The sequence below is a fragment of the Acomys minous genome (genome assembly GCF_964271855.1).
Source record: "Acomys minous genome assembly, chromosome: 12".
NCBI classification, from domain to species: domain Eukaryota; kingdom Metazoa; phylum Chordata; class Mammalia; order Rodentia; family Muridae; genus Acomys; species Acomys minous.
Genome location: NC_140493.1, coordinates 64,947,233 through 65,019,321, shown reverse-complemented (window position 1 = coordinate 65,019,321; position 72,089 = coordinate 64,947,233). Strand labels below are relative to the sequence as shown.

General features: G+C 39.8%; 1 pseudogene across 1 annotated transcript; it reads right to left on the bottom strand.

Moving 5' to 3' along the window:
* Positions 1-34,188: 34,188 nt before the first annotated feature.
* On the bottom strand, positions 34,189-65,602 carry LOC311579599 (vomeronasal type-2 receptor 116-like; annotated as a pseudogene). The gene is made up of 5 exons: positions 65,477-65,602; positions 64,305-65,113; positions 58,671-58,880; positions 51,322-51,445; positions 34,189-35,196 (listed from the first exon to the last, which is right to left on the bottom strand). The product of its transcript is annotated as a vomeronasal type-2 receptor 116-like (transcript).
* Positions 65,603-72,089: the final 6,487 nt, after the last annotated feature.

The following is a 72,089-nucleotide window of genomic DNA, read 5'->3' as shown; positions in this document are numbered from 1 at the left end:
ACTCAAGCTCCAAGAAATCCAACACCTTCCTCTGGCTTTCATGGGAACCTGCATTCAAATGCACATATCCACACATAAACACAGGCACACAGACACATAGACATATACACACAGAGACAGAGAGAGACAGAGACAGAGAGAGAGCAACAGAGACACAGAGACAAAGAAAGATTTTTAAAATAAGTCTTTAAAAGGTTATTAACACACACAGACAGACACAGATAGACAGACAGACAGACAGACAGACAGAGACAGAAAGAGACAGAGACACAGAGAGATAGCAACAGAGACAGAGAGACTCTGACAAGAGAGATTGTTTAAAATAAATCTTTAAAGGGTTATTAAGAATGAGAAGACAATAAACCTACTGAGATATTTGTAATCAGAAATGTTCTTTGAAATTTGAAGTGTTTTTGAAGCACTAAATACCAGTGGTTTTCTGGGTTGACTGTAGAACTTACAATCATCTAGGTACAATTGGGACTGTATAAAATAGACAATGGTGTGCTTTTATGAAAACCAGGCAAAGGAAAAATGACACAGAGTTTACATCTGTGCTGTGTGCTCTAACCTTTCATGTTGTTCAAGCCATTTGAAATTAGGGGGAAATTTAATCAATATGCTATGACTCATTTCCACATAAATCATGGAAAAACACAGCACTGAGTGTTTGATGTGTTTGGGGGAGGCTTCTTAATAAGCTTTTTATACTTCTCCCTTCAGCCACAGGAGATGGCACTTTGCCAAGAGGAAGGGAACTTCCATAGAGTGCCTGTAACTAGGACTCACCTACTGAGGGGGGTGGGGAGCTTGTGGGCTACTGGAGAAGGGAGGAGGGCAGCAGTAATAATGTAGCCATGGGCATACTTTGAAGTTTGCAGCATTTTGAGCTCATGGGACAAATGGTGTTGAAAATCTAAGAGCATAAATAAAACTATTCTGGCTGGTTCCTGTATACTAATACACCCAGGTGACCTGAGTATATGAAAGGAAATGGCTTACCCATGAGAAAAGACTGACCTCAGCTTTGTGAATTATTTCTTCCACTTCAAATTAATGATGCCTTTGTTCTTGATCAGTTTTCACTTCAGTCTATGTTAGACTTTTATTCCTGTAAAAAATATGTTCACGCACCTTCAGGAAAGGCCTGTCCAGTTTAATTTATCACAACACCTTTAGAGTGAAAGGGCTCTATTCACAATGCAAAGAGCTTAATGAGAAAAATGATGGCCTAGGACCCTTGAAGGAGCCTCACTGACCCACACTAGTCTCATAGTCAGAGCTAAACTAACCAGTTACACTCTTCCCCTGCCCGTAGATTGCTGGTTGCTGTATCAGGTTAGGAAATGAGCTGTGCTTTCAACGGAAGGAAAAGTGAGGAGTAGTCGCCCCAAACACTGCTTCTCACTTAGGCTGGCCTGACTTCCTGGCAAGAGCACTCAGCCTCGGGTCTTAGATTATAGTATCCCAGAACACCTGGTCGCAGCACCACTGATAGCATGGGAAGCAGAAGAGAGAATCGGGCTCTGGGACAAAGGACACAGACTAAGATTGGCTTGACACAGAGGCACCAAAATAAGCTCAAACTCATTGTAACCATTAAAATCTGGTGTTGAAATTTAAATTCAAAATTGAAGCCATATATTCGGAAAATATCCAAATATGTGCATAAAGACTATTCTGGTTGCTTCTTAATATTAACATGTATAAAATGACTGCTAGCAAGCAAGCAAACAATGCCTGTCACTGCAGTTTTTTGAGTCAGCCCAAATGCCTCTTTAAATGCTTTACTTTCATTGGAAATTTAAGTGAGGATCTCCTTGAATTGGTTAGAAAGAAGGCAAGGAGGAGAGAACACAGCAGGGTGGGCAGAGTGATGCACAGGAGAAGCACAGGTCACTGTGTGTGTGTGTGTGTGTGTGTGTGTGTGTGTGTGTGTGTGTCAAATTGCAGCTCTTATCAGTCAGTAACATGCCTGCTTCATAAAGGTAAGGATTTACATGAGGCAGAACCAGGAGGGCCAGTCAGGAGTGAAAGAGGGATGTTGAGAGCTTAGATGCGGTAATTAGGTTCAAACTCCATGGATGAAGAAGTGCATCATGCTTTAAAAACTTTTAAGGACTGGGGACATGGCTCAGAGGGTAAGAATGCTGATGGACAAGCATGAGAAAGGGAGTTCAGATCCCAGCGCCCATACGAGAAGGCAGATAGGGTCTCTCACAAGCCTGCAGCCACAGCACTGAGAGAGGAAGAAGAGCAGGAGATGGGTCAAGGAGAGAAACAGACAGCAGAGACAAGAGGACTCCAGGCTAGAGGAAAAATAAACACAAAAACACGAGACCCTGCCTCAAAGGAACAAGCCAGGACAAGTAGAAGAGAACACCCAACGAGTTGTTTTGGTCCCTGTGCCTGTTCACAGGAGTGCATTCCAGAACACACATGCACATACATACATGTACATATCCCCCAACATGTTATTACAGCTCTTTGGTAAGCATTTTTATGTGAATTATCTCTTAATATTTACTGCACTTGAAATTAAATCTAACATTCAGATTTTTAAATTCATATGCATTAATAATAAGTCTAATACATGTTATCACAAGTAGGATACGGTCTATAATAACTGGATTTTCAATTGAAAACAATAATTTATTTGGAAGTGTGTCATTTCTTTATTTGCCTTACTTTTTTAAAATAGTTTTTAAAATGTTTGTCTTCCTAAAAGAGAGCTGAATTACTGATTTTGTAACTTGGAACAGTTGTGGATTCCAGGGAAAGTAAAAAGGGGCCATAGTAGAGTAAAAAGAGCTCTGTGCTGGCGTCTGCTGTCAGAATATGGCAATATTTGTTTGAGCTGAAGGTTGTCAAGGAAATAGTTACGTCCAAAAATACAGTTGGAAAGGGATGGAAAGGTGGTTGAGGAGTTCAAAGCATTTACAGAGGAACTAGATTACGTTCCCAGTACCCACTGGGTGGCTCATGACTGTCTATAACTCCAGTTCAAGTGGATCCATTGTCCTCTTCTGGCTTCTGCAGCTACAAGGCATACATATCATGCACATGCATGCTTATATACATTAAAAATAAATCATTAAATATATAGTTATATATAATGTATATGTTTTATACAGATATATATATACCACATAAATGCATATTATGTATGTACTATATATACTATATGTATATGTGTATATAATGTGTGTATGTGTGTGTGTGTAGGTAGGTAGTTAGAAAGAAGAAAGATATGTTAACAGTCTTTCCAAATAATTTTTCATAGTATTTTGCATAGTTCACTAAATGTGGCAAGTGATAATTTCTTAAAGATAAATCATAATTTAGAAATGTAAAAGCATAGAAATGAATTTTATGTGTTCTATTGTACCCATTGGTCTTTTGGTCTTTCTTGTACCTGAACCGACATTTTACCCATGCTTGACACATTCTGGAAGCCATGCATTGCTAACTGCAAAAAGATCTGCAAGACTGCATATTGCAAATATCTGTACTGCATATGCAAATATTTGCATAGTGTACATTGCCAATAAGCCCCAATTTGTTACTATCAGCCTGGTTCTACTATCACAGTATTAGAATAAATACCTGAAACAATCAACTTGTAAAGACATTTTTAAAATTTTGAGGTTCATGGTTTTTAGAAGTTTCAGTCTATGACCTGCTGTCTCCATGGCACTTGGGGCCTATAGAAGGGCAATGCATCCTGGTGGGAAAGGTACAGAGAGCGAACAATTGATCTCATGGAACTGGAGTAGAAGCAGCAGAACCAAGAAGCTGCAGAAAGAAAGCAAATAGTGCCCTAGCAGGCATATAAGACAGGACTGAGAACACGAACAACACAAAAGCAACAGAGTCACACATGCACATATGCACACATGGGCACATGCACACACGCACATGCGCATACACACACACACAGTCTTTGAACCTTTAGATTTTGTAACTTGGAACAGTTGTGGATTCCAGGGAAAGTAAAAAGGGGCCATAGTAGAGTAAAAAGAGCTTAAAACAGAAGGGGATAGTAAAAAAGTTAGCATGGGTGCTGGAGAGATGGCTCAGTGGTTAAGAGCACTGACTACTCCTCCAGAGGTCCTGAGTTCAAGTCCCAGCAACCACATGATGGCTCACATCCATTTATAATGAGATCTCGTGCTCTCTTCTGACCTGCAGGTGTACACACAGAAAGAGCACTGTATACAAATAATAAATAAATCTTTTTTGAAAGTTAGTATGAAGAAGAGAGGGAAATAATGAGGGGAGAGGAACAATTAAAAGGGAAGGAGGATAAAAGAATGGTAAAATAGAAAGATGCATAGGGAGAGATTAAGTAAAATGAAAACTTAATGTTTTATATGCTTCCATATATATGTATATAGATAATATATAAAATATATATAGAGAACATAGCTATATGGAAGCATGCACATGTGCATACACACACACAAACACACATACATACATATGTGTGTATACACACACACACACACACACACACACACACACACACACACATATATTGTGTTTAACCCACAATGGGGATAATGCTCCTCCCAGAAGCCATGGGTTGTCAAACAAAAAGCCTAGGTATGAGATACCTCCCACTGAATTGTTGGCTGGATGATCCCAGAGACACCCTGTGATGGTTTGAATGAGAATAGCTCCCAGAGGCTCATATATTTAAATGCTTCGTGCCTGGTTGGTAGAAGAATTAAATTTGGAAGGATTAAAGGCATGGTCTTATTGTAGGAAGCATGTCACTGGGGGTGGGCTTTGCGGTTTCAAAGGCTCACTCCGGGTCCATTATTTTTTTTGTCTCTGCCTACTGCTCCAATACCATGTCTGCCATGCTCTCTGACATGATGGCCAGTCAGCCTCTGAAGCTGTAGGGAAGGCCCCAGTTCAACACTTTCTTTCAATAGTTGCCTAAGTCATGGCATATCTTCTCAGCAATCGAAAAGTAACTAGGACACATCCAAAACACTACAGGTTTTGGACATTACACTTGATTGGTCACCATCACCTGAGAGCAATACCCTTTAACTGAGGATCACCTCCACTTTGATCACAGGACAGGTGTTGGGAAACCCTGTGCTAAGGTTGCAGTCCACCATGACCAGAAAGCCCTGAGCTTGGGGCTGAATGGAGGACTCCCTTTTTTTCAGTGGTGCTTCCTACTCTACCTGACTTCATCTGGAGAGCGTCTCTAGGCACAGATGCCTGTAGCCACATCTGGAATATAAACTTTGATACAGTTCTCTACAAAGGTCTCCCCTGCTGTGGAGAGGATAAGTAGGTATTGTGTTCCCTTTCATATGACAGGAATGTGCTGCCAAATGCAAATAATGCATACTTGGTGCTCCTAGCACACCTACCCTGAGAACCCCTAACACACTCCCCAAAAACTATATATATAGCCTATGTTCTCCTGGAATAAAGTTGACCAGTCTCCCAGAAGGTGATCCTGGAGGTCATTTCCATCGTATTCACAGGCTTTCCAAGCCCCGTTCATCTCTTCTGCTCCCTTGTGTTCATGGGGACCATGGGGACCAGTGGCCCAGGATGCCCCTCTAGGGTTAGGGGAGCACTCAGCATATAGGGAGAAACAAAACTGGTACTAAATTGAAGGACACCTTGTTGACTGCCTGTACAAGACCCACACAAGATCAGTCTGCCCCATAATCCAGCACAGACGGAGGGATGGGGCTCACAAGACTCTACTCCTAGCTGAAAAGCAGCAGGCAGTGGAAAGGTGCTAGGGAAAGTCAGCTTTTTTTGAGGTGGGGGTCTCTTGTAGGTTGCCCATGTAATAGTGTACAGAAAAAGACAGAATAAGCCAGATGGTGGTGGCGCATGCCTTTAATTCCCTCACTCAGGGAGGCAGAGGCAGGTAAATCTCTGAGTTTGAAGCTAATTTGGCCTACAGAGTGAGTTGCAGGACAGCAGAGACTATACAGAGAAACCCTGTCTTGAAAACAAACAAACAAAAAGGCAGAGTGATGAATGAAGGGACCAGTACAGCCCACACCAATAGATACATTGATCTAGATACATCACCCAGGCCCTCTTATCTCCATAAGCCAGCATGGGCCCATAAAAGGACATAGCTGGGCTTTTCAATGGCAACCACAAGGTAAGAAAACACAGTAAGAACAGATGAAAACAAAACCAGGTCAGGAAATATAGTGTAGATATTATCAGCTACTTGAAGACTTTTAAAAGATCTTATATAAAAGTATAGACTCAGATTCACATAGGATGATAGAAATAGTCTCTTGTTTTTCCTGACAATTGGTGCACTTTTTAAACGTTTTTATTAAGTTCTTTTTTATAATTCTCATTTTCCTAAAATATGATTTAGCAAGGTCTGCATTTAGTCTACACTAGTCTGTTGAATGGTTTGGGGTTTTTTCCTTCCAATTCATTAATTCTTGCATTCAACTGTTAAGTCCTTCCTCTTGTTTTGCTAGGTTTAATTTGTTGCTTTTGTTCAGTTTCTTTGAGCTGCATGTTTGTTCCTGTCACCTGCATTTAAATCCTTCCCCTGAGACTCATCTGCCCCCAACTATTTAGCAGCCCCATGACTTAGTCCCACCAATATCCTGTTAATTATTTTCTAATTTTTTATTTTAATACAGAAATTAAGCATTTTTAGATGGAATAGGGAGTGCTTTCAGCACTATTCTTTCCTGTGGTCCAGCAGGGAGAAAAACTGCTTAATTCTTTTCAAAAAGATGCTGAAGCTAACCCAAACCTCAACAGAAAAACAAAGACAGATGCAATAGGCCACCTTGGATACAAACACGACATAGTTCACAAAACAAGTCTCAGACATGCAAACAGCTCCATCGAAACTGAAGCCAACCTGGGTCTCAGAGAGAAGTAAACACTAAGGCCCCTGCTAAAAGAGCCCTCACTTTGGGCTCTGGATTTATTCCTATGCCATTTATTAAATTAAACTTCCATTAATCTCCATTTGGTACTGAAATTGCCAAAATGCCTGAACCTATTAGTGGAAAAAAATTTACAAAGAAAAAACAACACAAAGAACACCAAGACCTGTTCAAGGACAAATTGTAAATTTGAATTTAATGTAAAGTAGTTTTGACTATTTCTGGAGCCTAAAAAACACAGTTTACACTTCAGCCACTTAAAGAGAATATGTGTAATAGCTGACTTTTTTCTAATAAAAGTCTTGTCAGTGATAGGGCTCTAATGTAAAATTACGTTTCTTTGAAAGTTATGGAAAAAAGTGTTTTGAGGTGTTACATTCTTGTCTATACCATAGTTGGTTTTTTGTTTGTTTGTTTTGTTTTGTTTTGTTCAGGTTTTTTTTTTCTTCAACATAGGAAAGACTTTTGTCAGTTGAGTTCAGACGGCTGCTACCATGATGCGAGGAGGTACAGTCAGAAGTGCTCAAGAATCTATTTCCAGTCTATCATATTATTAATACAGGAATTCAAATGTCCCCAAAAGGCCTTTGTAAGGAAGCACCATAAGTGCTCCCAAACGTTTATTATATTCAGCAGCCAATGACTGGGAAATGTTTGTGAGCCTGGCCTCCAAAGAGGAGCCCAGTAGATGGACTGTGCCTAAACTGAGTTTATTTTGTCATTGCATCAGTTAGAAATCATTAATCTGTTTCCACTTTGAATATGAGAGCCAAAATTATTCTCTTCTGGAAATTTTCCTACCCACTCCTTCTACTCCCCTGTGATTATAGCTGAACAACAACATCAAAAAAATGTGCTCTTCCTTTGACAAACCAACACGGCTGTCTTCTGTTGTGGTGCACTGAACAGCTGCTATGTGCCATGCCAGGGGAGAGGGCTGCACTTGGGGGATTAATTGAAATATTTTCCCCAGGAATACAGAGTAGAACTCATGTGAGTAACTCACTCTGTGAAGGACAGATGAACTTTATAGAAACAAACTCACTCAGTAACCCTGAAATCTTAGAAGGCTTCTGGCCAAAGGCGTTGGCATATCATGGTGCTTCGCCCCAAGACCTGACTTGATTCTCACTAACTATTCCATCCCAGAGCTCGTGAGACAGGAGGGTTACCTCCTCCTGGAGGCCAGCTAGAACTACATAGAAATCCCCAGGCCAATCAGAGGCTGCAGCATGAAATCCTGTGTATAAACAGATAACTAAAAATCAATCAAGACTCTCAACATTAAATGAATTGCTCCAAGTCTCTCTGTGCTTCGTAAGCAGTGAGGTCAGTGCTAGAGGTACTGACATCAAGCAAGTCCTTTTTTCCCCCCAATCTAAATGGCACAGCTACACAGTTTGAGGAAAGATGAAAAAGCTACCCCAACTCACTCCATTTGGTTTTGCGTTCTCTCTCTCTCTCTCTCTCTCTCTCTCTCTCTCTCTCTCTCTCTCTCTCTCATTCACTTAAAAGAAAAGACTTCACTCTGAGTTCCCCTTTTATGCATCCTTCATGTTCATTTTCTTTTTCTCTTAGTCCCAGCTTTTTCTTTAGGAGTTCACCACTGCAAAAGCATCGCTTTTCCCTGACTCGTTTTTTATTTAAATTTGACTCTATTTGAAGAATGTCTGCAGCTAAGGTTTACCAAGTGCTTGTTCCAAGAGGCATTGTTCTAAGCAGCTGTGTATAGGACATATTTTAATCTCCCCGCAATAGCCCTATAAATAAGGTCCCATCATTATCTACCTTTTAAAGGTTAGGAAACCAAAAGAAGGTTAAAGAATGGATGAAGGGCACAAGACTGGAAAGAGCCAAAGCTGAGCTGTCAAAACTTTGATCAGATCTGGACTCAACTTGCTTTCTTTGGTGGCTGAGAATATCTAATTCCTTCAGCTTTGGAGGTTATGAAATAGAGAGGAATAAAAGAAGGAAAGGAGAAGGGAGGGGCGATAAGATATAGTTGGTGAGCAGTGGGCAAGAACAGGTGGAGACCTCAGGATTAGCCTTGTTAAACCCAGCTACTTAGGAAGAACTGTTAAGAGGTCAAGGGTAACTAGGAAGTCCCACTTTGCACATCACTTGAGCACATCACTTGAGCACAGTCTTATTGCTACAATCTGTCTAGTCTGCAGATATTGAAACAGATTCAGGGTCTATCAAAAATATAGTCAATGGCCATCCTCTGCAAGACAGCTTGAATCTCAGGAGACTAGACTTTGTTCTAAGGGAAACAAATATGTTTCCCTTTGTGATTTGTACAAGCAAAGGCATAAAAAATTAATTATTGGCATCTACAAAAACAAAGCAAACCTAGTAGGTGGGGAAAATCCAGGGAGTGTTTCAAAAGCTTAGCAGCTAAAAATATATGAAGATGCAGTCTTCCTTCTGGGGCACATATTTTTTTTCACTTAATCATTTGTGGTTAGTTAGAGGTAGGAAATTAGCAGCAATCCCACTCGCCCTGTTTCAGAAGGTAAATCCCTACCAGAGCCAGGGGTAGCACAATGGTGCTAACAAACAAGGTAAGGAGAGGGGAGACAGTCTGTGCGGGACAACCAATAACCTTGATGCTTAGACTTATATACAGAGAGGACCTGACCCTAATGGGTTAAGCTGATCGCATGCAGGTATAACCTAGATGCCAGTCCAGCCCATAGACCTCAAGAAATGTATCCCCAAACATGCTTCCTTCCATGCCCTCTGGCTTTGTTTTGGTTGTTGTGTGAATTGCATCTCACTCCTCTCCAAATTTGGTCAGTACCTAGTTATGAACTCAATTGTCCTAATTCTCACACATGAGCGCTCTCTCTCTCTCTCTCTCTCTCTCTCTCTCTCTCTCTCTCTCTGTGCTTCTCTCTCCCTCTGCCTTCTTTCTCCTTACTCCCCACATCTCTTTCTCTTCCCACTCTTTATTCACCTCCACCATACACACACACACACACACACACACACACACACACACACACACACACCAAACAATGACAGTACTTTTGCATGGCCCATGTTGCTGTTAGCTTGGAGAAATTGGTGGATTTGCATTCTAACAATTCAAATAACTTGAAAAACTCTTCCGCCATCCTACTGTGTTGCTTGACTGGCCATGTTCCTCTTGCTCCCAGACCCTAATATAATTATCTCTGTCCTCCAAGTTCCTACTTTAAATTTGTGAATAGTACATGAGTTGTGCTGCTTCCTTGTTTCATTTAAATTTATACTGAATCACAAATTCCCAAATACTTATGAGGACATTTTCTGAATGAAAAAAAAAAAACCCTGCCCTGTGATGCAGCCTTCTGACGATTATTGCCACTACTGTCTTTACCTGGCCAACTCTAAAGTCAAGTTGTCTCTGTCTGTCTGTCTCTGTCTCTCTCTGTCTCTCTCTCTCCCTCCCCCTCTCTCTCGTCTCTCATATCGTATATTTTTCTAACCCCAATTTTCAAAGGGACACCACAGCACCATGAGTAAGGATTCTGATTTCACAATTAATTTTTTACTTTTTATTTTTTAGACAGGGTTTCACTATGTAGCTCTGACTGTCCTAGAATGTAGACCAGGCTGGTCTCAAACTCACAGAGATCCCCCTGCCTCTGTCTCCTGAGTGCTGGGATTAAACAAATCTTTTATTGTACTATCTCCATGTATTTTTTTTATCACATCTTGGAACCTTGAACAACAAATATGTTATTAAGTTTCTATCTCCATATTTTATCTCTCTCTAAACCACAGATTCTTATGCTCACTGTGCCTCAATTTCTATGTTGGACATGAAACCTCTGCCCTGTAAGCACAGCTGCATTTACCCAGTTGTCCATGTTAAAGTATACAAGACTCCATTAACATCTTTGTCTCCCTAACCCATCCCATCAGTGTGTCGAGATAATTCTACTACCCACATAGATGTCAAGTCTGACCACTTATTCCTGCCTCCACCGCCAAATGAAAATGAACCATTTTCTTCTCAGACAATGTAACCTACTCCCAACTCACCATAGTTTCTTTCCTCTACAGTCTCTACACAGTAATCATAGTGATCCTTTCCAATAATGTGTGCCTTTTCTCCTCACAATGCCTCATGACGTCCTTCTATAAAAAGTAATGTTGAGTGCTAGTGAGGTGAATCAACAGGTAAAGGCACCTGGAGAAAAACATGGTGGCCTCAGTTTGATCCTTGCAGAATTCACATGATAGCAGAAGACTCTCTCCCAAAAGCTGTCCTCTGAGACATACACACACACACACACTCACACACACACACACACACACACAAACACACACACACACACACACACACGCCTCATGTATTCTCCCCTCAAAAGGAATGAATAAATGTAAAATTAAAAAAAATTTAGTACCCTTGGCACCTCTCTAAGGCATGTGTCCTTCTGATTTGGTGACAAGGCCGTGTTTATGGGTTTCTCATATTTTTGAAAGCTGTGCACATGAAAAACAACTACATTTTGTTTCTGACTATCTTTTTTTTTTTTTTTTTTTTTTCGATACAATCAGTTTTCTTTTAACTAGGTTTCTTTTTTCTTTTTTTTTTTTTTTTTTTTTTTTTTAATACATTTTTATTAATTTATACATATTACATCTCAGTTGTTAGCCCATCCCATGTATCCTCCCATTCCTCCCTTCCTCCCACTTCCCCCCTACTACTCCCCTCCCCTCCCCTAAGTCTGTGTCTGAGGGGGACCTCCTCCCCCTGAATATGCTCATATGGTATCAAGTCTCTCCTTGGTGACCTATTATCTTTCCTCTGAGTGCCACCAGGCATCTCCGTCCAAGGGACATGTTCAAATATGGGGCACCAGAGTTTGTGTGAAAGTTAGATCTCCTTCTCCACTCAACAGTGGAGAATGTCCATCGGCTAGTCCGGGTAGGGGTTCAAGGTTTTTACTGCCTATTTTTTCCTTGGGTGTCGCCACAGTTTGCAGAGGACCCCAGGGCCCAGACTCGCCTATAGTTTTCCAGGACCCACTGGATCCTTCCATTTCCTCTTTCTCCCAGGCTTCTCCCACCTAAAGTTTCAATAGGATGTCCTCCCCTCTTACCCACTATTCTGGTAGGTACAGTTTTTCATGGGGACGTACACCTTGGACTAGTGTCTCGATATAAGTGAGTATATACCATTTAGCTCTTTTTGCTTCTGTGTGAACTCACTCATTATGACAATTTCTAGTTCAATCCATTTGTCCACAAATTTTGGAAATTCCTTGTTTTTAATAGCTGAGTAGTATTCCATAGTGTAAATGTACCACAGTTTCTTTATCCATTCTTCTATTGAGGGACACGTAGGTTGTTTCCAAGTTCTGGCTATTATGAATAAGGCAGCTATGAACATGGTTGAGCATATGTCCCTGTTGTGTGGTAGTACATCCTCTGGGTATATTCCAAGGAGTGGAATAGCTGGGTCTTGAGGAAGCCCTATTCCCATTTTTCTGAGAAAGCACCAGATAGCTTTCCAAAGTGGTTGTACTAGTTTGCATTCCCACCAGCAATGCAGGAGTGTTCCTCTTTCTCCACACCCTCGCCAGCATGAGGCGTCAGTTGAGTTATTGATCTTAGCCATTCTGATGGGTGTAAGATGGAATCTCAGTGTCGTTTTGATTTGCATTTCTCTGATGACTAAGGAGGTCGAGCATTTCTTTAAGTGTTTCTCAGCCATTTGATATTCCTCTGTTGAGAATTCTCTGTTTAGCTCTGCGCCCCATTTCTCTATTGGGTTATTTGGTTTGGTGGTGTTTAATTTCTTAAGTTCTTTATATATTTTGGATATTAGACCTTTGTCAGATGAAGAGTCGGTGAAGATCTTTTCCCAGTCTGTAGGCTGTCGCTTTGTTCTCTTGACAGTGTCACCTGCCTTACAGAAGCTTCTCAGCCTCATGAGGTCCCATTTATTAATTGTTGATGTTAAGGCCTGGGCTGTTGGTGTTCTGTTCAGGAAGTTGTCTCCTGTGCCTATGAGTTCCAGACTCTTCCCCACTTTTTCCTCTAACTGGGTTAATGTCTGTGGTTTTAGGTTGAGGTCTTTAATCCACTTGGACTTGAGTTTTGTGCATGGTGACAAATAGGGGTCTAATTTCAATTTTCTACATGTAGACATCCAGTTAGACCAGCACCATTTGTTGAAGATGCTGTCGTTTTTCCATTGAATGGATTTGGCTTCTTTGTCGAAAATCAGGTGAGCAAATGTGTGTGGATTCATCTCTGGGTCTTCAGTTCGATTCCATTGATCCACTAGCCTATTGCTGTGCCAGTACCATGCTGTTTTAATTACTGTTGCTCTATAGTACAACTTGAGATCAGGTATGGAGATTCCTCCAGCGGATCTTTTATTGTATAGGATTGTTTTTGCTATTCTGGGCTTTTTGTTTCTCCATATGAAGTTGAGAATTGTTCTTTCAATATCTTCAAAATATTTAGTAGGTATTCTGATAGGGATTGCATTGAATCTGTAAATTGCTTTTGGTAAGATGGCCATTTTTACTATGTTGATTCTTCCAATCCACGAACAAGGTAGATCCCGCCATCTTCTGATGTCATTTTCAATCTCTTTCTTCAGAGGTTTAAAGTTTTTTTCAAATAAATCCTTCACTTGCTTGGTTAGGGTTATTCCTAGATATTTTATATTGCTTGTGGCTATCGTGAAGGGAGTAATTTTTCTAATTTCTTCCTCTGCCTGTTTGTCATTTGTATATAGGAAAGCTACTGACTTTTTTGAGTTTATTTTGTATCCTGCCAATTTGCTGAAGGTGTTTATCAGCTGTATGAGTTCTCTGGTGGAATTTTGGGGGTCACTTATATACACTATCATATCATCTGCAAATAGGGATAATTTTACTTCTTCCTTTCCCATTTGGATCCCCTTGATCTCCTTTTGATGTCTTATTGCTCTGGCTAGAACTTCAAGAACTATATTAAAGAGATATGGGGAAAGTGGGCAGCCTTGTCTGGTCCCTGATTTTAGAGGGATTTCCTTGAGTATCTCTCCATTTAATTTAATGTTGGCTATTGGTTTGCTGTATATAGCCTTTATTGTGTTTAGAAAAGTGCCTTGTATTCCCGATCTCTCCAGAACTTTAAACATAAATGGGTGTTGGATTTTGTCAAACGCTTTTTCTGCATCTAAAGAGATGATCATATGGTTTTTCTCTTTCAGTTTGTTTATATGGTGGATTACATTGATGGATTTCCGTATGTTAAACCATCCCTGCATTCCTGGAATGAAGCCTACCTGGTCATGGTGAATGATGTCTTTGATATGCTGTTGTATTCGCTTTGCGAGTATTTTGTTGAGTATTTTTGCATCAATGTTCATAAGAGAAATTGGTCTGAAATTCTCTTTTTTTGTTGGGTCTTTGTGGGGTTTAGGTATCAATGTGACTGTGGCCTCATAGAAGGAGTTTGGTAATATTCCGTCCATTTCTATCTTTCGGAATAGCTTGAATAGTATCGGTATTAGCTCCTCTTTGAAGGACTGGTAGAATTCTGCGCTGAAACCATCTGGCCCTGGGCTTTTTTTGGTTGGAAGACTATCAATGGTTGCTTCTATTTCTATAGGCGAAATAGGGCTATTTAATTTGTTTATCTGGTCTTGGTTCAATTTTGGTAAATGGAATCGGTCGAGAAATTTGTCCATTTCCCTTAAATTTTCAAATTTTGTGGCATAAATGTCTTTGAAGTAGGTCCTTACAATTCTTTGTATTTCTTCGGTGTCTGTTGTTATGTCTCCCTTTTCATTTCTGATTTTGTTAATTTGAATAGCTTTTCTTTGTCTTTTAGTTAGATTGGCTAACGGTTTGTCTATCTTGTTAATTTTCTCAAAGAACCAGCTCTTGGTTTTGTTGATTCTTTGGATTGTTCTCTTTGTTTCTAATTTATTAATTTCAGCCCTGAGTTTGATTATTTCCAGGCGTCTACTCCTCTTGGGTGTTTCTGCTTCTTTTTTTTCTAGGGCTTCCAGTTGTGTTGTTAGGTTGTTTATGTGGGATGACTCCATTTTCTTTTTAAAGGCACTTAGTGCTATGAATTTTCCTCTTAGCACTGCTTTCAATGTGTCCCACAAATTTGGGTATGTTGTTCCATCATTTTCATTGAATTTCAGGAAGTCTTTTATTTCTTCCCTTATTTCTTCCGTGACCCATGTGTCATTAAGTAGAAAGTTGTTTAGTTTCCACGTGTTGGTATGCTTTTTGTTATTTCTATTGTTGTTGAAGTCCAGCTTCAGACCATGGTGATCTGATAAGATACAAGGTATTATCTCAATCTTCTTGTATCTGTTGAGGTTTGCTTCGTGACCAACTATGTGATCAATTTTAGAGAACGTTCCATGGGGTGCTGAGAAAAAGGTATACTCCTTTGCGTTTGGGTGGAAAGTTCTGTAGATATCTGTTAGATCCATTTGATTCATGACATTGGTTAATGAGGTTATTTCCCTGCTTAGTTTTGAAATCAAAGTCCTATCCTTGAGTGAAAGTGGGGTGTTGAAGTCTCCCACTATTAATGTGTGGGTATCGATAAATGGGGCAAGCTTTGTTAATAACTCTTTTACAAATGTCGGCGCCCTTGTATTCGGAGCATAGATGTTCAAAATCGTGATGTTTTCCTGGTTGACTTTACCTTTGACCAGTATGAAGTGACCATCCTTGTCTCTTTTGACTAATTTTGGCTGAAAGTCTATTTTATTAGATATTAGAATAGCTACCCCAGCTTGTTTCTTGTGACCATTTGCTTGGAATATTTTTCCCCAACCTTTCACTCTGAGGCAATGTCTGTCCTTGTGGTTGAGATGTGTTTCTTGAATGCAGAAGAATGTTGGGTCGTGTTTATGCATCCATTCTGTTAGTCTGTGTCTTTTTATTGGAGAGTTGAGACCATTAATGTTGAGAGATATTAATGACCAGTGATTGGTAAGTCCCTTCATTTTTGGTATTTATAACAATCGAGTTTTTGTGAAGTTGTGATTTTGCAATGGTGTAGTTATTTATTTCTTATGTATTTTTGGTTGTAGTTTGACCAGTTGGGGTGGAGTTTTCCTTCTAGTAACTTCTGTAAAGCCGGATTTGTTGCTAGGTACTGTGTGAATTTGTTTTTGTCGTGGAATATCTTGTCTTCACCTCCAATGGTTATTGATAATTTTGCTGGATATAGTAGTCTTGCCTGGTATCTGTGTTCTCTTAGCGTTTGCAGAACCTCTGTCCAGGCCCTTCTGGCTTTCATGGTCTCTGCTGAGAAGTCAGGAGTGATTCTGATAGGTTTGCCTTCATATGTTACTCGTCCTTTTTCTCTTGCCGCTTTTAATATTTTTTCCTTGTTCTGTATATTTTGTGTTGTTATTATTATGTGGCGGGAAGATTTTCTTTTTGGGTCTATTCTATTTGGTGTTCTGTAGGCCTCTTGTATGTTCGTATGCATCTCCTTCTTCAAATTGGGGAAATTTTCTTCTATTATTCGGTTAAAGATATTTTCTGGGCTGTGGAGTCGGTTGCCTTCTCTTTCCTCTATCCCTATTATTCTCAAGTTTCGTCTTTTCATGTTGTCTTTTATTTCATGAACGCTTTGTGTCAGGAACTTTTCAGATTTAGCATTATCCTGGATGATTGTTTCCAATTGTGCGATTGTATCTTCAAGTCCTGATATTCGTTCTTCCATTTCTTGCAATCTGTTGGATAAGGCCACCTCTGAGATGTTTGCTTTCTTTTCTGATGCTTCTCGATCACGTTTTTCTTCCGTGCGTTCTTTTATGATTTCTTCCATTTTTATCTTCAGGTCTTGAACTGTTTTAATAATTTCCTTCATCTGGTTATTTGTGTTTTTCTGAAATTCTTCAAATGCCTCTTTATATGACACTTTTAAGTCATCAGCCCTCTTGTTTGCTTCCTCCTGCATTTGTTTACAAAATTTATTTGTTTCTTCCAATATCATCTTATTTAATAAGGATTTGAGGTGGTTTTCATGAATATCCATTGTTGTTGGGTTCTCCAGGTTGTTTTCATTAGGATTGCTGGGATCTGGAGATGCCGTCCTGTTTTGGTTTTTGTTAGCATTCTTTCGCTGTCCCCTTGTCATTTTGGTGACTCTAGTGTTGGGAGGTGGTTTGTAGTGACCTTCCCTGTTTGGGAGTGGATAGTTGATGTCTGCTTATAGGTAGGGTGCCCTTACCTGTGGGGAACAGGGAGTACTTCCCTGGACCAGGCTGGTGATTCAGATTCTACTCCTGTAGATTTTTCTCAACACCTTGGGCTCCAGGCTGAGTCCTGCGAAGTAGGTTTCTGTTTGGGCCTTTTCCCCTTACTGCTGTATCTCAAGTCAGCAGTATTGGGATCTATAGTAAGGTCAGCACACAAGCTCTCTGGTTGTGTAGGTTGGTCCCAGCTGTCTGTCTTTCCTGTTGCTTTGTAGCCAAGACCCCCGGTGGATCAGATCTTCTGGGTTGTAGCTGTCTTTTAGCTCTGCCTCTACACTGTGTAGGTGCGTCCAGCCTTTCCCATGAATTTGGGAGTTCTTGCTGGGTCTGCAGGAGCTGACACAGCTAGGATCCGCCTGTTGGAGATTACAGGATCTGTGCCTGTAACCATATGGCTTCAGGCCACTGGCAGTATCTGAGGAGGTAGCAGTTTCCACGCCCCTGTATGCCAGGCCACTCCCAGCTTGCTATAACTTAGCAGTTATACCCTGCCCGCATGAGCCACAGCTCCCTATATTGTGGGATACAGCTAGGGAGAGCCCAGTCAGAGCCAGCAGATCGTCCCGTGGCTGGGGCCAAAAGCCGCTTAGACCGCTCCCAGACGCTTTAAGGCAGCAGTTATTCCCTGCCAGCAAGGCCCACAGCTCCGGATAAAGTGGGCGGTCCTAGCGAGGGCGCGCAAGAATGACCCCTGCTAGGTCTATTTTTCAGGGAGAGCCCAGTCAGAGCCAGCAGCTTGTCCCGGTGGCTGGCGACACAAGCCGCTTAGACCGCTCCCAGATGCTTTAAGGCAGCAGTTATTCCCTGCCAGCAAGGCCCACAGCTCCGGATAAAGTGGGCGGTCCTAGCGAGGGCGCGCAAGAATGACCCCTGCTAGGTCTATTTTTCAGGGAGAGCCCAGTCAGAGCCAGCAGCTCGTCCCGTGGCTGGCGACATAAGCCGCTTAGACCTCTCCCAGACGCTTTAAGGCAGCAGTTATTCCCTGCCAGCAAGGTCCACAGCTCCGGATAAAGTGGGCGGTCCTAGCGAGGGTGCGCAAGAATGACCCCTGCTAGGTCTATTTTTCAGGGAGAGCCCAGTCAGAGCCAGCAGCTCGTCCCCTCGGCTGGCGAGAAATCTCCTGTATTTTCCCTTTCTGCTAGAGAAAGGCAGAGTGCGTCGCCTTAGGGCAGCAGTTATTCCCTTCCAGTAATACCCACAGCTCCCGATAACCTGGGTGGATCTGTCGCGGGCCCACAGAGATGGACCCAGTTAGTTCTGACTATCTTTTAACAGACACAAGAAAAGGCTTTAAAGGGTAAGGAAATGGCTGCAGAAATAGCTCATTAGTAAAAATGCTTGTCATACAAGCATAAGGACTTGAGTGGGATCCTAGCATCCACACAGAAATTCGTCATGGAAGTACATGCTTGGATTCCCAGCAATGAAGAGGTGGAGACAGGAAGATCCCTGGAGCTCATCAGCCAGCCAGCCCAGCCAAACTGGAAGGCCTAGGTCACTGAGGGAGACCTTTTCTCAAAAAGCAAGGTGAGCTAATGAGCTTCAAATGAAAAGGAAATAACAGCCAAGTTTATCCTCTGCCCTCTAGAAGCATAGGCACACACCTAGGTGTATATGTGTATACACACACACACACACACACACACACACACACACACACACACACATCTCTATCTGCAGCAGAGAGCAGCTGTACATACTTCCCGGCATAAACCATTCTGGTTCCAGCAGCCTAGGATGCTTCACCTACAGCATCACCCATTGTGTCAAATACACCACCTGACCTTCCCAGTGTGCTGTACAGGAACTGGAGTTTTGGAAAGCTGGCTCCAATTTAGCAAGATGTTCCATAACTACTATGAAAAATGATTGTCTCTTGTCTCTGGCCCAGGAGTGAAATATGCTTTATAGCTTAACATACATGGAAATGTCCATAAAGAACTATAGAAGTCTGTCCCTCCCCCAAAACCTCCAGCAACAGTGCCAGAATCTACCAGAACACATGTTCTCAGAGCCACAGCAGGTATCCAAGAGCTTGCAGCACCTACACAATGCTCCATTGCTGACTCAAGAAAAGCATCTGAGTCCCGGAAGGAGAGCAATTGTGTGGTGGTGTGACTCATGTTAGCCCTTTTCCCATCAGATCTGCCACCAGCCTCCTGCCTCAGCAACATCCTCAGAGGTGGTTAGGCATGGTCTCGGTGTTGAGGGGACAAAGGAATTCACTGATACAGATTAACCCTCAGTTGATCTTCTCCTTGGCTCCCTAGACAACCTGTTCCACACACTTGTCACTATCTCATCTAACTAGGAACTCATTTAGTGCTATATAGTTGCTCCAAGGGAAGCCGTTGAAACATCTCTAAACAGAAAGTTTGGTTTCTGCCATATCAGGCAATTCTTTAGGTAGAGCGAACAACACGCTACCTGAAAACTTTGGAATCAATGTCTTGGAAATGAGACAGCTTGGTTTGAAAACCCCCAAATAAGGGTTTTCAAAAAGTCTCTGACAGAAGTCCTAGAAATCAAGACAACCACATGCATGGCCACAACTGTGTACTTGTTCAGGAAAAGTCTAAACCAGTGTAGTGCTCTCCCCTCAGTTTCTACATGTTCTGTGCAAGCACGAAGGGAAGGGCTTATGAGAAAAATAATTGGGTGCAGCCAAAACAGTCCTCACAGGAAATTGTGTAATGCTTATGCCAAATAAGAAGAAAGATCTGAAATAAAAAAACTTCATCACGCACTTAAGCAAGAAAAACTAAGCAATTCAAGGAAACCATTAAAGATTGTAATGCAGATCATGAACTAGCGACTGGGAAGCAACAGGGGCCAAATGAATGAAATGCTAAATTGGTTGCAAGAAGATACCAACAAAATCAGCAATATTTTTAGTTTTCTAAAGCAGGGTCGAAAAAGACAAGCCAGTGAGATGGCTGACCAGGTAAGGACACTACTGCCAAGCCTGATGTAGTTCAAGCCTCTGGACTCACATGAAAGAAAAGAACTGACTCTCAAATATGCAACAAAGTGTGCCACACATGCACTTGCATGCAAACACACACACACACACACACACACACACACACACACACACACAAACACACACACACACTAAAAGCAGAAGTGAATAAATGAATATATGTAATATCCTTTGTTTTAGTTTTAGGTGCATTGGTATTTTTTCTGCACGTATGTCTGTGTGAGGGTGCCAGATCCCCTGGAACTGGAGTGAGAGAGGCAGTTGTGAGCAGCCATGTGGATGCTGGGAATTGAACCCAGGTCCTCTGGAAAAGCAGCCAGTTCTCTTAATCACTAAGCTATCTCTCCCACCTCATATATAATATTCCTTAGCACTCAAGGTACTAAAACAGAAACAAAGTGGGGATGTCACCATGGATCTTGCAGAAGCAAGGGGTAAGGATGTGTCTCAGCTGCTAGTATGCTCCTCTAGCAAGTACAAAGGCCAGATTCCAGCTCCTGGTAAAACAAGGCAAGGTGGTGTAAGCCTATAATCGAGAACTTGGGAGGTAGAGACAAGAGGGCTCAAGCTTCTAGAACCTCCTCAGCTACTTAACAAGTACAAGGCCAGCCTGGGCTATGTGAAACCCTGTCTCAAAACATCAAAAGGGGGGGGGGAATGTTTATGTGTTCTATTTAACATTGAACTAGAATTAGAGTACTCAGACAATAGGAAGAAATAAAAGGCACCCAGATTGGAAAGAAGTAAAACTGTCTCTATTTGAAAATATTAGAGTTGGGAAGCTTTACAGAATATATACAACACATTCCAAAAACACAAATGGGTAAAAGTTGTTGGAGCCAATACCAGGTTCCGCAACGTGTGCAAGTTCAACATACAGACATCAGCTATGTTTTATAAACAAGCGTTAAACAACTAAATTAAAAAGAAACTTATTCCATTTACACTAACAACTTTAAAAATCAAATATTTAAAAATGATTTTAGTCAAAAAGAGGGAGAGTGTAGGCTTAGATTTTTCACAACCTATTTTATTTAGGGTTCTTAAACATTTCTACCTCCCTTCTAACCCACCGACCAAAGGTTGCAAAGAAATTGATAAAATCATCTACAGAGAGAGAAAAAGATTAACAAATGATATATTTGATATCAAGAGTAGTAGCCTCAATAATCAAAGAACTCTCACAACTCAACAACAGAGAAAAGGGATCCAATTAACAGACAGGCAAAGGATTTAAATACGCAACAGCGATACATGAATGGCAAAGGTGCTCTGCCTGGCTAGAGGCCAAGGAGAAGAACATTAAAACCACAGTAACATACCACTTTGTAAACACCAAATTGCTGTAACTATTTTTTTAAATCAGAAAATATAAAGTATTGAGAAAGCAGAGGCAAGTATGCACAAGTAACAGTTTAGCAATCTAGGATTCCACTTGGGTCAAGCTGTGCACACACACCCCTCCTAATAACGCACTTGAGCCTTTCCTTCCAGGTCCTATGCATAACAACTAGTCTCCAAACAATGCATCCACCACTGTGATAGCAATCTACCACCCCGGCCTGCATGAGACCAGCTATACATACCACTTTCAGCAATAGAAGATGCTTCTCCGCTTAGTGCCCATCAAACATAGATTCTATGCTCTGGCATCTAGTTATCCCTGGTGGGAGAATAAGGAAGGTGATTTCCAAAGAGCTTATATACTCTAACCCAGGCAATCAAAAGAGAGACACCCCAGTCTATAATCCTAGTAACTAAACTCTCCCTTCCTCCAGATGCCATAACTTGGGACCGTTGAGTACCCACATTCATGTATCCCACTGTCTCTGTTGACAGTGTATTTTCCTGTTAATCTGTGGTATCACTTTGCTTTGAATAAAGTTACCTTACTACTTTTACAAATCTGTGTGAGCTATGAGTCTTCATTTCAATTTCTTGAGCAAAAAGCCCAGACCCTGGCCACAAGTAACAAAGTTATATGCAAATCGAGATCCAAACATATTGCTAAAAATAATTAAACTGGTACTGACATTGCAGAGAATAGCTTGACATTCTTTCTTTCTTTCTTTTTTTTTAAACTCACTTTGGAAGATAATAGATAGTTTGGCAATTTCTTACAAAATGAAACACATCCTTACTATGTAATAAAGTAATTGCACTCTTGGATACTTACCAGTAAGAATTGAAAAACTTAGATCCACAGGAATACCTACACATTAGAGGTTTATAGCAGCTTTATTTATATTTTCCAAAACATAGAAACAACCAACATGTACTCCAGTAAGTGAACAGGTAAGATGTGATATGGTCAGAAAGTGGGACCTTGTTCAGTGCTGAAAAGGCATACACCATCAAGCCATTAAAAGACACGGAAGAAGCTGACAGGCATATATAATAAGTGAGAAGTCAGTCTGACGAGTCTATAGAGTGTACTAACTTTACCTGTATGGTGTTCTGGAAAGACTAAAACTATGGAGACATTAAGATACGTGGTTGATGTCAGGAGTAAATTAGAAAGGAGAGACAGGTCGTGATGGGATTCAGGACACAATAGTCCCAACATAAATATCAGCACTTTGATAACTGAGAAATCAGAGGAAGTGGGAATATCAGATTTATCTCCCCTTGCTTCTCTATCTTGGAGCAAGTCATAATATGTTCATGGGGACAGGAAAAAAGGCACTTCTGTGTAGGAGGGGAGCACTCTTTTCTTCAGGTGGAAAGGCAGAGAGGCTCTGGACAAAAGTGCTTTCAAGTTTTCCCAGGTTAGGAACATTAGACCACAGCTTTGAGTCTGGTCTTATTTCTCTAAATCTACCTGGTTTCCCTCGCATCTGGCCTAGGAATGCCCTGGCCTGTTTCTTCTCCTTATCTACATAAAAAGCTTTACAGTGTTGTACAAAACCCGGCATGCCACAATCTCTTTTGTATCTTTACTACAGGACTTTATTTATGAATTTGGAGTGGGGGGGAATTTCAGGAGCATAGAATATGGTAACTGAGACACTCCACTCATTGTAGAGTAGGCAGATGAAACCCCGAAAAGCTGAAGTAAACACGTGCTTGCCGATAACCCAGAACCTTGGAGCTCTCAGAGGCAAGAGGTTCAGAAGCCCAAGTTCATCCTTAGCTAGATGGTGAGTTCAAGGCCAGCCTAAGCCACATAAGACCCTGGCTTAAAAATAAATGTGTGTATGTACATGTGTGTATATATTTTTTCTTTTTCTTTTTTAAGACAGAGAAAGGTAAGGTTCACTAAACTTAGATTTGTGCTGTGGATGGACAACAGAAGGCAAAACTTTCTTGCTGCTCTCTTTTCCAACTCAGATTAACAGAAAAAGAAAATATATGTGATGTAATTAAATTTGCATGCTTTCTTGTGGTTGATTTGCTTTCCATTAGAAGGGTCTCAGATATAAATCTAGGATGGGAGGGGGAAGCACAGAGGATTTTCAGAGCAGCATAATATCTACACAATACTGTAATGATGGCTACATGTCACTACATATTTGCCTAAACACATAAAAGGATACTCATAAGGTCATCTCTAAGGTAAGAGATGACCTTTGGGCAACTGTGATGTCATTGTAAGTTCATCAATTATAAGGAAAAAACACATATTTGTGGTTCAGGGCACTTTATTTATATAGCCTCCAAATTTGCTGTGAACTAAAAAATTGATATGAAAAATGGATTTAAAGTGAAATAAACTACTAATGTGTGTTTGAGTGTGGATGACTCTTGAAAATATTCTGCTCAATAGAAACAAAATGCAAACATCAACTGTGTGAATCCATCTATACAATGTTCCCAAGTGGGCAAATCTACAGAAATGAGGAATAGATGTGTGGTTGGTAAGACAGAGGGAAGAAGAGAGCTATGATGTGAGGCATTTCTTTTTGAGAACATGTTCTAGGCTTAAACTATGTAGCAGTTGTACCATATGGTACCTGTAGGAAAAACAAAATCATTGAACAGCATGCTTTAAATACTTAAACTTGCAAATTGTATGTAATTAAATTCTAAAGGGATATACACACACTATATGCATACATACATACATACATACATACATACACACACACACACACACACACACACACACCCCAACTTGCCTAGTTTCCAGGCACCTAATATCACTGAACATGGGCTAGGAAGAGCTGTGTACAGTATTCGATGGCCTAGGTGGCTGGCAAAAGCCAAGTCCAACACACTCCTGGAAGGAGGGGAGTTCCAAGGTCATTGAGTTGAAAGAGAAGCAATGGTAATCAGTGTTTGACAAGCCCATGTGCTAAGGGTTTGGTATCTGCACAGGTGTGGGCTATAATGAGAAAAACATCAGACTCCTACAGACACCTGCTATTCCTAATTAGTATGCCAGGACTCCCTTACAGAGATGGCATGGGAGATAAAGAGCAGCAACCGTCTTTGGTCACTGCTGTCCTGATCAAGGCAGGTACCCACTGTCTAACACCTATAGATACATGACAGAAAGTCGATACAAATTACTGTTCTGCTTTCCACTTGCAGAAACACTGTGGAAGGGGATCCCTGATCTCTGGTCACAGCCAAATTTCTCTGTTGTGGTCCTAATTTCCTACTACCTACTCTGAATCAGTGGATGTGTGCTGCCTGCCCATTACACACCTGCTTGTCTCTTTATTGCTCCAGGTGGCTGGGCTTCCAGGGTACCATCTGAACTAATCTAAAGAGCATAGCTTCAGTGCCCATGTGACACTTTGTGACTGTGCTGCCACAGAAAGTATTCATTTAAAAATCTCATAAGCATCTCCAGAACGTATCAGGACCTGAATGAGGTCCAATTGGCTCAAAACACAATCGTAACAAGCTCACCCCGCGTCCACCGATTGCGTCAGTGGTTTCGGTTGCATCCCTCTGGTACTGCGTTTGCAGGTGTGACTATAAGTGAGCATGGCTAGAGCTATCAATAATGAAAGTCCCTCGGTCATCAAACAACAGTCCCAGCAAAAGGAGGAAAAACTTAGCCCAGGCATATATGTACGGTGAGTTCAGCCTACTGTGAGTGCCAGATAGAAATGCAGCCAAGCACCACACAACTCAGGAAGGCAGAGGGGAAACTTCCTTCTGCCATATATATATATTTAAAACATACCAGGTGTTTTTTTTTACAAGAACATAAACAGTGTGTTGCTCTACATGCAACAAAACCCTTCCTTAGTTATTAATGAACTAAATAAACCTGACAGTGGGATAAAACACAAAGAAGAACAATGATAAGCCGGAGACATGTTAATTAATGGTATGCCTTCCTCAGGATGTATTGCTGTTTTGCATTCTCATCTCGAATAATTGAACAACCTCTTGAGGCAGTCTTCAGAGGCTGTTTTTTTTTTAACAGCAACTGTGTTTAAAATAATTACAGTGAGCAGCTCTACTCATTGGAATGGTGTGAATATAGACTTTGACATCACAAATTAATAGTGTTTTGACTAGGTGAGCAAAGCTGCAGCTACAAGAATAGAATTTCCAGCCTAATCAACTGAAAGGAATTAGATTTTGCAACTAGTAGCAGGAGGCCAGTATCTTATGATCACTGCCCGCCCCCTCCTCCCCCTCTCCACCACCCCCACTCTCCCCATTTCTAGTCTTCAGAAGGTATGAGAAGGTGTGTCGGCCCAGTTTGGAAATTACACCAAGTTTAAGTTTCTTTGTAGAGATGGGTCATGTTTAATAATTAAGATATTATAGGTTTTTTATTTTTTTTGCTGTTGGGATTACTCTTTTTTTTTCTTAAATCTCTTTACTTGTCAATCATTTAATTTACTTCTTTTAAAAGTACTCTAAAACTGTACCAGCAGACTAGGCAATCTCAAAGCACGGTGCAGAAAAGCCTGAGATGAGTGCTCTTTCAAAGTAGGAGTGATGATAAGTTTTTCTACCTAGAACACTAACTGGAAAATGTTTTATATAATTTCAGCAAAAAACAAAGGATGGGGAAACAAAGAAGAGCAGGGTTGTCCTCCAAATGCAGGTTTCTGAATACACAGCTAGTGTACAACCCCATTCCTCCAGGAAGAACAGAGGAAACACTCTGTCACATGGTGACCTGTCTCACACCTGCTCCTGTGTGTATAAGGCCAAGAGTGACAACAGGAAAGGCCCATGCTACAGCACAGGGCAAACTGGGCCAATTATTTCAGTAAAGGCCTGGAGAGCAAACTCTGTAAGCTTTGTGGGTCAAGGAACCTATTTTGCAGTTGCTGAGCTTTGCTTTCTTAGCATGGAAACAATACAGACAGTGAGTGCATAAACAAGCATACTTGGCTCTGTTTTGATTTTTAAAAAAAAAAACACTATTTATCAACAGAAATAGTGAGGAGTCAGACCTAGTGGCACAGACCTATAATCTCAACAACTGTGAGGCTAAGAAAAGAGGATAAAGAAATTTAAGCCAGCTTGGACTCTTAGTAAGACTCTATCTTAGAAGTGGGGGAAAGCATGAACTTGATTTGACATGTACTTGATAAGCCATAGTGTGATGGCATCGGATATAGGCTACAGCATTAGCAACTTTACGTCTGCTTACTACTGTGGGCAGAATCTTCTTGTTTACTACTTTTTAGCCATATAAAATGGCAGTGGACTGCTTGATAGATATAGTCTCTCAGAGTTAACAGGCTAGAAGATGATAACAAAGTACAGGCCTGGATTACAAGTGGTAATTAATTATAAATGGCAAACTTCAATAAAGAGGAACAAGAACAGAATAAATTAGATGCTAGGAATAGCAAAACTGAATTTCTTGAATGTAAGCGGCCATTTTATTTTCATGTATTTAGCCAGGAATTTCTCAGTATCAAGAAGCTGATGACTATGCAACACTGAATATAGGCATTTACATTATATACAGAATCTAAACTGCTAAGTGCATATAAACTATGCTTCCATTGTTATCCTACACAACACACCTACTTTTCAATTCTGAGTTTAAATATTCAGCGATTACCTAGCACAAGCTGGAGACATCTTCTTTCTGATTTATGGATAACTATTAAATTTCCTAAAATATGAGCATACCATTCTTAATGTTAAAACAATAAAAAAATCCAGTAATTACCACCCAAGGGGGCTCTTACTAGTGTTATAGATGACCATGGGCAATAAAGAGATTTCTTTTTAATTAGAACCTCTATCTGCAGGTTATACTTCCTGCTGGGTGCAGATTCCTGCCTTTCCTCCTCGACTACAGGGAAACACAGGAGTATAATCGAACACTAGGCCAGGCAGGGCAAGTAGCTATAAAGCAAGCTTCCAGAGAAGGTGAGCAACCAAGGCTGTTCCTGGGACTTATTTGATGGCTCCTGAAACCATCATTTCATAGAGTAGAGCTTTTAATGGAAAAATTAAAGCAGAGATTCTCATATTTTAATAAAACCTAGACAGGCCTATTAAAAACACAGCCACCTGGGACCATCCCAGATCTTCACCTTTTGAAACCTGGGAACAGGAAAAATATACCTGTGTGTGTGTGTGTGTGTGTGTGTGTGTGTGTGTGTGTGTACATATATATGCGTATATATGTGTATATATATATACATATATACGCATATATATGTGTGTATACATATACACATACATACACTTTTTTTTAGCCAAACCAAGATTTCTAGATAATTCTGATAAACACAGTCACATGAGAACATCAAACCAAGGAATAAAAATAAGTAAGTAATGAAGATAGAGCATCACCTTGTCAGATAAGAACAACCTATGCTCTTTGTCATTGAGTCCAGGAATTCCTCAAGATACATTATAAGTATTTGGAAGCTTATGAATATCCCACATGGAATATATAAATGTCTGCACATTTATTACAGCCATCTAAAATGTTAACTAAAGGTAAACTATGTTTATCTTGGTACCTGAGACAGTACACTCAGTTTTCAGTTCTGAGTTTCAATATTCAGTAATTTCTTTGCCATCTTTAAAACGGCTCAGCTAAAGCAAAGAAAATCATTCCCAGGACCGTTACGTACAAATGCTATCACAGAAGACCTGAGGCTTGAAAATCCAGACTAAGAAGCATAGGCCGTTCAGAGGGCTCGGGAATACCCTGTCACCAGGCCATATTTTGACCTAGAACTGGGGAAGCTGGAAGAGCAGGTGCCCAGGTCTCCCTGAAAGAAGAGAGTGAGAGGGGGTGGGGGGAGAGCTCATTAGCTTAAGCAGCTGTCTGTCTACTGAAAGGTGCTGGAGCTCCCTGCATGCTGCCACTGGGCCCTTCAGGGGCCAAGTGTCAGGGCTGGCTGACTTGCAGGCAGACCAGCAGCTTCTGAAAGATCTGAAGCCCCAGCTGTGAGCACTTGGCCTGGCGAACACCTGCTGTGAGGTGGGGGATCAGTCCCAGCTCCTCTACTGACCTTAGAAACTGCTCATCCCTTGGGAAGCTGTTTTGAGGTGGAAGCCCTTCTCCAACGCAGTGTGAACCCCTCTTCCCATTCCAAGTCTCTCTTGACCTGACACAAGGAAGGAAGCAACATAACCTCCTTCCCTGTGTCAGCCTTCCTTTAGCCATTCTCTCCACAGAACAAATTAACTTGGTTTTTCTTTGTTGTTGTGTTGTGTTTTGTTTTGTTTGAGACAGGGTCTCACTGACTTGCTCTGGCTGTAGACCAGGCTGTACTGAAATACAGAGAGAGATCCAAGTAACTCTGCCTCCCAAGTGCTGGAAGCAGAGGCTCACACCACCACACCCTAGGAGCAAATCAACTCTTAAAAATATTACCTAAGCAAGAGTTGTTCAAATTTGGAAGAGAAGGTAGGTACAGGAGGATATGAGTGAGGGAGTAACAATCAGGATGCAATATTAATAAATTATTTAAATATATAAATAAATTTGAAAAAAGGAATTGTTCAAATTCAGGAATGAGATGCATGCTCAGGAACATACATGTGTGTATGTGTGTGTGTGTGTGTGTGCGCGCGCACACACACACACACACGTGCGCAAAAGCATACAGAGTAGCACACACACACAATTTTTTCTGGGTTCATCTATATAAAGCTCAGCCATGCATTTTCCTATGCTTCTTCTTCTTGTCATCATTTTCACTAGAGGTTTACGAGAGGATTCAACTGGATGTGATGTCAGCTGCCACCCCAACAGGAAAGACTATGACCCCAAGGTCAAAGGGCAACATCCCATATTGTGCTTCCACAAACACTCTGTTTCCTCATCTGGAAATAGGGCATGATGGGACATGAGATAAGCATTAATTAATGTTTGCGAAGTATTTTTGAGATGCTGATGAGAGCAACAAAGTATTATTTTTCCCCGGAATGGGCGAACAAGCACTTGGCACAAATCCAGCTGAAGCATGCTGCGTTAATTACCCTTAACACTTGAAGCTGCAGTAGGAAATCTATTTTGTATTTGCCTGCCCCAGGCCAATGAGCATTTGTAGTGTCTTAAAGTGAATCTCCAAAGGAAGTAGGTGGACAAACTGGGCCAAAGAATATAAAGTGGTTCATAAAGACTCCTTTTGTCTTGAGGTAACCATTTTGGAAGGGAAAAAAATGAAATTATAAATATGGATAAATCTTGGGATGTGCAGGTAACTTGTAATGCCAAAAAGAAAGCACGGTTTATCAAATAATGAAGCCGGAGATGTCAAACCATCTGCACACTAGTCTATGTACCTCAAAGACTGTTCAGGTGCTAATTTTTAAGCATTTCATAAAACCCCACAGAAGATAATAGACACTTCATCGAAAAGGCAGAGCTTCCAGGACACAACATACTCAGAGAGGTGAGAGGAGCACTCGGTAGGCTTCAAGGAAGACTGTTTAAATATCACATGGAAGCCAGAAAGCTTGCGCACGAAAACCTGGGTTCAGAGACTATCACAAAAATGCAAGCAAAATGCTCTAGGCTAGCAGAAATGGGGGAGCAGGAGCTGCTCTCTAGAGAAGCGGAAACCCAAACTCTCAGTTACTCTACCGTTTAAAACTGACTTGAGAGGACACTTCTGAACTAATGAAGGATAGAAAGGCATTTACCAGCTCCGAAGGCCTTAAACTTTGGAGACAGAAAGCAGGAAATCTCTTCCAAGTCCTCTTGTGTTCAGAGAAAGTTTGCCTTGTGGTAAGAAGGTTGGAAAGAAAGGAAAGAAAAAGCCAGCAGCTTAGTAAAAGCTCAGGTGTTGTGGTCCTCAACCAGAGCAGTCAGTGTCTCCTGGTTCTCATTAGAAATGCAGTCCTCAGGGCTAACTCCAAACCCACCATTCAGAACTTGGGGGTGGGGCTAAATTGACAGTCCCTGATAGATAATTGCAAGCTGGTATCACCTGAATTTGAATGATCTCTATTGATGGAAAATGTCATTCAACTTGACTTAAGGCATGGGAGAGCTAACACAGTGGGAAATGTCAGTCAAGCACACCCATAAGAGCTGGATGGTTTGAGGTTTCATGAATACGGTCCATAGGACCTGTAACAAATCACAAGATTTCCCTTTCCTCTTAGATAATTAGTTTTCTATCATCAATAACAAAACAAACAAATAAAAATGCTTCCTGTTGCAGTGTTGTCACCCACTGTAATATACTCTCACTTCTCCTATGGCCGTGCAGTCACTTCCAGTAGATATGGCAGGTGTTTCCACTCTGCTCTTCGGTACATTAGCAGATGGGATGTGTGCCACTTCCAGATCTTGACCATGAGTGATTTTCATGGTCCTTTTCCACATTCCTTTCCAGTTCAAGATGCCATGTAAGGTAACCAACAGCCTTAAGTTTTCAAATTGGTGCCCAAAAAGGACCCTACCTGGTTCTGTTAATGGCTCCAACTGCTGTTAAGGTAGAGGGAATCCCCACCTGGGTCCATGCTTCTCATGTGAAAAGGGCTCCTCCTAAGACTAGTCAAAATGAATGGATCCTGGAAAAGACTAATAGTCCTCTTAAGCTGCCTCTGCATCACAGACACCACTCTGAGTCGGGACAATAATCCTCATGCCCTGATGCAACAGACTTGGGAGGTGATCAATGAAGAGGGGAACAAAGAAAGGCTAGATAAAAGACAGAGGGAGAGAAAAGCTCAACAAGGTTTGTTTGAGTCCTGGCTCACCTGGTCCCCCTGGATGACTACCATATTCTCTGCTTTAGCTGGGCCAGTGTTGGTGATTTGTTTGATTTTAATTTTTGGCCGGTGTGTGGCAAATAGATTACTTACTCTTATTAGAGATAAAATTAGTGCTGTTCAGCTGATGGTACTAAGACAACATGACCAATCAATAAGAGACCCCGACAGGGCAGAGTATGAATCTTTTAGTATAGAATTAAATGATACTTAAAAATTGGAACAGATATTCTAAGATTAGAATTATCCAGTAGAAGAAGAGGGGAATAAAAGAGAAAATTTTTAATTAGCATTAAAGCAGCCAGAACAGCAGAGCTCTCAGCTCTCTGACTCATTAAGAGTACAGGTCAGCAGGTTTGCTAGCCCAAGGCCCCAGGTGATAAGTCACAAAGAATGTGGAGCTAGAAGACCAAGGCCTATTGAGTGTTCCAGAGACCAGGTGGCCATAAAAGATAGGGAGGATACACAAGGACAAATTCCTGAGAGAAACAGGTACCGGCCATGATCGAGTGAGTAATGAGCCAAGACCCCTCATCCGATCTTATGGTGTTTGCCTAATTCCCCCTTGAGGCCCACACTCAATGTTCCTGGTTTGAGTTTAACCAGATATTTTGTTAGCTCAGATACACATCTGCCCTCGGGTTCTGAGAGAAACAGGAACCAAGGACTGTTCCTGTGAGATTAAGTCTGACCTTACCCCAGATCTGCTTACACAATTTGCTGATGTTCGAAACAACCAATCATGTGTGGCCGCTCCAAAACTTCCTGCCCTTTGCCCATATAAACCCCAAGTCCCTGGGCTTCTGGGTTGACCCCTCTGTCTCTTGTGTGAGATACGTGTCGACCCGGAGCTCCACCAAGAAACTGCCTCATGTGTTTACAGCAAGAGGGTCAATTGTGTGTCTTTGGGTGGGCGCCATCCCGAGGCTTGAGTGAGGGTCTCCCTTAGGGGGTCTTTCAATATAACACCTATATAACAGATTTAGAGTGGTGTGGCACTGATTTCAAACATTGTACTTAATTTACTCACATAGATCAATTTTAATATTTAATGTATTTTTATTAATTAATTTATTTGTTCACTTTACATCCTGGTCATAGCACCATCCCTCCTTACCTTCCAGTTCCACTCTCCCTCCCATATCACACTCCCCTGTTCCTCAGAGAAGTGGAGCCTCACTTGCAATCCACCCCACCTCATCAAGTTGCATCAGGAGCGAAACTGTTCTCTTCCCCTGTGGCCTGGCAAGGCAGTCCCACCCAGGGGGAAGTGATCAGAAAGCTGACAACAGAGAACATGTCAGATAAAGACCCTTCTACCCTTACTAGAGGACCTCCATGAAGCCTGAGCAGCCCATTGGATACATGTTTGTAGGGGGCCTAGGTAGCGTCCATGCATGGTCCTTGGGTGATGCTTCAGTTTTGGGAAGCCCCTCTGGGGCCTGGTTAGTTGGCTCTGTTTGTCTTCTTTTGTAGCTCCTGTCTTCTCTATGTCCTTTTTCTTCCTTCACCCTGTTTTTCACAACACTCCCCACATATCACCAAATGTTTGCATGTGAGTCTCAGCATCTGTTTTGAAGCCCTTTTGGGTGGAGCCCCTCAGAGGACAACTTTGCTAGGCTTCTGTCTGCAAGCATAGCAGGGTATTATTAGTAGTGCCAGTGGTTGGCTCTCTTCCATTCACTGTGCCAGACATTGGTTGGACATTCCCTCAATCTCTGCTATGTCTGTTCTATCCATATGGCTGAACATATTGTTTTGGGTCAAAGTTTTTGTTAGTAAGTTGATGTTCCCCTCTCTCTTCTAGGAGACTCGTATCCTTTCAGGAACCTACCCTGACATAAGTCTGCCTCTTGTCACAGAGATACTCCAGCCCATAGTTTCTCTTTCTTCCATAGGTCATCTGCCTTCCCTCATCCACTTTCCCCAAGTCTGATCTCTACCCTCATATCTCTCTGCATTCCCTCTTGGACCTTGCTCCCTCTCTTCAACCATGACTCCTGTCTATTCTGGTTCTCCTTCTGGGAGAGGTTACAGCTTCCTGCCTTCGGTGTTCCTTGTTCCTTATCTTCTTTGGGTCTCTGCATTGTAGTATCTTTATCCTATACTATATGGCCAAAGTCCACTTATAAGTGAGTACATACCATGTGTGTCTTTCTGGGTCTGGGTTACCTCACTCAGGATGATCTTTTCTAGTTCTATTCCATTTGCCTGGCATTTTAACCATTTATTTGTTTTAAATAACTGAATAATATTTCATTGTGTAAATGTGCCCGTTTCTTTTATCCATTCTTCAGTTGATGGCCATTTAGATTATTTCCAGGTTCTGGGTATTATGAATAAGATGGCTATGAACAGAGTTGAGCAAGTGTCTTTGTTGTATCATCTTTTGGGAATATACCCAGGAGTGGTATAACTAGATCTTGAAGTAGAGATGTTCCCAGTTTTGAGAAAGTGAAGGACTGATTTCCAAAGTGGTTGTGCAAGTCTGCGCTCCCAGCAGGAATGGAGGCGTGTTCCCCTTTCTCCACATGTGCTGTCACTCGAGAATTTTATCTTAGGCATTATGGCAGGAGGAAGATGGAATCTCAGAGTTGTTTTGATTTGCATTTCCCTGATGACTAAGGATGCTCAGCATTTCTTTAAGTGCTTCTCAGTCATATGAGATTCCTCTGTTTAGAATTCTGTGCCCCATTTTTTAATCAGGTTATTTTATTTGTTGGTGCTTAATTTATTGAGTTCTTTATATATTTTGTGTGTCAGCCATTTGCCAGATATAAGATTGTTAAAGATCTTTCCCAATCATTGGACTGTCATCTTATTCATTTGATAGTGTCCTTTACCTTATAGAAACATTTCAATTTTAAGAGGTTCAAGTTATTAATAGTTGATCTTAGAGCCTGAGCTGTTGGTGTTCTGTTCAGGAAATTGTCTCTTGTGCGAATGATTTTGAGATTTTCCCCCACTTTCTATTCTAATAGATTTAGTGTATCTGGAGTTTTGTTGTGGTATTTTTTATTAACTAAAATTTAAATGATTTTTCCTCCTTGAATGGGTTTTGTGCCTGATATCAAGACAAGAGTTTTTATCTGTCCTTATCAAAATGCTGTAGCATTTAGGGGCAAAGATCAAGCCAAGGAGTGCTGAACTGGAAGCCAAGATAGAGAAAACTTCCATAGCCACCATGACCCTTCCCTTCGTGCTATGGTAGACAGGGAGGAAAGTGACCCAGACACAGAAGAACACCTGCATACTGAATGACAGAAACTCGGCTTCATTGAATGTATCAGGTAGATTCCTGGAGAGGAAGGCGATAGTGTAGCTCCCAAGTGCCAAGAAGCAGAGGTACCCCAGGACAGAGTGGAAGGTGACTGCTGAACCTTTGTTGCACACAATGATGATGTGACCATGTTCAGCATGAGCATCTTGACCAATGAAGGGTGGATTTGTAAATAGCCAGATGGCACAGAAAACCAGTTGGATTAGTGTGCAGATGGGGATGATGAAATTAGGGGCCCTTGATACCATTAGCCACCTCTCCAATCTAGTTGGAACAGTGACCTTGAATGCAATAAATACTGTAATAGCTTTGGCCAACACTGTGGAGAGAGCCACAGTGAACAAAATTCCAAATGCAGACTGATGAAAGATGCAAGTGGCTGTGTTGGGCTTTCCAATGAAGAGCAAGGCACTGAGGAAACAGACGATGAGTGGCAATAACAGGGTGTAGCTGAGATCCTGATTATTGGCCTTGACAATGGGTGTGTCTCTGTGCTTTACAAAGACTGCAAGGACCACAACCGTGAGAACAGAGAAACACAGTGCTGTGGTGGTGAGAGCCATACCTAACGGGTCATCAAAGGCCAAAAAGCTCACAGATTTCTGGAGGCAGTGGTTCTTCTCAAAGTTTGCATAGTGACTTTCTGGACATCTCATACACTGATCCATATCTGTTGAGAAATGAGTGACTGTAAATCAATCCCCATGTTTTTCCTTCCCCCCTCAAGCTGTTAGTCAGCCTCAGCCCATTGAAATGCTCTCTAAATCACCTTCCTTTATTGTTTCAGAAACAAATACTTAAGTACTCCCTGAATCACTCACATCTACACAGTATTCTTTGCCTGTGATGCCAAGATCCAAGATGCCCAGTGCTTTCCTCAGTCTTTGTATCATTTCTCTGAATTTGTGACCTTGTTCCATCTAACTTATAAGTCATAAGACTACAGAATTAGGACAAACTACACAACATACCCTGTGCACCATATCTCACTCCTCAACCTTTCTTGCTTTTTCAGAGTCCTTTGGGAAACAAGGATGTGAGATAAGTGTTTCCCTTTCCAATCCCCTGACCACAAACTTGACTGAAATCACACCAAAGAGTGGTAAATTGTACCCCAAACTTTGTCCTCCAATTTCTGCCCCACAACTCTACTGCTGTCTTGTTAAAACTACTGACAACTGTTAAAACCCAACCCCAAGCATTTGCCTGCCATATCCACTTAAAAGAGACCTAATAGCCTTAAACCACACCCACACTCCCTGAAATCTATGTTCCATCGGTTTCTTGGAGGTCTCACAGAACCAAGTATACACTGATATTAGGAACCCCAGAGGTCCAAAGATCCAGAAATATTTTTAAACAAAATCATAAAAGAAAATTTCCCTAACCTAGAGAAAGAGATGGTTATAAACATAAAATAAGCTTACAGATCTCCAAATGTATTGGACCAGAAAGTAAATATGCACACCACATAATAATCTAAAATCTAAATATACAGAATAAAGAAAAAATATTAAAAGCTGCAAGGAAAATGACCAAGTAAAATATAATGTCAGATCTATCAGAATTATACTGGATTTCTCAACAGAGATTCTAAAATCCAGAAGTGCCTGGAGGGATTCCTTGCTTTATCTAAGAGGACATAGAACCTATCAAAAATGTCAAGGAACATAGACAGAGAAAACAAAATTTTCCAAGAAAAAAAGCAGTATGTGTCTACAAATCCATCCCTACAGAACATGCTAGAGGAAAAACTGCAACTCAAGGTTAACTACACCCAAGAAAACAAGGGAAATAAAAAACTTCATTCCAACAAAACCAAAGGAAAGAATACACACACATACCCCAAACAAAAGCAACAAAATAACAGGAGTTAAAAATCATTGGTCATTAATATATCTCAACATCAAAGGATTCAATCCCCTAATAAAAAAACACAGGCTAACAGGAATGTTGGGAAAACAGGATCCATCATTCTGCTGCATACATGAAATACATTTTAGCACCAAAGACATATGTTTTCTCAGGGAAAAAGTTACAAAAAGATTTTCCAAACAAACAGATCCCAAAAGCAAGCTGGAATATCCATCCTAATATCTAATAAAATAGACTTCTAACAAAAATTAATCAAAGTGATGGGGAAGGATACTTTGTACACATCAAAGGAAAAATCCACCAAGATAATATCAAATTTCTGAATATATATATATATATATATATATATATATATATATATATATATTAAAATTTAAGTCACATATTGAAACCCATACATTAATAGTGGGAAAGTTCAACATCCCTGGTGTTACCAAAGGGCAGGTCATCCCAACAGAATCTAAACAGAGAAATAATGAAACTCATAGATATTATTAATCAAATGGATTTAACATATATCTACAGAACATTTTACTCAACAACCAAAGAATAAACCTTCTCAGCTTGTCAAGGAACCATCTCCAATATTGACCATATACTTGGTCACAAAGCAAGTCTCTACAGATAAAAGAACAGTCACATAACTCCTTTTATCTTATCAGTCAACCACGAATTAAAGCTGGACTTCAGCAACAGAAATGAGAGAAAGCTTCTATATCCATTCAATATAGTACTTAGATGAGCAATAAGTAATAAATTAGATCTAATAAGATCTAAATTAGATCTATAGGAAAAATACTAAAGTAGATCAAGAGGATACAAGTTGGAAAGAAAGAAATCAAAGTATTGATATTTTCAGGTGAGTTGATAGTATAAATAAGTGACCCCAAAATTCTACTATAAAACTCCAACATTTGATAAACACTTTAAGCTAAGTGGCTCAATACAAAATTAACTTAAAAAAGTAATGGCCCTTTTATATACAAATGATAAACAGACTGAAAAAGAAATTAGGGAAACAACACCCGTCATAATAGCTTCAAATAATGTCAGCTATCTTGGGATAGCTATAACCAAGGAATTGAAAGGCCTCTATGACAAGAATTTCAAGTCTTTGAAGAAATAAATTGATGAAGATAATTAGAAGATAGGAATACTTCCCATGCTCATGGGTTGGTAGGAAAACATAGTAAAAAATGGTCATCTAACAAAAAGAAATCTACTAATTCAGCCTAATTCCCATCAAACATTCAACACAATTCTTTACAGACCTTGAAAGAACAATATTCAACTCTATATGGAAAAACAAGGACCCAGAATAGCCAAAAAATTCTGTATAATAAAAGAACTGATCTCTCATTTCAAGCTGTACTACAGAGAAATAGTAATAAAACCCAGATGGTATTGGCATAAAAGTAGACAGGTTGATCAATGGACTCAAATCAAAGACCCAGGATTAATACCACACCTATGGAAAACTGAATTTTTTTTTTTTTTACAAAAAATGCCAAAACTATACAATGAAAAATAAGCATCTTCAACAAATGTTGGTTGTCTAGCTGGGTGTTTGCATGTAGGCAAATGCTAATAGAGCCATATCTGACATACTACTTGAAACTCAAGTTGAAGTGGATCAAGGACCTGAACATAAAACTGGATAAAACAAATCTTATAGAAGAAAAAGTGCGAAATAGCCTTGAGTGCATAGGCACAGCAGACAACTTCCGGAACAGCACAGCAACAGTTCAGGCACTAAGATCAACCTTAGGTAGAGCTTGGATAATCCTGTGTGAAGAGGGTGGGAAAGATTTTAGGAGCCAGAAAGGTAAAGCAGACTACAAAGAAACCCTATAGAATCCACTAACCTGGGCGCATAGGGACCCACAAAGAATGAAATGCCGAATGGAAAGAATGTATGGGATGGACCTAGGCCTCTGCACATATGTAAGAGGTGTGCAGCATGGTCTTTACATAGGACTCCTAGAGGGGGATCAGGGGATGACTCTGACTACATTGCCTGCTTTTGGATCCCTTTTCTCAAACTGGGGTATGTTGTCTATTCACAATAGAAGGTATGCCTCATCCTACAGCTAGATAAGGCAAGTCAAGTTGATATCTATGGAAGGCCTCCTTTTTTCTGAAGAGAAAGGGCAGACTGAAGGATGGGTGGGAGTGGAGATGAGAGGGAGTGACTGGAAAGAAATGGAGCTTTCATCCCCCGCTAGTAATATGTTGTTACATTTAGCTATAGCATTAATTTTTAACATAAGGGGGAGAGCTTTTGAAATATTTCTAGATATTCAAAATGGGAAGATTTGAATACTCTGCTCCTAAATTTTGGAACGTTTTATCTTGATTTAAAAACATATACACCCCAGTTTATAGTGCCAAGTTTCTATTACATTAAACCTTTGTTTACTTTGAAAACTATTCCCTCACTAATATATTTTCTCTGTTCTGTATTTTGAGCTAAACATTTATCATGTTTATTTTCAAAAGAATCAAATATTTTTGATATCCTGGGTTTTTTTTTTCATTAGTGGTCATGGCACTCTAATTAATTTTTCCACAAGACAGTTTCTCAACACTTATAAGTTACTCCTTTGCTTATAATATTAGTGTTTTGTTGTGGATTTTCTATTGTACAGTGTGTGATTCAAGTACAGAATTCCATGTCTGACTTAAGTAAAATATATGATATATGTTTCATTAACTTATTTACTTAGGCATAACTCCTCTCTTTAAAAATAGGTGTGCTTATTCCACAATATTGAATTAGTGATATTGTTAATTTTTAATTTTATCAAGTATATGCTCACCCAAATTTGATCATATGGTTTCAAAATATAGTCGCTAACAGAAAACAGAGTAGGCGTTTGTATTGATGATTGCAGTTCTCTTTCTCTAGGCAATATAGTTAAAACGAAATATTGCTTAAGAAGTGAAGATGAGCATGATTTTTAAAAACATGTAACTGGTAAAGAGATGTTTAAGGATGAGATGAGTTGGCAAGTGTTGGTAGGGTCAGCACACATGGGATATATTGAATGCATATGGGGAATTTTAGAAGAGTGAACTTGACAAAAAATGAACCAGGTGGAGGACATGCCTGACAGAAAACCATGCAGATTGATTGCAGACCTTCTCTCTCTGTGTACATCTCTCTCTCTCAGACCCAATCCCCCACTCTGGTCCTTAGTACTGCAACAGAACACCAGCTGCAGCCCCTCTTCCACCCTGCCAACATCTTCTGTGCATCCCAAAGATCCTTCTCTCCTACTTTACTTACCTCTACTCTTCACCATAGCCCAGCTTCCTACTCCAGAAGGCAAACCCTGGTAAACCACAGACCATGCCTGCCAGAAAACCAGGTAGGCTGCCCAAAGACCTTCTCTCCCTCTCACTATTTCTCTAGACTGAATCCTTCTATTTCTTTCCCAGCTCTGCAGCAGAACGGGCTTGGCAGCCTTCCTTGCCCTTGTGGATTTCACAGATCATCTCCCTCTAACCCTCCTGCCCCCACCTGTTGCTTTGTCTCAGATCCAAACTCCAGCAGGAACCAACTGCTGACTCAAGTGATGCTCTTCTCAGGGCACCAAGCAAACTAAAGTAGAACCCATAGCAGTCCTACTGCTCCTGAGATCCCATCCCCTCAGTTTCAATTCCAGCTCTATAGGATAAAATGTTTTGTTTCTGTATCCTCTGTGATCCCATCCACAACATATCACAAAGACCATTGTCTTCAACTTTTCTTCTTGAAATTAATTCCAGTGTATAAACCTCCAACAGCAGCAGACATTCCTTGTGAACACATCAGCAGAGCAGCAAGTAAAACAGAATACACACAGCCATCACACTCCAAAAAAATAAAAAAAGAAAAAAGAAACCAAAGGAAAAACACCCACACTGCAAAGAAAAATAAACAGAAATCAGCTTCTAGACATATAAACATCTCAAATCCAGAGGCATTGGGGTAGCATAAGAAAACAATTGATGACAGCCATCTCTAAGCAAACACAAACAGTATACTTGGCACAGGGTAACAGAAAAAATTTACAATCTCTGATTGGCCAAGAGAACTGGTTACTGATTCAAGACTTCCTTTTATAATATTCTTAGAGCCCCCTGAAAATGTAGTTTAAAGACAGGGGATAATTCAACATACATCCTCTGGAGGGATAGAACTCAGTAAATAAAATAGGTTAAGTAAAATTACCTTTTATCACTTTATAGTGTAAATGATAAAACAATATAATAAATGGAATTACATATACATATTTGATGTTCATAAAAAGACATTTTCAGATACTTTCTGTTTATCTGGAGAACTTTAAAACTGCAAATATTGTGAAAATAAAAGCAGGCTCTTGTATAATAAATATGCTTGCTTTTGAGAAGACATTCTTTAGATTCTTTAAATTGGAGTTATAAGGTGAGTATGTTGTGGCACATCTTTAATTTCAGCACTCAGGGAGGAAGAGACAAGTGAATTGCTATGAGTTCTAGACCAGCCTGGTCTACAACAATGACAATTACACAGAGAAACAAACAAAAAAGAAAGAAAGAAAGAAAGAAAGAAAGAAAGGAAGAAAGAAAGAAAGAAATGCTGTGATAAGTATGGTAATAAAAGTAAAGTCTGTTCTATTTCGACTCTCTAATTGTGACTGAAGTTGTTATCCTGAACATATAATGAAAAATCAAACATAATCTGTAATTCTTGGATAATCATTACTCCGACTTTGTTCTGTGAACCCTGAATAAATAAAAAGTTATCTGATTGCTACTAGTCTGAGATGCAGTATTCCCCTGACTACTATGCCCCACTCTTTCTTCCCTTCTCTGGGGATGGAACTCTGCCATCAAACAGCAGTGGGAGGCCCCTGGAAATTACATCATAAGTTGTTTGAACAAATGGATGGAAATGAAAAGTTCACCCTGAGTGAGATAAGTCAGATCCAGAAAGATAAACATGGCATGTATACACTTATATGTGGATATTAGGTGTTATACAATTGAAAACAAATCTAAGCTCTATAGACACAGAACAGTTAGATAAAGGAAATAGGGGGGTTACATAGATCTTGATGAAATGGGGAAATAGAAGAGTTTTTATGGGTGGATGTGAGCTGGTGGGGTGGATATAGGAAAAATACCTATGAAAAGAGAAATGAGAAAGAATTGAATGAAGGAATAAGGAGAAGCACAGTTAGAAATAAAAGGAGAAGCACAGTTAGAAATAAAGGCCATTTAGATGGCAATATGAAAACCTAGCACTGTGGAAACTTTCTATAATATATGAAGGTGATACTAATGAAATCTCCAAATATAGAGGAAGATGGAAACCCAAATGGTTATCTCTTGTTAACAAAGTTTCTAGTCCTGTGGTCTAGGTTAAATGAATTTGAGTTGTTGGATAAAAGGGTAAATCCCCAAATAATCCAAACTATTCCCAAAACCATAGGTTGCTCAGCAAAAACTGACAGTAAAGTCCCACTTCTGAAGACAACAGAACACAACAACTCATTGAACACAGAGAAGTCAAAATGGTGCTAAATGTAACCTTTAACTCCATATTACACTGTCTATGACACGGAAAGTCTCCCTTTATACTGACAAAAGACAAGTGAAAAGATGAATCCAACCACCAAGTTTTTAAAAATCTACATTTAGTCCAGCCCACCAAAGATGCTAGAATAATTGTGGCACAAACCTTGCTAGAGTAACCATCTAATGTCTTATTTGGTCAAGACCCATTAAATGAGATGGAACCTATTCCTGATGGCTACCTGAGCAAGCAACGTCCAGAAATTAGATAACCAAGAGACCATGGGTAAAACCAATACCACTGGTCTCAAATTATGACGCCTAATTGCATTTTGTCAATAGTCATAGATCAGTGCCTTCCTCAGACACCAGCAGAGTCTTTCTAATTTCCTCTTGCAGCAAAAGGAACAAAGAGAGAGACCTATAACCAGACATTATACAGAGAGAATGAGAGAGAGAGAGAGAGAGAGAGAGAGAGAGAGAGAGAGAGAGAAAGAGAGAGAGAGAAAGAGAGAGAGAGAGAGAGAGAGAGAGAGAGACAGACAGACAGACAGACAGACAGACAGACACAGACACACACATCTCTGAGATGCCTTCAACTATTCCCTCCTCTCTGAGCGTACAGTACCTCATAGAAGATAAGTCAGAGGCGGCGGGATCCAAGATGGCGGCGAGCAGTGTGGACCGTGTTTGAAAGCTCCAGCAAACAATTCAGGGAATAGCACAGATTTCTGAGCCAGGAACACCAAGGTCCCCATACCACGGCAGCAGAAGTGCTCCATGGTTCGGAGGGACCAGGGTGCGGAGGACCTGCCTGCCCCTGCACACGGGAGGAGAGAGGACTTTCTTGGATCAGAGCAGCGGCGGTGAGGACAGCAGTGCCATCAGCGGCTCCGGCAGCGCCAGTGGCGGTGGCTGAGGTTTGCAGCTCAGAGCCTTCCAGTGGAGGCGATTAGTGTGGTGGACGGTGGGAGTTGCTGCGGGAGAGGGGACTCTGGACAGGATTTGGGTCGCGTGGTGCCTTGAGACCCAGGCTGGACTCAGCGGATGGTTCGGCCCAGAGTCCTGGGTTTGCTCAGTGAGCTGTGCTGTGGAGAGGCTAGCTCGGCTCGGTGGGCAATTCTGCCAGAGGCGCAGCTCCTCTGCTGTGACGCAGGCTAGGCGGAGTGCGGGCTTCTACCCTGGGCACCAGCTCGGCGCAGACGCAGTTTTCCTGCTGTGACTCGAGCAGGGCGGAGCGCTCAGTTATACTCCGGGTGCTCGCCCAGGGCAGACGCAGTTTTCCTGCTGTGACTCGAGCGGGGCGGAGCGCTCAGTTATACTCCGAGTGCTCGCCCAGGGCAGACGCAGTTTTCCTGCTGTGACTCGAGCGGGGCGGAGCGCTCAGTTATACTCCGGGTGCTCGCCCAGCGCAGATGCAGTTTTCCTGCTGTGACTCGAGCGGGGCGGAGCGCTCAGTTATACTCCGGGTGCTTGCCCAGCGCAGACGCAGTTTTCCTGCTGTGACTCGAGTGGGGCGGAACGCTCAGTTATACACCGGGTGCTTGCCCAGCGCAGACGCAGTTTTCCTGCTGTGACGCGAGCAGCACGGAGCGCTCAGTTATACTCTGGGTGCTTGCCCAGAGCAGCCTTGTTTTGCCTGCTGTGACGAAAGTTGGGCGGAGCGCTTGCTTCTACCCTGGGTGCTTCCTCAGTGCGGTCTCAGTTTCCCTGCTGTGACGCAAGCCTGGCGAAGCGCTCACTTCTACCCTAGGTGCTTGCTCAGCGCTGCCGCAATTTTCCTGCTGTGACGCGGGCTGGGTGGAGCGCTCAGTTATACCCTGGGTGCTTGCTCAGTGCAGCCTTGGTTTTCCTGCGGTGACACAAGCTGGGCAGAGCGCTCACTTCCACCAGGTGCTTGCTCAGTGCAGTCGCAGCTCTCCTGCTGTGGCAGACGGTTCAGGCCCTGAGAAATTAGCTGAGCTTGACGCGTGGCTCAGGCCCAGTATCCCTGGCTGGACTTGGCAGGGGACCCAAAAGGTTGTGGATACCTTGGCCTGACCCAATGATCATTCAGAGACCCAGAATGATTGCAGGACCCACAGCAAAGGGGAGCTGAGGATCACTGGTGGTGAGAGCCCAAAACTACAGGGATAACCTCCTGCCATCCACACCAGTGAAGTATCAGGGCTTCCAGCCTACGGAAATCATGAGAAAACAAGTGAATCTATCATCAGACTCCCTCCACTCAACTCTGGAAGTTACCCAACAAAAACAGAGACAGCAAGATGCCTAAGGGACAGCGTAAAAGCATTCGCAAAAACCCCCAAAACAACATGACGTCTCCAGTTCCCAGCTATCCCAAAGAAAACAACCCGGAGAACTCACATACAACGGAAGCACAAGAAAATGACCTCAGATCCTTGGTAATGAGGATGTTAACGGAGGAAACAAATAAAATTAGAAATCAGATGCAGGAAGAAGCAGCGAAGCAGGTGCGAGACATAAAAGAAGCACATAGAGTGGAAATGGAAAAATTTCAGGAAAATATAAACAACCAGATGAAAGAAATTAAAAAATCTGTTCAAGATATGAAAATGAAAATGGATTCAATGATAAACACACAGACAGAAGAAAAACGAGAACGTGAGGCCTCAGAGAAGAAGGCGAATGACACAGTGCTGAGCTTTTCTAACAGAATCCAAGAGATGGAAGAACGAATCTCAAGTCTAGAAGATACAATAACAGATCTTGAAGCAACCAATAAAGAAAATGCCAAATCTGGAAAATTCCTGACACAAAACATCCAAGAAATTAAGGACACCATGAAAAGAAGAAATCTGAGGATAATAGGCATTGAAGAAAGAGAAGATATCAGACTCCAAGGCCCAGAAACTCTTCTCAGCAAAATCATAGAAGAAAATTTCCCCAATCTAAAGAAAGAGATGCCTATAAACATACAAGAGGCATACAGAACACCAAATAGAATTGACCAGAAAAGAAAAACTGCCCGTCACATAATAATCAAAACACAAAACATACAGAACAAAGAAAAAATATTAAAAGCTGCAAGGGAAAAGGGCCAAATAACATTTAATGGCAAACCTATCAGAATTACACCCGACTTCTCAGCAGAGACCATCAAAGCCAGAAGGGCCTGGACAGAGATCCTGCAAACCCTAAGAGACCACAGATGCCAGGCCAGACTACTTTACCCAGCAAAACTATCAATAAACATTGATGGAGAAAACAAAATATTCCATGACAAAACTAAATTCAAACAGTACCTATCCACAAATCCAGCTTTACAGAAGGTACTAGAAGGAAAACTCCATCCCAAAGGGTCAAGCTACAATCAAAACTACTCAGGAAATAGATAACTATACCATGGCAAAAACACAACTACACAAACGCTCAACTGGAACCAACATCAAAATTAAGACTCTTAATAGTAACTGGTCGTTAATATCTCTCAACATCAATGGTCTCAATTCTCCAATAAAAAGACACAGACTAACTGAATGGGTGCATAAACAGGATCCAACATTCTTCTGCATTCAAGAAACACATCTCACCCATAATGATAGGCATTACCTCAGGATAAAAGGTTGGAAAAAAATATTCCAAGCAAATGGACACAAGAAGCAAGCAGGCGTAGCCATTTTAATATCAAACAAAATAGATTTTCAACCAAGATTAATCAAAAGGGATGAGGATGGACACTTCTTACTCATCAAAGGTAAAGTCAACCAAGATGACATCACAATTCTGAACATCTATGCTCCCAATACAAGGGCACCCACATTTGTAAAAGATCTGCTAAAAAGGCTTAAACCACACATCGATCCCCACACAATAATAGTGGGAGACTTCAACACCCCACTCTCACTGAAGGACAAGTCATTGAAACAGAAACTAAGCCAAGAAATAACATCATTAACCAATGCCATGGGTCAAATGGATCTAACAGATATCTATAGAACCTTTCACCCAAACAAGAAAGAATATACCTTCTTCTCTGCACCCCATGGAACCTTCTCCAAAATTGATCACATTGTAGTTGACAAAGAAAGCCTCAACAGATACAAGAGGATTGAAATAATACCTTGTTGCCTATCAGATCATCATGGGCTTAGGCTGCAATTCAACAACAACAGAAATAACAAAAAGCCTACACGTATGTGGAAACTAAACAACTCTCTGCTAAATGACACCTGGGTCAAGGAAGAAATAAAGAAAGAAATCAAGGGGTTTCTGAAATTCAATGGAAATGAAGGAACAACATACCCAAATTTGTGGGATACATTGAAAGCAGTGCTAAGAGGAAAATTCATAGCACTAAGTGCCTTTAAAAAGAAATTGGAAGCATCGCACATAAACACCTTAACGACACAACTGGAAGCCCTAGAAAAAAAAGAAGCAGAAACACCCAAAAGGAGTAGACGTCTGGAAATAATCAAACTCAGGGGTGAAATTAACAAATTAGAAAGTAAGAAAACAGTCCAAAGAATCAACAAAACCAAGAGCTGGTTCTTTGAGAAAGTCAACAAGATAGACAGACCATTAGCCAAACTAACTAAAAAGCAGAGAGACAGTATTGAAATCAACAAAATCAGAAATGAAAAGGGAGACATAACAACAGACACTGAAGAAATACAAAGAATCATAAGATCCTACTTTGAAGGCATATATGCCACAAAATTTGAAAATCTAAGGGAAATGGACGATTTTCTTGATCAATTTCACTTGTCAAAGTTGAGTGAAGAGCAGATAAACAAGCTAAATAGTCCCATTTCCCCTACAGAAATTGAAGTAATCATTGATAGTCTCCCAACCAAAAAAAGCCCAGGGCCAGATGGCTTCAGTGCAGAATTCTACCAGACCTTCAAGGGCGAGCTAATACCGATACTCTTCAAGCTACTCCAAAAGATAGAAAGGGATGAAACATTACCAAACTCATTCTATGAGGCCATAGTCTCATTGATACCTAAACCTAACAAAGACTCAACAAAGAAAGAGAATTTCAGACCAATTTCTCTGATGAACATCGATGCAAAAATACTAAATAAAATACTTGCAAAACAAATACAAGAGCACATCAGAGATATCATTCATCATGACCAAGTAGGCTTCATTCCAGGCATGCAGGGATGGTTTAATATATGGAAATCCATCAATGTAATCCACCACATAAACAAAATGAAAATAAAAAACCACATGATCATCTCTTTGGATGCAGAGAAAGCATTTGATAAAATCCAACACCCATTCATGTTTAAAGTTTTAGAGAGATCGGGAATACAAGGCACTTTCCTCAACATAATAAAGGCTATATATAGGAAGCCAATAGCCAAAATCAAAGTAAATGGTGAGATACTTAAGGAAATTCCTCTAAAATCAGGAACAAGGCAAGGCTGCCCACTCTCCCCATATCTCTTCAATATAGTACTCGAAGTTCTAGCCAGAGCAATAAGACAACATAAGGAGATCAAGGGTATTCAAATGGGAAAGGAGGAAGTCAAATTATCCCTATTTGCAGATGATATGATAGTCTACATAAGCGACCCTCAAAATTCCACCAGAGAACTCCTACAGCTGATAAACACCTTCAGCAAATTGGCTGGATACAAAATTAACTCAAAAAAGTCTGTAGCGTTCCTATACAAAAATGATAAGCTTGCAGAGGAAGAAATTAGGAAAACTACACCCTTCACATTAGCCACAAGCAATATAAAGTACTTAGGAGTTACTCTTACTAAGCAAGTGAAGGACCTGTTTGAAAAAAATTTCAAAACCCTAAAGAAAGAGATTGAAGATGACATGAGAAGATGGAAGGATCTACCATGCTCATGGATAGGGAGAATTAACATAATAAAAATGGCCATCCTACCAAAAGCAATCTACAGATTCAATGCAATCCCTATCAAAATACCTACACAATTTTTTAAAGACATTGAAAGTTCAATTCTGAACTTCATATGGAAAAACAAAAAACCCAGAATAGCTAAAACAATCTTGTACAATAAAAGGTGCTCTGGAGGAGTCTCCATACCTGATCTCAAACTGTACTATAAAGCAATAGTAATTAAAACAGCATGGTACTGGCACAGCAACAGGCCGGTTGATCAGTGGAATCGAATCGAAGACCCAGATATGAATCCACACACATATGGGCATTTGATTTTTGACAAAGAAGCCAAATCCATTCGATGGGAAAGGGATAGCATCTTCAACAAATGGTGCTGGTCTAACTGGATGTCTATGTGTAAAAAAATGCAACTGGACCCATATTTGTCACCTTGTACAAAATTCAAATCCAAGTGGATTAAAGACCTCAACATAAAACCAGAGACACTAAATCACTTAGAAGAAAAAGTGGGGAAGAGCCTGGAACATATTGGCATAGGAGACAACTTCCTGAACAGAACACCAACAGCCCAGGCATTAATGTCAACAATTAATAAATGGGACCTCATGAGGCTGAGAAGCTTCTGTAAGGCAGGTGACACGGTAAAGAGAACAAAGCGACAGCCTACAGACTGGGAAAAGATCTTCACCAACCCCACATCTGACAAAGGTCTAATATCCAAAATATATAAAGAACTCAAGAAATTAAATACCACCAAACCAAATAACCCAATCGAGAAATGGGGCATGGAACTAAACAGAGAATTCTCAACAGAGGAATATCAAATGGCTGAGAAACACTTAAAGAAATGCTCAACCTCCTTAATCATCAGGGAAATGCAAATCAAAACAACGCTGAGATTCCATCTTACACCCATCAGGATGGTTAAGATCAAAAATTCAAGCGACACCACATGCTGGCGAGGATGTGGGGAGAGAGGAACACTCCTTCATTGCTGGTGGGAATGCAAACTAGTACAACCACTTTTGAAATCTATCTGGTGCTATCTCAGAAAAATGGGAATAGGGCTTCCTCAAGACCCAGCTATTCCACTCCTTGGAATATACCCAGAAGATGCTCCAGCACACAGCAAGAAAATTTGCTCAACCATGTTCATAGCAGCCTTATTCATAATAGCCAGCACATGGAAACAGCCTAAGTGTCCCTCAATAGAAGAATGGATAAAGAAACTGTGGTACATATACACTATGGAATACTATTCAGCTATTAAAAACAAGGAATTCCCGAAATTTGTGGATAAATGGATTGAGCTAGAAATGATCATAATGAGTGAGTTAACCCAGAAGCAGAAAGACTCAAATGGTATATACTCACTTATATCTGCATATTAGCCCAAGGGGCATGTCCCACGAAAGCCTTCATTTACCAGGAAACTGAGACAGAGGAGAGGACATTCTAGTGGGACTCTAGATGAGAGAATCATGGGAGAAAAGCAAAGTAGAAGGACCCAGAGGGTCCTAGAAGCCTACAAGTAGAACATTATGATAGGCAGATTTGGGCCCAGGGGTCCCGCTCAAACTAAGGCACCAGCCAAGGACAATACAGGCGGTAAACCTTAAGCCCCTACCCAGATCTAGCCAATGGACAGAACACTCCCCACAGTAGAGTGGAGAGTGGGATATGATTTTCTCACATACTCTGGTGCCTCACCTTTGACCATGTCCCCTGGATGGGGAGACCTGGTGGCAATCAGAGGAAGGACAGCAAGTTACCAAGAAGAGACTTGATACCCTATGATCATATAGAGGGGGAGGTAATCCCCCTCAGGAACAGTCATAGGGGAGGGGAATAAGGGGAAATTGGGAGGGAGGGAAGAATGGGAGGATACAAGGGATGGGATAACCATAGAGATGTAACAAGAATAAATTAATAAAGGAGGAAAAAAAATTAAAAAAAAAAGAAGATAAGTCAGAAGCAGAAGTAGAGACAGATGGGGCAGAGGATGCCAGAAGAACAAGGCTTTCTGTACCAACTAAGCAATATTTATATGAATGCACAGAGAAGGACTCACAGGGCCTACACAGGTTGGCACTGGATGATCTGCTTATATACTACAGCTTCCAGTTTAGTACGTTTATGGGATTCCTGAATGTGTAAGCAAGTAAGTTTCTAATTATTGTGCACTCTCCTGGGGCTAATATTTTTTCTGTTGTCTTGTCTTCCACAGCTTCAATACAATGGTGTTTGTTTTATTTTGTTATGTGTTGGTGTTATCTCTAAGAAGCCTGTTCTTTTCTAATAGGAGCCAAATAAGAAGTAGAACAGCATGAGAGAAGAGTTGGAGAGGACCATTGGCTAGATCTGGGTAGGGGTTTAAAGTTTACCAGCTGTATTGTCCTTTGCTGGTGCCTTAGTTTGAGCAGGACCCCTGTGCCCAAATCTGCCTATCATAATGTTCTACTTGTAGGTTTCTAGGACCCTCTGGATCCTTCTAGTTGGCTATTCTCCCATGCTTCTCTCATCTAGAGTCCCAATAGGATGTCCTCCCCTCTGTCCCAGTTTCCTGGTAAGTGGAGAGTGGGATATGACTTTCTCACATACTCTGGTGCCTCACATTTGACCATGTCCCCTGGAGGGGGAGACCTGGTGGCACTCAGAGGAAGTACAGCAGGTTACCAAGAAGAGTCTTGATACCCTATGAGCATATACAGGGGGAGGAAGTCCCCCTCAGGAACAGTTATAGGGGAGGGGAATAAGGGGAAAATGGGAGGGAGGGGAGAATGGGAGGAGACAAGGGATGGGATAACCATTGAGATGTAACAAGAATAAATTAATAAAAATAATAATAATAAAAAAATCCAAAAAAGGAAGAAAAAAAAAGGGAAAAACAGAGATCACCATCAAAAAATAAATAAAAGAGTTGGAGAGGAACTGGGAAAGGTGGAGGGAAGGAGAAATATATTCAGATTATACTGTGTGAGAAAAGACTCATGCTTAATAAAAGGGAGACAAAGAATGCAAAAACAAATTATATTAAGCATTCTCTTTTAGGTAAAATAAAAGAAACTTAGTTATGATATAGATAGACTATATGTACTGTAAAACTCAAACCCAACTCACTAATCACTTGCTCTGAAAAAAATCAACTTGTACTGTGAACAACCATTAAAAGGCTGTGAAAAAACACCAAGCTTTAAGTAAATCCTATGTGTGACTGAGTATGGTTTGAGAGAATAAAGAGATGTTGCTCAAAACACTGCATCTATGGTGAAACGAAAAAGACTGTTAACTTGTGGGAAAGGAGGCTTTCTTTAGAAATTAATTTCTGCAGTGGAACAACCATAAATGTCTAGGATAATTTCATTATCTAGAGTGTGTCCTTTAAAGGGGTGATAAAATTAACAGCAATGCTTAAATCTCTAAACCAGATACAAAATTTATCTCTTATTTCTCTCCAGTCATTTTCCATTTTCTTAAGTATTGCTGACTCCTATGAACAGGTCGGAAAGTTCTCTGAAAGCCTATTACCTGTCTCATTGGAAATCTCATTGTCTGCACAAGGAATACAATCAAAGCTGCAGACAGCCTTGCCTTCCTGGGCAGCTTTTCTGAATCCTGGCCTACAGTTCTCACTGCACACAGACCGAAGAATCTGAAAGAAGGGAAAGTTATTAGCAATATATCAGACTTTTGTGAAAAATTCAAGTATAATATTTCTGAGTATAATTGAGCACTTAATTTGCAAATGCTTACCCATACAGTTGAAGATAAGGGATTTTAGTATTACTGATTTTGCCACCTTTTGAGCTACATAGTGCACACATTTAAATTTTTGTCTAATACCAGCAAGGTGTTGTTCTAGAAGGTAATGTTCTAGAAGGCCATGGTGTGCTATCAGATTCCACCCATCTCTATACTCACTGGCCACTAGGGGGAGCTTTTATATCTAATGTGGTTTTGAATGTTTGGCTACATCATGGAAACAACTCTTCAGACATTCCTATGAGGAGTTTTATAGAGATATTTACCTGACACGGAAAGAGTCGATGCAAATTGGGAGTGAGTATTTTATTGGGTACTGTTACAGACAGAAGGAAAAGGAGACAGAAGGTGAAAATTCAGATTCTTGATTCCTGCTGCTGGTATATGAGCACGATGCCATCATCTCCTCTAGTTCTTAAATCGTTCTTGTCCCACTAAGATGTACTGCATGCTCACAGTGTCATCATTCCAAACGAAAATGTCTTCACAACACTTGCTTGTGCTGACTGTTTATCTGAAATATCTAAGCAAGTATAGTACACACACACACACACACACACACACACACACACACACACACACCTCTGCCATGCTATTCTACCTTTTCAGAGACTGACAAAGCAAAAATATCCTCTTACTTCTCATTGAAATTTCTTAGGCTATGATACAAAATAGAACTCTTATCACTGTTTTGAGGCAGTGTCAGAAATTTAACAGATACTATATTCATAAGAAGTGTGTCAAACAGTTAGCAAGCAGAGAGCAAGCCCAGAGAAGGGGACTAAGGTGAAGGACCAAAATCTCATTGCCTCTACCCAGAAGAGGCCACCAGGCCACTGTTCTTTGACTGAATTCTGCGCATTGTGATGTCTCGTGTTAACAGGTTTGGTGGTCTCTGATGATCTGTGATTTTAGGGGGTAGGTACAGACAATGCACCCAGGTTACCTCCTCCGTGCCCAGTCTCTGCTTGATGTTTCTTACTCAGGAAGGTCTGGGTGCTGAGGAGCAGGAAGAAAGATATTTGGGCAGAGATATGTGCCCAGCAGGCTTCTCTGGGGTGGAGGACAATGGGACTTTGTTCTCTCACCCAAGTCCCAACCTCTAGACTTCTTTTCAGCTTGCTCACTGTTTCTGCCCTAGGAAGGTCTGGATGCTGGCAAGCAGGCAGAAAGATAACCTCAACAGAGACCATGAAATCCAGAAGAGCCTGGACAGATGTCATACAGACACTAAGAGACTACAGAGGCCAACCTAGACTACTATACACAGAAAAACGTTCAATCACCATAGATGGAGGAAACAAGATATTCCATGAAAAAAACCAAGTTTAAACAGTACCTAGCCACAAATCCAGCCCTACAGAAGATACTAGAAGGAACACTTCAACCAAAGGAGAGTAAATTTACCCAGGAAAACAAAGGAAATAAATAACCTCATATCCACAAAACCAGAATAAAGGAAGCACACACATACATTACTATTACAAACATTAAAAAAATAGGAAGCAACAGCCACTGGTCATTAATATCTTTCAAAATCACTGGCCTCAACTCCCCAATAAATAGAAACAGGCTAAGAGATTGGATGCAAAAACAGGACCCACCATTCTGCTGCATACAAGAAATAAACTTCAGCAATAAAAAAAAACATTACTATAGAGTAAAAGGCTGGAAAATGGTATTCCAAGCAAACACAGCCAAGAAACAAGCTGGAGTAGTTGTTCTAGTATGTAGTAAAACAGACTTTTAACCAAAACTAATCAAAACAAATGGGGAAGGACACTTCATGCTCATCAGAGGAAAAATACACTAAGAAGACATCTTAATTTTCAACATCTATACTCCAAATACAGGAGCACCCACATTCATAAAAGAGATATTACTACAGCTTAAGTCAAATATCAAACCCCACATATTAATAGTGGGAGACTCCAATTCCCCACTCTCCTTAATATACAGTTCTTCAAGACAGAAACTAAATGGAGAAATAATGAAACTAATTGACATCATGAATCAAATGGAATTAACTGACATCTACAGAACATTCCACCCAAACAAAAAACAATATACCTTCTCAGAACCTCATGGAACTTTCTGCAAAATTGATCATATATTTGGTGAGAAAGGAAAACTCAAAAGATACAAGAAGATTGAAATAATCCCTTGCATTTTATCAGACCACCATGGATTAAAGCTGGGACTCAACAACAACAGAAATAAGAGGAAGTCTAAAAGCTCATAGAAACTGAACAACTCCCTACTCAGCGACCTCTGGGCAACGGCCAAAATAAAAAAAAAGAAATTAAAAACATCCTAGAATCCAATGAGAATGAAAGCAAAACCTACCCAAACAAAAGGGACACAATGAAAGCTGTGCTATGAGGAAAGTTCCTAGCACTAAGTTCATTTATTTAAAAAATTGGAGAGGTGCCATACTAGCAGCTTAACAGAACACCTGACATCTCTAGAACAAAAAGAAGCAGTTGCATCAAAGAGCAGTAGATGGCTGGAAATAATCAAACTCAGGGCTGAAAACAATAGATTAGTAACAAAGAGTTCATTTCAGAGAATCAATTAAACCAAGGGTGGGTTCTTGGTATTAACAAGATAGACAAATCATTAGCCAAGTTAACTAAAAGGCATAGGGAGAATATTCAAATCAACAAAATCAGAAATGAAAAGGGAGATATAATGACAGACACTGAGGAAATCAAAAGAATCATCAGGTCTTACTTCAAAGGCCTATATGCCGTAAAATTGGAAAATCTAAATGAAATGGAGAATTTTTTGATAGATCCAACTACGAAAATTGAATCAAGATCAGGTGTGCTTACCCACACAGTTGAAGATAAGGGATTTTATTATTACTAATTTTGCCACCTTTTGAGCTACAAACGTAAAACCAAACACACTAAATCTGTTAGAAGAAATTGTTGGGAAGAGCCTTGAACTCATTGTCACAGGAGACAACGTCTGAACAGAACATCAACAGCTCAGGTTCTAAGATCAACAATAAATAACCTCATTAAAGCGAAATGATTCTGTAAGGCAAAAAACAGTGTCAACAGAACAAAATGACAGCCTACTGACTGGTAAAAGTTCTTCACCAACCCTACATCTGGCAAAGGGACAATATCCAAAATATATAAAGAACTGAAGAAATTAAACTTCACCAAATCAAATAACCCAATTAAAAATGGGGTACAGAGAATTCTCAACAGAGGAATATTAAATGGCTGGGAATCACTAGAAGAAATGGTCAACTTTCCTAGTCATCAGCGAAATGAAAATCATAATTAATCTGCTATTCTGTCTTAAACCTATCAGAATGCATAAGATCAAAACTCAAGTGACAGCACATGCTGGCAAGGACGAGGAGAAAGGAGAACACTCCTCCATTGTTGGTGGGAGTGCAGACTTGTACACCAACTTTGGAAATCAATCTGGCACTTTCTTAGGTAATTGGGAATAGTTCTACATAAAGAACATGCTATTCCAGGCCTAGAAATATACTCCAAAGATGCCCCACCATATAACTAGGACATTTGCTCAACTATGTTCATAGCAGGTCTTATTCGTCACAGTCAGAATCTGGAAACAACATAAATGTCCCTCAACCAAAGAACAGGTAAAGATACTCTGGCACATTTACACAATGGAGTAATACTCAGCTATCAAAAAACAAGGAAATCTTGAAATGTGCAGGCAAATGGATGGAACTAGAAAAGATCATCCTGAGTGAGGAGGTAACCTGGACCTAGAAAGGTACACATGGTATATACTCACTTAGAAGTGGATATTAGCCCAACATAGACCTCCTGTCAGAGATTACACTCAGGGCGTACAGAGACAGATGCGGGGACTTTCAGCAGGACTATGGGAGAAGAACTTCAACTGGTATGCCAGAGTTGAGGGATAGAGGAAGCAGGAGCCCAATAGGGACACCATCGGAGCCTTCAGACCTCAACAACGGAGTAGGAGAGAATTGTGTGAACTTATGCATCCAACAACGACAGTGCATACAGAGAAACAAGTCCCTCTGCTCAGATGTAACTGATAGAATTCCAATTCTCCCTGGGGAAAGGGGGACTGCTGAACTTCTGAAATGCACTCTGGAGCCCACTATTTGGTCCCTGCCTCTAGACAAGGCAGCCTAGCAGGCAAACAGAGAAGGAGGGTACAGGCTATACAGATGAGACCTAGTAGTAGACCATTGCCAGACCGTCAGGGTGGGAGAGCCCCCTCTGTCAGAGGTGGTAGGGAATGGCAATCGGGATGTAATGTGAATAAGTTATAATAAATAAAGTATACATTTAAAAGAAGAAAGTCAAAACAAAACAGACATCGATGAAAGAGAGACTCCTAACTCGTCAGTCTATATTTACATGAACTCAAACTGCTGCAGAAACAAGCACGTAACTTACATTGCTAATCCCACTACATGGCAATAACTCTGAGACTGGCTGAGTCATGAATGTCTATGCATAGACAATGCTTCTTCTTGGTTACAGAATCCCTGTAACTTATTTTTAGATGCCATTCTTTGCATGATATGAATGAAAATTAACAGATGTATTACTTCTGCTCATATGAAGAGCAGAGAACCAGTCTTAATTGCCAGACATCCTGCATACCTCATACTTTTTAAAAATAATGTTAGGACTGTATAATGCTTGTGAGAAATTATATGTTTTCAGAACTGGACAAAAGAACTGGACACTGATGCTAGATCATTCCTGACAGGATCCATTCCTCTCAGCATGCTGGATGCTGACATCCTGCATCTTTCACTTTGCTGTCCCTAATCAGAACAGGACAGCTCCCAGAATAGCTTTGAAGAAAGATTCTGATGCCAATTGGTCCAGTGTTTCAGACTGTCTCACACAGGACTTCTATTAAGCCTGGACTTTTTCCACACATAGAAACTGGACCACATTTTCTCTAACTGTATTTTAGCCCCTAAAGAGGGAATCAGGCAGAAGAAACCTTAAAAAGAGAATGATGCCCCATTTACTTTAAGGGGGGTCAGGTAGCATTTTTGGTTATATTTCCTTGGGCTATAGATTTTATTTTCATTGGGAGTTGGCTATAAGTTACTATTGGGCATATTCAGAGAGAAAATGAGGTTGGACTCACTCAGGGAATTTTTCCTTTTTTCCCTTATCTTTCTTTATTAAGTATGGAGATATGGGTAGAAAAGAAAGAAGGGGGAATATAGAACTATATAGGGATGAGGGCTGGAGAGATGGCTCAGTGGAAGAGCACTGGCTGCTCTTCCAGAGGTCCTGAGTTCAGTTCCCAGCACCCATATAGTGCCTCCCAACCATATGTAATAGGATCTGATACCCTCTCCGGTGTGCGTGAAGACAATATACTTGTATACATAAAATAAATTAATTAAAAAAGAAATATATAGGGATGACAGGACAAAAAGTAGATTATTGAATCTACTCCTCAATTTAAGGCCTTAACTGTTACTCACAAACAAGGTTATTTTTAATTCATTGGTATAGAATTTTGTATATTGATGCAAAATAATTTGTTTAAATACATTGGTATAGAATTAAAATTCAAGATTATTCTTGACACACGTTAAATATATTGCTATTCTAATAGGAGGTAGTGTACCCATACAACTCAATTATAATACAGGGTTTAATTCCAGTTCTTTGAAGCTGCTTTTGCAGGCTATTTAGGATAATTAAGTAATACAAGTTTATTGTAACTTGATCAACTCATGGCCATGTCAATTACTAGTCTATTTTCATCACAAGAATATAAACGTAGGTTTAACAGATAGATAGGATTGTATAGAAGCATAATATAAAATAAAAGGTCTTCAAAAACCTCAGATATCTACAAAATATGACATTTAAAGGTATTTTATGATTTTAAGGATACTTTGTCAATAAGACAGATTACTGCCTGGAAACACCCAGCCTACCTCAGAGAAGATGATGAGCATCAAAGTACCTCCTTATGGAGATGGCTTTAAATGTGACAAACAAGCCATTGGACAAAATGGCTGCATTTCTGCCACAGACAGAATTCTTCCTAAAAGTGGGCAACCTTGGTTTCAGGCAGAGTCGATAGACAAACTCTGCCAAGACAGGGTAAGCAAGTCCTCAATAGTTCCTGCTTCATAAATGTGTCTGTCAGATATAATGGGCAAGAAGGCTGAAGATGATGCTCCAGTGTTATAGAGTTTTGGGTGACTGACTAGGCAGTGAACTGTCATTTCCTCATTTTGGAAGCTGCTAACTTTCACTTCCTGTTTATTCAGATAGTTAATTTTATTCCTTCTCAAGTCTCTGATGCGATTGAAGACCAGATAGTTTAGTTTTACAATAAAGCTTTGTTGTTTAGAGGTTAACATGTTTTTAGGTCTAGACATAAATTTTTTGGTTGATAGAGATGAGATATGATAGATATTGATTTACATTCAGAGTTTTAGACTCACTAAAATAGGAAAAATGTTTTCTACACTTTTGCCAAATACAAATAGGCAAAACACTATGAACTTAACATTTATATAATCCCTAATTGTTTCATGGTCCTTCAAGCTGTATGTAGCTTATTGTATATATGTGTGATTATACAAATGTATATTTAAAAGTTAAAAATAAAATAAAATGAATTTTAAAAAACAGACAAGATGTACAGGAAGAGGAAAAAAATAAGCAAATGTGTCAAAATTAATAAAATTGAAAAGTAAACTCTTTCATTGATCACAGTCATGGTACGAAAAAACAGTTTATATTGGCTGTGTTTTTGTTTTGTTTTGTTTTCATTTTTGTCTCATCTTATTCATTTTGTTTTTAATTCGTTTGCTTCACATCTTGGTGGCAACCCTATCCCTCCTCACTTCCCAGTCCCATCCTCCCTCTCTCCCTCCTCAGAAGAGGAGACATGCCTCCCCCCACCACTCCCATCTCATCAAGTTTGTACCAGCACTGAGAATGCCCTCTTGCCCTATTGTCTGGCAAGGGATATTGGCTGGATTTATGTGTAGCTCTTTACTGATAGTTGAATATTGACTGGTACCAAATCATTACATCCTGAGAATAATTTAATTTTTATGATGGGTCAAAGTGGTGCAATAAGACACAGCTCACCTTTGTAAACCTTGTTGGCCATTGTATTATATGCTCAGATACAGAGAATTGTTGACCCTGGGGAGCATTTGGAGAAAATGTTCCTACTTTCACCTTTAATCCAAGACCTTTTGGAAAATTCCAAAAATTGAGAATGTCATATTCTGAATCCAAGTTTCTTCTCCCTTCCATTACTGTGTGACCTCTCATGTGGTTTTTCATTAAGGTGCTCTTTAGGAAAGGAAGAAAGTAAAAGAGATGTAGGCATATTCGTTTATTGGTTGAAGTACAGCTGTGACATTAAAAACATATTTTTATAAGTGTTGCAAAGAATCTCAGTGTTTGTAACCTCTCAAAATAAAAAGGAATTTGAAAAGAGACATGAGTGTTTCTGAGTAAATGAAAGATACTTTGACTGAAACACATTAAATGTCAAAAACCTCATTCTGTTCTGGAGAAATCATTGAACTAAACACAGATAAAACAAGTTATGTGCATTCATCCAGCTCAAAGCTTGCCACGCCTATGAACTTTTGGGACACATTCAGTGCTTCCATTCTTAAAATAAGGGACCTGAAGTTGACAGTGCACTTCAAAGTGATCCATATCTTCCTAACATTATAGTAGTGCTCAGAAGCATTTTAACCCTTAAGGATACATGGCTCCTATGCTACTACATCTGCTCTGAGAAATACTTATGGGAAATATCATGTTTTCACAATGAATAGATTATAAAGAAAACTGTGAGAAAAGTTATATGAAGTTTCCAGGTCCTAGCTTTACCTGCAATTAGCAGAGGCAACAGCTGCCAGGGATTACCAGAAGTGGTGGATATCAGGGACGTATAAGTTAGAACTGTGCAAATTACATTAGACTTCTCATCAGAGACTTTAAAAGTCAGAAGGATCTAGACAGACATCTTAGACCCTAAGAGACAAAAGATGCCAGCTCAGACTTCTATAACCAGCAAAACTTTCAGTCTCCATAGAGGGACCAGGGTATTTTATGACAAAACTAAATTAAAAAATATTTTCCCTAACTCAGCTTTACGGAGGATAATAGAATGAAAACTACATCACAATGAGCATAAATATACACAAGAAAAACAAACACAGGAAATAAATAATTTCACATTAGCCGAAAAAGAGTGGTAATAATGCACACAGAGACACACATGCTCATGCACGTGTGCATGTACACACACACATACACACTACCACCACTAATATAAAAATTACAGAATAACAATTATTGGTCAAAAATATCTCTATTTTTTCCTGAGACAGGGATTCTTTTTGTAGCCCTGGATGTCTGGGATTCATTTTGTAGACCAGGAGGTCCTTGAACTCACAGTGATTTGACTGCCTTTGCCTCCCTAGGGCTGGGATTAAAGGTGTGCACCACCACACCTGGCCAAACATATCTCTATATACACTAAGGAAGAATAGATGGTAGGAAACAATCAATTGATGTAATTTAATTAGAAAGAAAAAGAACAATGCAAAGAATCAATAAAAAAATAAAAGCTGGTTATTTAAGAAAATCAAGAAGATAGACAAGAACTGACCCAAAGTAACTGAAAGGCAGATCAGTGATATTCAAATTTAAAAAAAATCATAAAGGAAATGGGGACATAACAACAGACACTGAGAAAATTCAAAGAATCATTAGGTCTTACTTCAATAGCCTATACCCTACAAAACTGGAATATCTAAATGAAATGGATGATTTTCTAACTAGACTCCACTTACCAAAGTTAAATCAAAATTAGGATAACAATCAAATAGTCCTAAAAATCTTTCAGAAATAGAACCAGTTATTAAAATCCTACAAAAACAAAACAAAACAAAACAAAAAACAAACAAAAACATGGACAGATGGTTTTAGCATAGAATTCTACCAGACTTTCAAAAAAAAAGTTAATGCCCATACTGCTCAGACTATTCCATAAAATAAAACTAGAAGGAACATTCAGAAACTTATTTTAATACAATACTGTTATGCTGATTTCTAAACCACAGAAAGATTCAACAAAGAGAGTAAATTTCAGACCTGATCCCTCATGAACATTGATGCAATAATACTGAGTAAAACTCTCACAAACTAAATGCAAGAACGAATAAAAAAATATCATCTACCATGATCGAGTAGGCTTCTTCCCAGGGATAGAGGGATGGTTCAACATACAAAAATCCAGCAAGTAATCCACTGTGCAAAGAAACTTAAAGAAACAAAAACACATGATTATTTCATTAGATGCTGAGAAAGTCTTTGACAAAATTCAACACACCTTAGGCAATATGCTGCAAGCTGATAACCAACTTCAAATTAAATGGAGAGAAACGTAAAGCAATTCCACTAAAATCAGGGACAAAAAAAGGCTGACCACTAAACCCATATCTATTCAACATAATACTTTAAGTCCTATCTAGTGTAATAAGGTAACTAAAGGAAATCAAGGGGATCCAAATTAGAAAGCAAGACATCAAAAATATCTCTATTTGCAGATGATGATAGGATAGTATCCATAAGTTACCATGAAAATTCTACCGTAGAACTCCCACAGCTGAAAAAAACCCCTTCAACAAAATAGCTGGAGAAAAAAAATTAACTCCAAAAATTTGTAGCCCTCCTTTAAGTAATTGATAAATGGACCGAGGAAAATATGGAAACAAAATTCTTCCCAATAGAAACAAATGCTACAAAATATACTGGTATAACTAACCAAGACAGTGAAAGACCTGTTTGAGAAGAACTTCAAGTCTCCGATGAAAGAAACTGAAAAGATGAAAATATTTCAGTGTTCATCGATGGGTAGGGTTAACATTTGAAAAACATGGCCATTTTACCAAAAGAAATATAAAAATTTCCTTCAAAATTCCAACACCATTATTTATAGTCCATGAAAAAAAGAGTAATTTTCAACTTCATATGGAAAAACTAAAGACAAAATAATCCTGTAGATGGAGTTATCACCACCCCTGATTTCAAGTTGAATTACAAAACAAGAAGAAACATACAGAGCTACGGACACTTGCTTTTTTTTTTTTTTTTTTTTTTTTTTTTTTTTTTTTTACAAAATACCAAATACTATCCACAGGAAAATAGGAAACATCTTCAATAAATTTTGTGGGTCTAACAAGATGCCTGCATGATGAATAATGCAAATAGATCCATATTTATTACCCTGCTCAAAACTTAAGTACAAATGGATCAGAGACTTCATCATAAAACCAGATACACTAAATCTAATAGAAGACAAAGAGGGAATAGCCTTGAGGTCATTAGTACAGGAGGCAACTTCCTGAGCAGAACAACAGGAGATCAAGCTTTATGATCAACAATTAACAAGTCATGAAACTTGAAAACTTCTGTAAGAGAAAAGACAATGTCAATAGAACAAAATAGTTTCTACAAATGGGAAAAGATTTCCACATATCCTATGTCTGACAGAGGTCTAATACCCAAAATATATAAATAACTCAAGAAAGTAAACACCAGTTAAACAAATAATCCAGTTTACAAAATAGTGTACAGAGCTAAACTCAGAATTCTCAACAGAGGAATCTGGAATGGCCGAGAGGCACTTAAAGAAATGCTCAACATCCTTAGTCATAAGGGAAATGCAAATCAAAACAGCTCTGAGATTCCATCTTGCACCACCCCCCATCAGGATAGCTAAGATAAAATACTCAAGTGAGAGCACATGCTGCTGAGAATAGGGAGTCATGGGAAAATCAGCCCTTACTGGTGGGAGTGCAAATATATACAACCACTTTGTAAATCAATCTGGTAGTTTATCATAAAATTGAGAAAGAAGATCCAACATTCTGCGGCATTCAAGAAATACACCTCAGCAACAAAGTAACCTGAGAGTAAAGGGCTAGAAAAAGATTTTCCAAGAAAATGGACCCAAGAAGCAAGCTGGACAAGCCCTTCTAATATATAATTAAAAGTTAAAGTTAATCAGGAAAAGTGAGGAAAGATACTTTGTTCTCATCAAAGGAAAAACTCACCAAGAGGACATCATAATCCTCAATATCTGTACCTCAAATACAAGGGCACACACATTCATTCATAAAAGAAACACGTTTAAAGGTTAAATCACACATTGATCCAACACACTAATAGTGGGAGTTAATAAGTGGGGAATAGGAGAAAAATCCCTAGAAGTGATAGGAGCTCCACAAAAAGACCAACAGTATCAACTAGCCAGGGCCCAGTATGGCTTCCTGAAACTGAGGCACCAACTGAGGTCCACACAAGGATCGGACTAGGCCCCTTACACAGATTTAGCCCATAGGCAGCTCAGGCTTCATGTGGGTCCTCTAGTAAGGGAAAATGGACTGTCTCTACTATAGACTCTGACGCCAACTTTTTTCATCATTTTGTCCTGGTGGGACTGTATTATTAGGCCACAGGGGAAGAGGACACTTTCAATCCTGATGCTGTGCTGAGCTGGAGTGGATGGAAATGGGAATCTCCCCTTTTCTGAGGAATAGGAAAGGGAGGAAAGGGACAGGGAGGGAAGGTGTTATACTGGGAGGAAAAGAGAGATGGAGCTATGACAAGGATGTAAAATGAAAGAGAAATCATTAAATAGATAATAGATAGCTAGATAGTCAGACAGACAGATAGACAAGTAGAAAAGAAGCCAAGTAACATAGAGGGCCCAAGGGAGGATGCTTGATTCTCATTCAGAGGTGGAAATAGAATAGACATCAGAAGTGGATGAAGAAAAGGAACTGGGTTGAGTGGGAATGTGGGGCATAGTATGGATAAGGGATTGAGTGTTGGAGAAAAAGAGGTTTGGGAGGTCAGAAGGCAGAGTGAGAGAAGGGAAACGTATGGGTGGCATTTCCACGAAGTGAACATTCCAGCAGTGGTGGAGATGGAGAGTGAGGATGAAACCTCCAAGCCAGGAAGAACTTTCTGTGGAAGGAGGTGTATACCAACGCGCCCACAATACTTTACAACAAAATTTACTCTGCTTACAAGGTGTGTGAGAAAAACAATGGAACAGAGACTATGGTAATGGTCAACCAATGGCTGGCCCAATTTGAGACCCACTATATATATATATATATATATATATATATATAATTTGGTTGATATGCTGGCTTGTCTTATGTGGGTCCCCTAGCAATTGAAGCAGGGTCTATCTCTGACATGGACTCTGTTACCTGTTTTTGGATCACTTTCCCCTAGCTGGGCTACCTTGTCTGGCTTCAGTGAAGTAGGTTGCACTTAGTCTTGATAAAAATGTGTTGGGGAAGTTTGGTATGGGGTAGGGAGCCTCCACTTTTCTGAGAAGGGGACTGGGGAATGGGAGAAGAGGGTGGGAGGGTTGGATTATAAGAAGAGGGAGGGCATCAATAGGAATGTAAATGAGATAAATTAATAAGAAAAGAAAAATGTGTTATATAAATTTAATATTGATATAATCAGTGTTTAAATTATTATTATTTCTAGCACTCTATTTATAAAGGACACTTACTCATGGTTTTGCATTAAACTCCAGACAGGGAGACAAATATTTTCTCCCATGCTTATTGACAACATAATGTAAAATGTACAATACCCAATTGGAATGACTTATGAAATAATAAAAATCATCAAACTGCTGATATTACAAAATGTAGGAAAATATATTACCTGCCAGGGGAAGAATACCATTGCTTCTCCATTATTATTTGGTTGAATTTGTGTTTGCTGAAGAATCATCTCATGGAGACTGTAGGCCACAGCATACACAGCATTATATATATATTGTAGACATCTTCACTCAAAGATGGGTCAAAAAGGTGTCTAGGCAGTAACTCCAAAGAAGCATTTGGTTGGCAGTTCTCCAAAAGTTGACAATCAACCTCAGAAAATGAGCACTCGAAGAACAAATACCAAAACTTGGGAAGATAAGTGTCTTCTGGGTACTTGTAGGGATTAACTGTTTGAACAAAATTTGCAAAGTCAACCATCTTTTTATGGTGGTGTGAAAAAATGAGACTCCCATGAAATGAATCCTCCATGAAATAATCAGAATAAGTGTCAACATCCCATTGAGAGTTCAAGACCCAGACTTTCCAAGTGATTAATAGTTGTGCAATGTGTTGCATTAAACCCTGTAAAGAAATTGTGTCCCCACAAACAATTATCACATTTGCTGGTGAATCCTCAATTTTCTCCAGACTTTTCCATAGTTCATTGGAAAATGAATTCCAGGTGCCAGAGATCATTTTCACAGAGGCTATGCAGATGCTTTTACTCTCCATATCTTTTCTCAAGTCAGAGAGGATCTGGGATCCTTGGTGGTCATCTGAGATTATTAGACCAACCCAGGATCAGTTGAAATGAAGCAACAAAGAGACTATTGCAAGTGACAGAGATGTGTCCTTAGGAGCCATCTGATAGAGGAATTTAAACTGTTCTGGGTCATTCAAGATAGAATAAAATGGCCCAAAAGTGAGCTGAAGAGGAAAAAAATGGAAACAAGTTAAAGAACATTGGCACCAAACACAATCTCAGTCCAGGGTCAACATATGTAAGCAGCGAGGGTAAAACATGGTTCTGTCATATTGTAAAAGGCAAATTCATTACAGAGTTTTTCCACAGAAGTTACTGAGAGGTTTCCATTTTAAATAACCTAGCCAGTCTCATCCACCTCTCATTCTTTTTCTATTTCAAGTACTGCAGATATGGAACTGTCATCAAGGACCTTCATACTTGCCTCTGATAGAGGATTAACTCCAGTGTCCTTACATAACCTTTTCAGATACCTATACCATCAACAAAGGATACTTGACTCCTGGTTCCCAGAAACCACCCCTTACCTGAGGTATTTTGTAGAGTTGTATCAGTGTCTCAATCTGGGCAGATATTACCAATGATGTTCCTGTGATTGCAACTGGGGATATTCTCTTTTGTACAAAGTTGTAATTAGGTATTGGATTGCTCATCCTTGTGAGCCATAACAGGGCAGCAAAAAGAATATTCTTTTCACTAAATGGAACATTAAGGACATCAAAGCCCAGAGTTGTGTTGGGTAGAAGATGAAGGTTTCTATTGATCTCCTCAATGGCAAAACCCAGGGCCAGAACAAACTGGTAGTTCTTAAACTTATACCTGCATATATTTCATAAAATTACACAGGAAGAAGACATAGATCACACAAGCTTCATATTTATTGTTATGGTTCTCATTACCTAAATGCTGATGATCCTATAAAATCCATATTTTAATATCTTCTCATGAATGATTGAAATTAGAATTGGCATTTTAAGAGATAAAATTAGGCTAGATCCTAAAGAACATTCATTGATTATGGTCTCAGAGACCCTATTATTTTATTGATTTATTTTTCTCTTATGCATGGAAAAATAAAAGAAAAATTGTCCATGAGTGAGCAATTAGGTTCTACCAAAGCATCATAATTCTTCATGTCTGAATCTTGGCCTTCCATCTTCTACAATTACAAATGGTCATTATATGTTCATACAATCACTGAAGTTTTTATGACTATCTTATTTAAAGAACTGCACAAAGTTAGTCAAAATCATATATTGTCATACTGTCATTTCTATGATTTTTTTGAACAGGGTGGCTTTGAATAAACTGTACAGACTAGGCTGGCCTTGAAAACATGGGTGAAGGAGAGATAAATCTGTTTTTGTTATGATCCCAAGTGTGGAATTGGAGTGGTCTTGTGAGAGAACAGGCGAGGTTAGTCCACTAGAATACAAACCACCTCGTGTGGGAACTTGATTGTTGTCAGCCGAAAAGATCCATGAACAGACTCTGGGAGGAGATATATAAATGAACCCAAAACAGGAGGTGGGGCCTTTGGAGACTTGGGATTGTTTTGGCTGTTCATCGCTCCACTCCAAGATGCTCATAGAGAGAACAGCTCAAGGGAAAGCTTCGGGGCTCCAGCTCCTGCTGAGGTTCCGGGTTCTGGTTACTCCAGGTTCCAGCAGAAGAAATCCTGCTGGCAACGCCAGGAGAATCATTCCTCAGAACTGATGTCCTTATGGTTTTGGTATTTTTTATTAATTTATTCATATTACATCCCGATCGTTAGCCCTTCCCCTGCTTCCTCCCATTCTTCCCTCCCTCCCACTTCCCCCCTTTTCCCCTCCCCTATGTCTGTGACTGAGGGAGACCTCCTCCCCCTATATATGCTCTTAGAATATCGAGTCTCTTCTTGGTAACTTGCTATCCTTCCTCTGAGTGACGCTAGGCCTCCCCATCCAGGGGACGTGGTCAGAAAAGGGGCACCAGAGTTCATGTGAGAGTCAGATCTCACTCTCCACTCAACAGTGGAGAATATCATGTTTGTTGGCTAGGTCTTGGTAGGGGTTCAAAGTTTACTGCCTATTTCTCCTTGGCTGGTGCCTTAGTTTGAGGAGGACCCCAGGGCCCAGATCTGCCTGTCATAAAGTTCTTCTTGTAGGTTTCCAGGACCCTGTGGATCCTACTATTTCCCCATTCTTCCATGCTACTCTTACCTGAAGTCTCAATAGGATGTCCTCCCCTCTGACCCACTTTCTTGGTAAGTAAAGTTTTTCATGGTACGTATCCCTTGGATTAGTGTTTTGATATAAGTGAATATATACCGTTTGTCTCTTTTTGCTTCTGGGTGAACTCACTCATTATGATAATTTCTAGATCAATCCATTTGTCCACAAATTTCGGGAATTCCTTGTTTTTAATAGCTGAGTAGTATTCCATAGTGTAAATGTACCATGGTTTCTTAGTCCATTCTTCTACTGAGGGACACTTAGGCTGTTTCCATGTTCTGGCTATTATGTATAAAGCAGCTATGAACATGGTTGAACATATATCCCTGTTGTGTGGTAGGGTATTCATTTTAGTGTCAAAATGTGCTGTTCACAAAAGTTTCTTTAAGATTATAGTTAGTAAATTGTTCTTTACTTGGATATAGAAATATTTCATATTAAGACATTGTTCAGGGTTCAAAAGAAAATCAATATTTTAAAAATAGTTTGGAAAGATATTAATGGAAGGAGATTAATTCTATAGTAAACATACTTGAAAAGAAAAGAAATAGTGCATTTTTAGATGTCAAAAATTTCTTCCAAATTCTGGCATTTTAGCCACTTAGTGGTTTGTTTTCCTTCATCAAAATGTTTGCAAATATGATTCTTTGTAATTCTCTATTCCTTTTCAAAAACTTATTTTCATTTAGTGTAGCTGCTGGTATACCATATATCTGCTATGCATGCTGGCTCAAAGGACTTTGTGTTTTTCACATCTCCAATATATTCTTTTTCTGAGGTGGTGCTAAGATTTACAGATTGCGTGCATGCTCTGAGGTGTGTTTCTTTTAAACCTAATGTATTTATCTAAAATATTCACAGAAAAAAACCCAAAAGACTTTGTATATGCCCTAATTTAAAACTAATAAGTAAAGATGTAATTGTATTTAGCAGGGGGAAATAATGAAAACCACAAAATTTAGGAGCAGAGTGACAGACTACAAAGACTAAAATAGGAATACAGAGATGAGCAATGAAAATATTTTAAGTAAAAAACATATCATAATCAAATCAAAATGCCAGGTACCAAAATAACACACCAGAATTTTGGACATCTCAGTAAACTTGTAAACTGTGGGAATGACTACTCTGATTCACGCTAAGAAAGTCATATGCTGTACATCTTTCCTATTCATTATCTAGCATTTATATTAGGAAGGTACAAGATTGGATCCTGCAATCTTGATGGCAAAATGCCACTGTTGAGAATGCTATATAATTGAATTACACAACGTGGGAAAACCAAGCTGTTACTCACCTGGATGCTTTATCTTTCCTGGGCATATTCATAGTGCTGAAAGGTACTATGCATGGTACTAAAGAAAATAAAAATAATCATAACTCTCACTCATCTGTGAACCATGAGGGCTATAGTAATGGCTGGTCATATATGATATGCCTTCTCATATAAAAATGAGCACAAATATTATATGTTGAACCAACATTTTTAATGATTTGACATAAGGTCCCTTCAATAATATGGAACACATTAGTTTGGCTCTATAAAAATAGCTAAGTCTGTAACTAGGTAGGTTACAGACCCAGGGATGGACTTAACGATATAATTCTGTTAAATGGACAAAGTATGAACTTAAGTCCTAGTGAATTATTGCTGTACACATGCATTAGTGCATCCCTCTGCCCTCATCAGCAAAGCTTTTTTTTCAGCAGATGGCAAATAACAAAGAAAGCAATGACAGAGTATATCAGAGATTGTAAAAGACTATGAAGTGCTCAGCCATACATGTGACTTACATATCACATGCCTACTAAAAAGGCTGGGGATCATGGCTGAAGATAAGGGGGAAGGTTGTCATGGCCAGAGGCTGTGGACAATCTCTAGGAAGCAGTATTTTCTGTCCAAAACATATTAGTTACTCATTTGAACTCACAAAGATTATGACAGCATGTGTAAGACCATTCTCAAACAAGGCAAAATACCATCATGGAGAAGAGATGGGCACAAAAATCTCACCCCTAGCTGAGATGCTATTGAGATTTGACAGTTATTGGGTGAAATATGGTCAGTTTCTTCAGTGTCGTGATCCCTAGAGGGTTGAGAACACTCAAGGAAAGGCTCCAATTAGACTAGTATTTATAGGACACAAAGTGTAGTAAACTGAAAAAAAGAATAAAAACACAGACTTAGTTGGGTATGAAGGTAAGAGTGGAGAGAGTGCATATGAGAAGGTGTGGTAGTGGAGGTGAATATAATAATTTTATTAGATAATTGTAAAACAAATAATGAATATTTTAAAGCACAAGATAAAATAAAAATTATGGAAGGTCATTTGTGAGACACAAGCAAAATAAGTACAATTTTGGCCAATGGATAGTATAGATTCAAATGACTTCATACATAGATATAATAAGTATCATTTTGACTTTATTCATGTAATCATAGGCTTGCAATATATTATAGAATTCAATCATTACTACATATTTCATGGTAAATCAGCAGAGGGTCTCCAAGCCTCCTAACACAAAGCTCTGATTAGGAAATGGAAAATTTATAAGTGAGATTTCATCACTTTATCCTAGAGTCATGTTTTGACAGCACATAATGTGTCGTAAGCATGTATTGAAACTCAACATAAATTAACTGATTCTGTCTCATTATTTTGATACACTGAGTTTGAATTCTGGGTTCCATAGATTGGTTAAATATTCATTTTGTCTAATATATTTAAAGATGCGCATGTTCATGAACACATATAATATCTTTCTTTTATAATGAAAGGATATTTTCTGCTTTCTTTCTGTTTTACTTTTTTCTTCTATCTTCACACCCATCCAAATTTTTGCCACCCCTTCTCTGTCTTTAAAATGCAAATAGACAAATTTAACAAAAACCAAGCAAATCATTATTTTTAAAAACAGGGAAGGCAGGTTTGATGATACCACAGCATCATGAAGCAGATGATCTGTGAGTTCAAGGCCAGCCTGGTATACTTAGAGAATATAACACCAACCAGGGCTATCCTGGGAAACACTGTTTTCAGGAAAGAAAGAAAGAAAGAAAGAAAGAGAGAGAGAAAGAAAGAAAGAAAGAAAGAAAGAAAGAAAGAAAGAAAAGAAAGAGAGAAAAGAATGAACATTTAGCTTAGAACGGTAGATCACACTTTTATTTTCAGTACTCAGAAGGCATAAATGGGCAGATCTCTTTCAGTTCTAGGCCAGCTTTGTCTACATAGTAAGTTATAGAACTGTCAATGCTATAAAGAGTTAGTGAGCTTTTGTTTCTAAACACAAAACAAAAAGAGTAAAAGAAAACACCAAGACTGCAATTGAAACACACACAAACAGATTTTAAAAAACTAAACAAAATAGTGAAATACCATGACCAAGAGCAAATTGGGAGGAATATATATATGTATATATTGCTTAAAAAAAATATATATATATATTGCTTTTTTAAAATTATTGTTACTATTTTTGTGATGAAACACCATGACCAAAAACAAGATGGAGAGAAAAACTTTTATTAAGCTTATATTTTTACATTATAGTCCATCACCGAAAAAAAATCAGGACAGGGATCTCAAAGAAGGCCCACAAGTGGAGGCAGAGGGTGATACAGAGGCCACAGAGGGCTTCTATTTACTCTGTATCTCATAATGGTTTTCTTGGCATGTTTCCTTACAGGATTCAGGACTACCAGTCCAGGAATGGCCCCGCCAACAACGGGCTGGGCCAATCCCTATCAATCACTATTTGAGGAAATACCTTACAGGCTTGCCTACAACCCAGTCTTAGGGAGGCCTTTTCTTAATTGATGTTTCCTCCTCTGAGATGACTCTAGCAGGTCTGAAGTGGATATAAAAATATCTGGCACATTTAGCTATATTTCTTCATCACTGTTCATTATAGAATGAAGTTAGGGCAGGAACTCAACCAGAGCAGGAGCTAGAGGCAGGAACCATGAGGAATGCTGTTTATTGATTGGCTTGCTCACTTTTGGTTGCTCAGCCCACTTATCTTATGGAACCAAAGACCACATGGCTCATCGGTGGCACCACCCACAATTGGCTGGGCACTCCCATATCAATGATTAAGAAAATACCCTTCAAGCCTGTAGATAGCCTGGTCTTATTGAGGCATTTATTCAAATAAATCATCATTCTTTCCAGTGACTTTCGTTGGTATCAATTTGGCATAAAACTATCAAGCACACATGGAAATATGAGGCAAAAAGTGTACAAATGTTTGAGACAATATGAAAATGTTAAGAAATTAGTAATAATAGTATAATAAAGGTATAAGATAATGAATTATCAAAAATAACCTTAAATGATTCTTTAAAATATCTCATTAGGATAATGGTAGAAACAGAACGTGCAGGCAAATCAGTAGGAAAGATCAGATATCTGAGAAATTTCTTATATTATTAAATATCTACCACATCAGCAAATTTATGTTGAAAATCCAAGAATGCTTCCTGAATCATTTACTTATTCAATTAGAGTAGATAAAATTGAACTATTATACAATTAAATAATCTCTTAGTCTATGAGTTTAAAAGAAAGCTAATTTACAAGTCCTGAATTCACATCTATTTCTGTGGGAGTTTCAGATAAATGGTAGGACAACTCCCACAGTGCTGACAATGGGTGTCATCAGTTCTCACTTCATGCTGACCCTGACTAACCTCTTCTATAAGAAAGGATTGTGTACAGTTGATAGGTTGTTTGTGGTTGTGGTTGTGCTAAAAAAAATGGCTCTGTACAGGGTATCTTCTTTTTTAATTGTCCTGAGTAAAGGAGAGCTAGCAAACACAACAGAGTGACAATTAAAAGAATATTCTGAAGATTAAAAATGATCAGTGGACACTGAAGAGCAGGCACGAAAATGTAACTCCCAGTTTAATGAATGCAGCCCATAGACATGA